This window comes from Vipera berus, assembly GCF_964194415.1.
Source record: "Vipera berus genome assembly, chromosome: 2".
Lineage (NCBI taxonomy): Eukaryota > Metazoa > Chordata > Lepidosauria > Squamata > Viperidae > Vipera > Vipera berus.
Window position 1 is genome coordinate 139,950,752 of NC_138203.1, and position 72,089 is coordinate 140,022,840.

The 72,089-nt window shown below is 41.5% G+C and overlaps 1 protein-coding gene across 2 annotated transcripts; it reads left to right on the forward strand.

Annotated features, from left to right (window-relative positions):
- The first annotated feature begins 4,845 nt into the window (after positions 1–4,845).
- Positions 4,846–27,058, forward strand: COPZ1 (COPI coat complex subunit zeta 1). 2 transcript variants are annotated; one of them, XM_081315797.1, is made up of 10 exons: positions 4,846–5,000; positions 18,251–18,319; positions 18,963–19,044; positions 20,814–20,905; positions 21,510–21,565; positions 22,121–22,198; positions 22,406–22,457; positions 22,821–22,859; positions 26,108–26,219; positions 26,906–27,058. In XM_081315797.1, exons 1-10 carry the CDS (start codon positions 4,869–4,871, stop codon positions 26,932–26,934), a joined length of 741 nt encoding a protein of 246 aa, XP_081171923.1. In that variant the 5' UTR covers positions 4,846–4,868; the 3' UTR covers positions 26,935–27,058. The 2 variants fall into 2 exon arrangements, with proteins under 2 accessions (XP_081171923.1, XP_081171924.1); XM_081315798.1 differs by lacking the exon at positions 26,108–26,219 and having other exon boundaries at positions 4,850–5,000.
- The last annotated feature ends 45,031 nt before the right edge of the window (positions 27,059–72,089 follow it).

Genomic DNA, 72,089 nt, shown 5'->3' on the forward strand with positions numbered 1-72,089 from the left:
GCGTCTAGTCATGCTGGCCACATGACCACGGAGACGTCCTCGGACAAGCGCTGGCTCTTCGGCTTTGAAACAGAGATGAGCACCGCCCCTTAGAGTCGGAAACGACTAGCACGCATGTGCGGGGGAACCTTTACCTTTACCTTTATTTTGTATAAATGAGTTGTATATTTCAATATACTTGGTCCACACAAAGTCTACATCTATAGGCAGTCTGCTCATGAGTCTTCAATCAGGTCTTCAATTTATTGTAAATGGGGTCATACATTTATCTTTACAATGCTGAAATATCAGTCTTTATAGTATATAAAGGATCTGGACAGACTCGAACACTGGGCACTATCTAACAAAATGAAATTCAATGATGAAAAAAGTAAGGTTCTGCATTTAGGCAGGAAAAATCAAATGCACAGGTATAGTATAGGTGGGACCTTGCTCGATAGTAGTAACTGTGAGAGGGATCTCGGAGTCCTAGTGGACAATCACTTAAATATGAGCCAGCAGTGTGCTGCAGCTGCCAAAAAAGCCAACACAGTGCTAGGCTGCATTAACAGAGGAATAGAATCAAGATCACGTGAAGTACTAATACCAATTTACAATGCCTTGGTAAGGCCACACCTGGAATCCTGCATCCAGTTTTGGTCACCACAATGTAAAAAAGATGTCGAGACTCTAGAAAGAGTACAGAGAAGAGCAACAAAGATGATTGGGGGACTGGAGGCTAAAACATATAGGGAACGGTTGCTGGAATTGGGTATGTGTAGTTTAATGAAGAGAAGAGTGAGGGGTGACATGATAGCAGTGTTCCAATATCTCAGGGGCTGCCACAAAGAAGAGGGAGCCAGGCTGTTCTCCAGAGCACCTGAGAGCAGGACAAGAAGCAATGGATGGAAACTAGTCAAGGAGAGAAGCAACCTAGAACTAAGGAGAAATTTCCTGACAGTTAGAACAATTAATCAGTGGAACAACCTGCCTCCAGAAGTGGTAAATGCTCCAACACTGGAGGTTTTTAAGAAGAGACTGGATAGCCATTTGTCTGAAATGGTATAGGGTTTCCTGCCTTAGCAGGGGGTTGGACTAGATGACCTACAAGGTCTCTTCCAACTACTTCTACTACTTCTTCTTCTTCTTCTTCTTCTTCTTCTTCTTATTATTATTATTATTATTATTATTATTATTATTATTATTATTATTATTATAATATACTGTATATACTATATTTTATATAGTGGTGGAGCAGTGGGCTAATGCCTCCTGAAGTAACACCAGCTGCCTGCAATTAGTGCAGGTTCGCATCCCACCAGGCTCAAGGTTGACTCAGCCTTCCATCCTTCCGAGGTAGGTAAAATGAGGACCCAGATTGTTGGGGGCAATAAGCTGACTTTGTAATAATGCCGCTTGGGGGTGTGTGAAAGCCCTAATAAGCAGGCATATACATAGAATGAAGGCTACTGCTAAGCTTGTAAGCCGCCCTGAGTCTTCGGAGAAGGGCGGGATATAAATGGAATTAAAAATAAAAATAAATAAATAAATATATATAGTATGTAATACACACACACACACACACACACACACACACACACACACACACAAATACATATACCAAGGGCAAGGAGAACCCCTTTAAGTTGTCAGGTTGTCAAATTCCATATGGTAGGTATACAATTCAAGAGATTATTAATACTTGCCCAAGGGGGCAAGGGTGGGGTATCATTTATTTCCTGTGCATAGATAAGTAGTGCTTAAATTATGACTTCCTGGTTTTAAAAAAAATTGATAAAAGCAAGAAAATTTGCAATTCCATGGTATCTTGAATGGAAAGGGAGTGGTAATAAATAACTTCCCAAGAACTAGGGAAGGAGAATACATGTTTTCCATTCCTTCTTGGAAAGTAGTTTGAAACAGTGCTCTGGAAGACTTATTCAACAGTATGACAATTTAAGTAAAGCATTCTTCAGGGTCTTGTTTTATCCCTCATGCTTTTTAATGTGCTGGAAACACTTGGTTTTTCCCTTCTGTAGAAAGCACGGGAAACACCGCCAGCCAACAAAATCATAGTTGTTTCAAGTAGGAGAAACAGTTTTTGAAAATATATTGTGCAATTCAATTCTCTGAACTTCTTGCGTTTTGCAATCTGGAGTATACAATACAATATAGTTGGTAAAAAACACTGCATTTGCCCACCCACTCACTCCTTTCTCTCAACATTCCTATTGAGTAAAAAAATGCCAATTCCTCAAAGTACGTCAAGCAATGAAATCCAAATTTAAGCTCATGTTATGCTATTGTCTATTAAGCGAACCACAATGGATCAGGGTTATATAGCAGGCTAAAATCATAATCCATGGTTGAATGTTCATACTACATTTCTACTACCATTGGACTGCAAGATGGCCACAAGGAGTTACTATTGTTTCCATCTCTTTGCTACTTTTGTGGGTCAACCCAATCTCATAGCTTTAATTCCATCACACTTTGTTTCCTCAACAGGCTTTGGGCATTCTTGTATCTTCTCAGTTTTAATGCTAATTGTAGCCATTTTGAATCCCCTAACAACTGTACCATAAAAAAGATGAGAATACAGTAGGTATCTTCAAAGGGTCTTGCTTTATTTCATCTGCAATTGCCTATTTATTGTATCTGTTCCTCTAGATAGCATTTAGAATGTGTCTAATTGTGTATTTAATTAAATGCAACCTCATTTCTCTCATGTTCTGTTATCAGCTCTTTTAGAAGAGTCTTCTGCTGTGCAGCTCTTGGAAGCAAAAAGCTTTAATTTTAAGAGAAGAAAAAAAATAAAAGTGACACCTTACTAACCTTGTCCTGGACCTGTGGCCGGATGGCAAAGTTTGACATTTTTAGCATATAGGTGAAACCTTGCTTGGTCTACTTTAGCAAAGATTGATACTGTTATTTCCTCCTTTTATCTCTATGGGAATTTTTTCAATGACAACCCCCTCACAGTAAAACAGATCAACTTTTGTTAATGTGTTCTGCTTTCTCATTCTCAGCATACGTAGCCAAGAAATGTAGAGAGAGAGAAAAGCAGAAATTTATCAGACGTAGCTGAGATAGAATTATTCCCTTCATACTAATTATAGCAATGATAAATAGGTAATTGTCTAACAGAAGACACGCTTCCGAGGGACTTTCCTCTGAAATTAAAATTGGCCCTGTGGTGGTGATTTCTACCATAGAGGTCTCACATAGCTCCTTGAAATCATCTGCCCAGCCATCTGCCAAAGCTTTGCTGTTATTGATAAGGCAAGAGAGCCACTGAAGCATAGAGGTTAAAATGTTGGACTAGAACTGCAAAGCTGCAGTTGCAATTACAACATCAGCCATGGAATATTACTGGGTGACTTTGGGCCAGTCATTTTCTCCTAATCCACTCAGGGAATTGAAACCCTCTGATCAGACAGGGTATAAATCTAACACAAATAAATCTGATTTGTTTCTCTCTTAGGATTTGAACCGAAAACATTACAAAAGTGTGAACATGAAAGACCAGGTGAAATATTTTGATTTCTCCAGGCATGATCTGAGAAATGCCTTCCAACCAAGCTTACCATTGAGGGCAGAGGTTAATTTCATTAGTGTCGTGACAAAAATCAGAAACATGGACATTTCCAGATAGGGAAAAAGCCAATACTACTACTTATATAATTCCGGATTTGAGAGAAATATAACATGAGCATCTTTTGACTTTGTAGTCTCCTCCTTAAAAGTATATTAAGTAATATCAAAGTATACACTGCTTTTTATACATTTCTTGAACTTTGGTAAACTTTCAATCAATAAAAAAGCCTTGGTGGAGCAGTGGGCTAATGCCTTCTTAAGTAACACCAGCTGCCTGCAATTAGTGCAGGTTCGCATCCCACCAGGCTCAAGGTTGACTCAGCCTTCCATCCTTCCGAGGTAGGTAAAATGAGGACCCAGATTGTTGGGGGCAATTAAGCTGACTTTGTAATAATGCCGCTTGGGGGTGTGTGTGAAAGCCCTAACAAGCAGGCATATACATAGAATGAAGGCTACTGCTAAGCTTGTAAGCCGCCCTGAGTCTTCAGAGAAGGGCGGGATATAAATGTAATAAATAAATAAAATAAAAATAGGATAATGTACACAAAAGAGAGGAAACAAGGACCGAAGGAATATCCTGAGGACACTTCGTGGATTTTAGGAAGCAAGCTTTAGCTGATGAGTGCTGATGTCACAACAAAAGCTTTCGCCTTTAAAATGCCACAAGTCTCTTCGCTGCTTTTGTTGCCGCCGACGAACACCACTCTCTCCAGCTCCACTTTGCACGCTCGTCCGTTAGACTTCTTCCAAAAAACTCGCAATACAGCTGAACTCCTCATAACGGGATCACACCAAAGGCTTCCGCTGAATTTCCGTACACAACTCCGCGTTAAAACATTAGCAATGGAATCCCCTCCTTGAAAACGAATCGAACTATGCTTCTCCCATTTGCAGGAAGAGTGTCTCTTCCTGGTCATGTGATCGCATCTGGCCAATAATTATCCAGCGCCGAAACGGCCTGACCGCTTTCTCAATTCACCATGGAAACGGTCACATTCTTCCGTTCCCCGTCCTCCTCCGCCCTAGACCAGGGCTAGGCAACCTCGGCTCTATGCTGGCTCAGGAATTCTGGGAGTTGAAGTCCACGAGTCATAAAAGAGCCGAGGTTGCCTACCCCTGGCCTAGACCCCCACGGCAAGTGAGCGGCAGCTTCATCTTCGAATCACAGCGGAAGGAGGGCCTTCAAGGTGCGTCACGCCTTACGCTAGAAATTCGCAAAAGGTAGCCCTGGCAGGAGGAGGAGGTAGGAAAACGGGATGCAAAGGTTAGACTAGGAAGAAGCGACTTAGCCAATGAGCGCTCGCTTAAGAAAGGTGGAGGCGTGGTCTAAGGAACCGATTGGCATGGAGCCAGCCAATGCTGTGCAGCCGCGGCTTGTGCTCCACGTCGGCACCGGGGCGACCAAGATGGAGGCGCTGATCCTGGTAGGAGCCCGAGGGGCAAGAGAGGGGAGAGGGAGAATTGCTGGGGTGCGCGCCTGTTACCATGGAGACGGGCAGTGGGCGGGGCGGAGCTAGTCGGTTGCTGCTGGGGTGCTTCTGGGCTTGGGCCTGAGCTCCTCTGGAGGGAGTCCGGGCCCAGCCACCTGAGGAGATGCAGGGAGGCTGGGCCAGTCCATATGGCGGAGAGGGGACAGCAGGCTGAGGGTGGAAGAAGCTCCAGGTGCTGCTTGACACATCAGGCAGAATGGTACAGAGCAGGGGTAGGCAACCTCGGCTCTTTTATGACTCGTGGACTTCAACTCCCAGAATTCCTGAGCCAGCATGGCTGGCTCAGGAATTCTGGGAGTTGAAGTCCACGAGTCATAAAAGAGCCGAGGTTGCCTACCCCTGGTACAGAGCAAAGGAAAGTTCCTGTCTAGTCTTAAAGAGGTTCTCTGCTCACAGCTGCAGAAATGTCAGGCAAGCTAGCTCTGTTCTTACAGAAAAAAGAAATCCTGTGGTTGCTGTTCCCTCTATGAATTTCATCGAGGAAAGGACAAAAAGCCGGGGAAAGTCTTTTGGTTCCCATTCCACAGATGAGTAAAGTAGGACTTCCTTTGAAGAAAAGCATTCTTGAACTTGGTAGTTCTTACTGCTTGCTGCTGACCTGGCTTCAGGAGCAGGAGATTTCCCCCCCCCCTCCCAGAAATATGTTTGATTACAGAACTTGCCTCTTAAACCAGGAGGTTGTGAAACAATATTTCAAGGACCTTGGAACTTCTTTGGGATGAGCAGTGGTGCAAAACAGCTTGGCTCTGAATATGACCTGCAGTGTGCATCAGAGGCGTTCACGTGAACAAAATTCAGATGCTTGGCGACTGATTCATACTTATGACCATTTGCTGTGTCCCAAGGTCATGTGCTCCCTTGTTGCAGCCGTCTGGCAAGCAAAGTCAATGGGGGAGGCCTGGATTTACTTAACAACCGTGTTATTAATTTACCGACTGCAGTGATTCATTTAATAACTGTAGCAAGAAAGGTCGTATCATGGGGCAAAATTCACTTAACAAATGTCTCAACAGAAATTTTGGGCTCAGTTTTGGTCGTAAGTCGAGGACTACCTGTATAAAGTACAAAGCATATTCACTGTATTTTATTCATCTGATTCTGTTTTCATTTTGGAACATGTGCCCCTTTTAAAAGCCAGTAAATCTTTGTGCCATGAAAGCTTGTGTCTGCCCCAAACTTTTGAGGACATCTGGAGATACAATACCTTGATATCATAGGAAGACAATTGAAGTCTCCATGTTAGAATAGTACAAATTCAAAGTAAAATATCCAATTCTCACTTCATAGAGGTCAGCTTCCTAACAGCCACAGGACAGATAAAATACAAATGAACAATGGGAAAAATGTCCTGCTTAATTTCTTTCAATAATACATCTACACTGGAGCGTATTAGAAAATGGTAATGCTGATCTAGCCTTTAACAGATAAGAAATAACAGTCTTGCTAAAAATCCAGTCCAGCATGTTATTATAATGGTCAACCATATTCCTCTGATACATCACAAATTTTATGAAGAGTTCCACCTCCTGTTGCCATCCATTGATAGTGATGAGAAACCTGACAACAATATATTTTCTGAAGTTGAGCAAATAATCCTAAATGCAGTTGTTGGGAGTATGTTTCATTTGAAATCAGTATCACTCTTATTCTTTTCATTAGAGTTCTAGTGAAAGTTGATTTTCCATGAATATCCAGCACATATTTTGTAAAACATAGAACATTAAATGTTCACTGACTGCTAGCTAAGTGTCTACAATTATACCACAACATGGGTTTTTATGAAATCACATTTGCATGTCGTATATTTCTATTTGACATTTTGGAATCCTGTTTAGCACAATCTTAAGGAAGTCTTGACAGCTTCTGGAAATATATCCTGCTGAGAGTAACTTTCAGTTGGAATCTCTGTGCTTTATAAATTGTTTTATAGACTTGGGTTGAAATCTTGGGGTACTCAATAAGGTCCCCAACCCTGTGGTGTTGGCCTTATTCCGAACAGTGGAGAACCAGTATGTATCCATCTCTTTGTCAGTCAGCCACATTTCAAATACATAACATGCCATTAATGCAAATACAAGATCAACAAGACACTCTAAGATATTTTGTAGGAGCTGGAATGTATTTTCATGTTTGAAGAGAAAAATATTATGGCATAAAATTGTAATAATAGATGGAATAATTTATAATTTGGAGCATTTGATAACATTTTGAATCTGCTTCTGGTATGACCAGCTACCTCATTAAATTTTATTTATGATTTTCAAATTTTGACTCTTCTGCATCCCACCCTCTTTTTCTTAATATTTACTACACTTGTAGTGAAATTAAAAATACCAGAATTTATCCCTGTGGTCTAATAACATTAATGCTGGGAAGGTCTGCTTTTTAGGGGGCAGCAGTTACGGTTTTCTAAAGCAGGCTTAGTAGGTGTCAGACATGTGAGATAATAGTGAAACCTAAGTATGTATCAGATAATGCCTCAAAATAATACAAAGGACATAGAATTAAAGGATGATAGGCCTAAGAATTTGTCTTGGAACTCTTGGTTGTCAAGTCTTGGCAGTATAATTTAAGTATAGGTAAAATGCCTTTGAGTCAAGCTTGATTTTATATATAACCATATAATATTCTTGGCAATGGGATGGAAGTAGTTTTCGAGGTGGAAGTAGACTTTTTTTTTAACTTCCTAATATAGCTTGCAATTTGTTCTAGTGGTCTCCCATCTAGGAACCTGCCATCCCTGATCCTCCTTAGCATCCAAAGTTGGTTGAACAGCAGAGAATCAGAAATTCTACTGCAGATCTCTTAGTAGAATTTGTAAAATAGTGGGTTGTCTTGCTGTAGCTTAGGGGAACAGTAATACACAATAATAACACTGACTATAACAATTCAAAAGTTGTTTTGCAAAAAAAAATCTAACCTGATAGTGGGAGTTCTTTTGGTTAATGATGATTTGATTTGTTTGAAGAACTAAGATGTTTTTAATGATCTCACATTCTTTTCCCCTTTATTATTGCCAAAGCATTTATCTTTGCACTTGGGTCCAATTGAAGTTTTTTATGAGAAGCAGATAGGATAAGATGCAGAAATTAGTGTTTCTTATGAATATGAGTACCAGACCATCTTATTTGTCTCTTGAGAAACCTATATGCGGATCAAGAAGCAACAGTGAGAACTGGACACGGAACCACTGATTGGTTCAAAATTGGGAAAGGAGTCTGGCAAGGCTGTATACTGTCGCCCTGCCTATTTAACTTATATGCAGAGCACATCATGAGAAAGGCAGGGCTAGATGAATCAAAAGTTGGAATTAAGATTGCCGGAAGAAATATCAACAACCTAAGATACGCAGATGATACCACTCTAATGGCAGAAAGTGAAGAAGAACTAAAGAGCCTCTTGTTGCGGGTGAAGAAGGAGAGTGCAAAACTTGGGTTGAAACTTAACATTAAGAAAACCAAGATCATGGCATCTGGCCCTCTCAATTCCTGGCAAATAGATGGGGAAGAAATGGAGGTAGTGACAGATTTTATTTTCCTGGGCTCCAAGATCACTGCAGATGGGGACTGTAGCCAAGAAATTAAAAGACGCTTGCTCCTGGGGAGGAAAGCCATGGCAAATCTAGACAGCACACTAAAAAGCAGAGACATCACCCTGTCAACAAAAGTGCGTATAGTCAAGGCTATGGTCTTCCCAGTTGCAATGTATGGCAGTGAAAGTTGGACCATAAGAAAGGCTGAGCGCCAAAGAATTGAGGCCTTTGAACTGTGGTGCTGGAGAAGACTCCTGCGAGTCCCTTGGACTGCAAGGCGATCAAACCGGTCAGTCCTAGAGGAGATCAACCCTGACTGCTCTTTAGAAGGCCAGATCCTGAAGCTAAAACTCAAGTACTTTGGCCACCTAATGAGAAGGAAGGACTCACTGGAGAAGAGCCTAATGCTGGGAAAGATCGAGGGCAATAGAAGAAGGGGACGACAGAGAATGAGGTGGCTGGATGGAGTCACTGAAGCAGTAGGCGTGAGCTTAAATGGACTCCAGAAGATGGTAGAGGACAGGAAGGCCTGGAGGAATATTGTCCATAGGGTCGCGATGGGTCGGACACGACTTCGCAGCTAACAACAACAACAATGAATACCTATTCTAGCTGGCAAACTATTGAAGCATTAGTGGAATGTTGTAACATAAAATTGAATGGGATAGCTAAAAATCACAGTTATTTGCCAGACATTGAAGATATTTGCAAAAATTTAAAATAATGTCACTCTTCTCGTTTTTATTTCTAAATAATATTTTATGGAGGATTTATGTTAGTAATCTGATGGATTTAATACTGTTATTTTTCTATGACCCAATAAATATTCTGTGAATGTATCATTTTATAAACAAAAGCTGTTGGGGGTCATCCATAATATGGGAAGGGGTCCTGAGAGTAAAAAGTTTAAGAAGTACTGCTCTGTAGCAGTGATTCTCAACATGGGCCCTATGGGCCCTTATGAAGTCATGCTGTATTGCTAGGCAGCCACAGTAAATTTCTGAGAGAACTATTCAAACTTACAGCAAGGCATTTGTCATAATTCTCACATTTCAGTATCTCTGCTAATTTCAGCAGCATAATCAATGAAAATTGCTACAGTTTATAGTACAGTATGTGATACAGATTAATAAACAGCACAGACAGTAAAACACTTTGCGCAGAGGGTAAATGAGACCAAGAAGGGCTCCATGAGCAAAAAAAAAATAAGTTGAGAACCCCTCACCTGGAAATAGAAATAATATTCAAAACAAATCATAACAGGTCAAAGAAATGGTGGAGCAGTGGGCTGATGCCTCCTTAAGTAACACCAGCTGCCTGCAATTAGTGCAGGTTCGCATCCCACCAGGCTCAAGGTTGACTCAGCCTTCCATCCTTCCGAGGTAGGTAAAATGAGGACCCAGATTGTTGGGGGCAATTAAGCTGACTTTGTAATAATGCCGCTTGGTGTGTGTGTGTGTGAAAGCCCTAATAAGCAGGCATATACATAGAATGAAGGCTACTGATAAGCTTGTAAGCCACCCTGAGTCTTCGGAGAAGGGCGGGATATAAATGGAATTTTAAAAAAAATGGGACTTAAAATAACAGTGCAATTTAAAAGAAGTGAGTGCATTTAATAGTTGGATGCTTTTAAAATAATTTGTCAACTACCAACTTAAAATGAGCCATCAGTGTGCTGTGCCTGCAAAGCAAGAAAATGCTTTTTTTTTTAGGCTCGGTGAACTGAAACCTGCTTTGCAAATCACAGAAGCAATTGTTCTGCTCTATTCTCCATTGGACCGACCACACCTCAGTTATTGTGCTTAATTCTAGGTACTATGCTTTAAAAAGGATCTAGGAAAAAAATTCAGCAGGATCAGAGAAAGGCATGATCAGGGGACGAAAAAGTATAGGCTATGGGAAAAGACTGAAGGAGTTGGGGATGTTAAAAAACAACAAGGAGGGACGTGACAGCATTCCTGAAATAGCTTAAAAGGTTGATTTATAGAAGCAGCATAATAACTCTTCTTTCTCATTCCACAGTACAGAAAGTGGAATAATGAATTTGAGATTAAAGCCAGATTCCACTTGAAAGATAGGAAAAACTTCTGAAGAATAAGAATAGTTGATATTGGTACCAGTTACACAGGAAACCGGTGGGCTCTCCTTATTGTGTTCATGCTGCAGGTCTGGGATGCTATAATTTAAATGCCTGCACCAAGCAGGAGATCCAACTTGATGGTCTAACGGCCCCCTTCCAGCTCTGATTCTCTTACTCTTCTGGGTTATCCAGAGATAATGGCAAAGAAGATTAGTATTTGAGATGGGAAAATGAGTTGAATGTTTTCAATTTTGCAGGTACCCAACAATGTTAGTTTTTCCTTTGGAAAAAAAAAGTGAGCTGATTTGATTCTAAACTTTACACAGCATTGTTTCCAGAACCTGCATTAAAAGGGTGCTTAAGGTCAGTCTCTTGTAAACAATAGCTTCATTTATTGATTTATAAAAGATATAAGCCATCTTGGTTTCATTACCTTCTGTATTCTTAAACTCTGGACTTGCTGGTGTTACAACTACTTCTTTAAAATTAGAGATGTACCGCCTGAGGCTCAGAGCTACTTGTGGCTGCAGAGACTTCCCAAACTTGCTATCAGATTATAACTTTTAATGTGGTAGGATAAGTGATTACAAGTATAACTAGAATCATGGTAAGTATAATTAATTTCAATTAAATATCAATGAAATGAAAGTTTTTGGTGTAGCCCCATCTATTCCTTTTTGTAATGTACCCAATAAAAAATTGGGCACCACTGCATATATGTTAATGTTGCATTAGTTCAGTGACTTCAAGACTTGGAAAGGCAATATGGGTCAACTACTAGACTTTCCTGCTTGTTTAGCTGAATAATATTCTGGATTTGTGCTCCTGAAAATACTTCAGTTTAGTTCTAAACAGTCCTGAACAGTTTGATTCAGTTTAATAGTAGAATAAATGGTATAATGCTTTTAGTTATATAGCTCACTAAATGACTCATTTTATTAAATGTATGTTCTTCTTTCCCCTTGGTAGGCTAAAAAAGGGTTAAAAAAAATCAAAATAGCATGAGGATTTTTATCTTTTTATTTGTTACTGATGTACATGATACCATATCAGGGATCTTAAGTCTTGTCATTTCAAGATAATCTGACCTCATGGAATGCCATGAGGTTAAAATAGGATTTTTTTAAAAAAATATATTGTCAGCAATGCTTTTTGTAGAAGAAAATGCTCTTAACTATGTACAGAGAAATTGAAATTGCCTGCAGGTAGTCCATTTTGAATTTGCCTTTTACTACTTGATTATGATGGTACCTGATATTCTTGTGAGCAATGTTTTTATGTATAGCCATTGCATGCTAAAAAACCTTGGCCCATTCAGTATTACAGTACATCTGCTAGGAGGTTGTTTGGTTATTCTCATTTTATATTTAATTGCCTATGGTTTAATATCATTTTACAAATTTACATGAATAATCCAGAATTGAGTTGATTTTGAACCAAAATTTTAAAGTTGTAAGCTGTCCAGAGTTGCCTTGTGGTGAGATGAACAACAAACAAACTTAATAAAATAAATAAAATATTCAGGTTCAAATACCATTTTATTTAGATTGTAGGAAGCAGATGATTCTTCTCCATTTTGGAACTGTGGGAAACTAGTATTCATACTGGAGTTTAAACTGAATGTTTCACTGAGGTATTATATGTCTCTATCTGGAGTGGGTATAATCTATTTGAGACTATGACAAAAAAGAAACTGCAGCTTTTTTTAAATCTTGAGATGCAGAGGCATAGCCTAGAAACTGATTGAACATCTTAATAAAAGGGGCACAGTATGGTCTCTTTAGAGATCTCTTAGGCTATTTTCAGACATCTTTGTGCCGTGTGCACAAAGATAAAATTGATAATGTACTTCAATTATATTCTTTCTGACTGAACTATTTTCTAGCATGTACTGAGTGGGACAGTTTTTGAGAATCACTGCATTAACCATGTTAGAACAACTATCTTGGGTAAAATAGTATTGCTTCCTGAAGGTACGGTTGGCAGTTTGCTGGTTAGACTTGGTTGTCACAATTAAAGATAATATATCACCTGCATCCATTTTTGCCAAGGTCCACGCCAGCAATATTGACACAAGTGTTTTGCATCCCTGTTGGGTAGCGCTTACATTTTCTACTTTGAATTGCTTAGAAAAAGTGATCGGAAACCTCAGGTGGTTTATAGTGCTGGCCTGTTGACCAAGGTGCTTTTAATAACCTCCCATCAACCATTGAGAGCACAGTTCAGTGTATTTCTAATAAACAACAAAACTCAGTATGCCTTGGAATCAGAGTATCTGGAAGATCGTCTTGCCTTTGAGAGGCTGCCTGGGTATTAACCTATTCAGAAGAGGTCCTTTTTTGCATTACACCATCATCTGAGGCACATTTATTAGGAATGTGAGAGGAAGCTTTCTGGGTGACAGATCTGAATCTCTTGGCCAAGAGAAGGCAGTTTAACTAAATCACTTGTCTCTATTTTGATAAGCAGATTTTTATTCAGTCATGCGGTGGGCTTTTAAGCTATTCACAGAGGGATTAATGGATGCGTGCTTCATTTTTTTTAAGAATATATGTGTCTGATTGATTTTTATGTGTTGCTCTTTATATTTTATCATCTATTTTAATATTGTTAGCTGCCTTGAGCAGCGCTGATAGTAGGAACATAGTCGAATATATTTTCATCAATCAAATAAAAACTGCCATTTCTCCCTACCCTCCATTCCTAATAGTGCAGATCAGAGCATATGGCAAGACAAAATATGAAGCACACAAAGTAACAATTTATACTACCAAAAGTTAATAAAGCTATAAACCTACATTCCGTGCATTTGAGATGGACCTCAGCACGAGTTATTTCAGAGTGTCAGTCACATGAGATTGGATTATAAAGCATATTGCATTAGTGTATAACCCCACCCACCCACCCCAAAAATCATTCACAGAGCTTATCAAAGTGAGTTGGTCTCATTCTCAAAAGTGGGAGGAATCATAAACCAACTTTCCCTAATCTGATGGATTCTGTAATGGCTCTGAGGTATGAATATCACAACAAGGTTAGACTTTCCCTGAATCTAACTAACTGCAGTTTGGCCAGATTTAACTCTTGAGTTTCTTAAGAACTGCACCACTGACAACTTTGGGGGGAAAAAATCACAGGTAGTTTATTTTGCTTTGGAGTGTGTGCCACTTTTTCCACACTGATTACCTAACTTGGAAATGGTATGAGTTGGGCCCATTAGATTCTAACAATATTTTTTCTCATCTTTTTATTACCTTGCATGTGGGCTATATTGGCTTTCTGTGAACTTCACTTTAAATGGCTCTGCCTCCTCCAGGCAGCTTTTCCAAATGTCTTCTGCAAATAAAACAAACACATATATAATTCTTCCCAACCTTCTCTCCCTTTCCAAACACACTTCTTCCTTGGGGATCCTGGCAGCTGTAAAATCTGTAAAATCTTTATGGCAGTACTACTGCTATCGTGCAGACCATCTGGGCCACTGCACACCTAGTTTAATTGACTGAACTTTAATTTATTGAAACTTCAGAATTAAATGATCAGAATAAACTGGGTAGTCACTCTTAACGTCTTGTTCAAATGGTTGATTGCTCAAAGCAGCCTTTGGCTTGAACTTTGGCTTCAGAGGGGGGAAAAATACGCCTCTTCTGGCCTAGTTAGTGCTCATTGTAGATTTAAACGTTGTTTAATCTCTCTCTCTCTCCAATATAAACTAGTCTCTCTGCTAAAGAGATGTATAAATTCTACTCTGATATGTATATGGTAAGCATCTCTTTTTCTCTTCCTGGAAATAAAACAAGTGCTAGTCATTTGTCCATATTTGTGTCAGCATTCAGTCTGGATTAGATCAGGTAACTGAATGCTTCTCTGATATATTTGTATTCGTCATTGGTTGCATAGCTTTAGATATTTGTACTGTTGTGCTTGCAATTTCCAAGAGCTTCAGTGCAGAATTCAGATTCCTTATCTTGCTGTAAAACCGATCTCTCACATTGAGATCCATGCATATAAGACTCATATGAAGTGAAATATTATAGAAAGGGAGGAAAATTCCTACCACACTTCTGCCTCCTATGTTTGTGAGATGAATTTGTGCGTGTGTAAATAGGAAAGAAGAGAGTTGGAAAAACATTTGAATTTTCTCTGTTCATATTCATTTCTCTCTGATAATGGATGAGAGAGCCACAGAGGAATACTGATTTTTTTTGTCTCCATCTTCCTATGGAAACTGGCAGTTTCTTCATGTTTCTCTCTTCATGTAGAAAACCCTTGCAATCCCAGTTCTAGCATCTCATTTTCTATAGCAAATTATTCTGACAAATCTTGTAATGAGAGAGCGTTCGATCGAAGAAGAAGTTAGCCTATCACGTTTGTTTGCATGACTTGAAAATATAGTTTGGAACAATATGACATACATGATAATAATACATGGCTGGCCTGATTTATTGGTCTTGTGATCTAAGAACCCTCAATAATTGCAGAAATCACAGAATTCCCTAGAAAATAAAAGCAGCTGCATTGAGAACTGTCGAGTATTCCCAGCTCCATATGCCTTGTAACATTTTCTAAGTTCTAGTCCTGTGGGTTGTCTCGTGACGAATCTGGGTCCTGTACAAGCAGAACTGCTGGACACTGTAGAACAGAGGTGTCAAACTGCCGGCCCATGGGCCGGTTGCATCATGCGGAGGCCATAACCACTACAGCTCCAGCAATGCGAAAAAAGTCACGATATGTCACGACACGTCACGTGACATGGCGAGTTTGACACCCGTGCTGTAGAACTAGGATAATATTCAGCTTCTTATGGAATTCCATGAAATACAGGTAGGTTGCTGTGCAAAAAGACTTTTATCATTTCAAGAAACCTGATTATCACTTGTTTTAAATTCTAGGTGCCAGACTTTGGTTTGGGATAGCTTCAGGCTTAATCGTACGAAGAATGATGTTGCCCACTTCCATAATTATCAGGAATTCTCGTTTCATAAAACTTAAGAGAAAGCATTCTCTCTGCTTGCTCTCTTGGCCTTTAACTGTATCAGTAGCACAGTGGCTCGGGATGAGTAAACAGGCTTAAATTCTGCGTCAAGGTTGACATATCTGCATGCAGGTCTGTTCCATAGATCTGTCTTCTGCTCCCAGAGAGGACCTGTTACAGCGCTTGAGGTGAAGTTCTGTTATACACTTTGACTGTGGCTACATGGAAGTCAGTGCATCACAGAACTTTGTCTCGAGAGCTTTTCAGCATCCATCAGGGAAAAATTGGCTCTCCTCTGGCCCTTTCTCTCTCCAGCTTCACCTCAAGAGACTGTTAGGAATTTGGGAAGCTGGTTTATGCCAAGTCCAACTGTTGATGTTTGATAGGTTTTTTTTAATTAAGCCTATCTTGAAGCTGACCAGGAATTTTGTCTTGAGTTCCTTCTTTAGGCAGAGGATGTGCTCTACCATGCAACTACTACAGTCCTGTTTGAATCCGATTAGAATATCTCATTGAGCTCTAAACGTGGCAAGAAAGTTGTCCATATTTCCATAACTGTATGTCGGGATTGGGCTGGAAAGTTTTATGTTGCGTATTTACCTACGATGGAAGCTATAACTGGTCGTAGGTCTGACAAGCTGATATTTGACGGAACCAGATTTAGTTCTGCTATTGAATTTAGAGCAGTACCTTCACTTTTTTTTTAGTTGAGGAGCAATCTGCAAAATTTACGGTCTTGTCTTGTTACTTCTCTCATAAAAAGGCTCAGGCTCCAAGAACCTAAAGGTGAAATTTTTACAGGTACAGTGGAAATCCTCTCTTCTTTGCAATAGAATAGGATAGGAATAAGAATAAGAATTAATAGAAATAGAGCTGAAAGGGACTTTGGAAGTCTTCTAGTCCATCCCCCTGCTCAAGCAGGAGACCCTATACCAGGGGTCAGCAACCTGAAACAGTGAAAGAGCCACTCGGAACCGGTTCCCTCACAAAGGGAAAAACTGGGAGCCGCAAAAATGTGTGCGCATGTGCGTACATGCGCCCATGTGCAGAACAGGGTTTGAAGAGTGGAGCCAAGGCAAGATATGCACCTACCCTGCATATTTGAATTGATTGGTTGAACTTTTTTAGTCCCACTTTTTTTTTTTGGACTGCACATGGCAGAGGACTGGGAGCCGCAGGAGACGGCTGAAAGAGCCGCATGCGGCTCCGGAGCCACAGGTTGCAGACCTGTGCCCTATACCATTTCAGACAAGTGACTGTCCAGTCTCTTCTTAAAAACTTCCAGTGATGGAGCACCCATGATTTCTGAAAACAAGCTATTCCACTGGTTAATTGTCCGCACTGTTAGGAAGTTTCTCCTTAATTCCAGGTTGAAACATTCCAGATCACATTATGGTTGGTCGCACAGTCAACCAGATGTTTAGCCTGGAGGACATTTTTACCCATCTACTGAATCTTTCCTGAGGACCTGTGATAGACAGATGTTATTGTTTGATATTGTGTAAAAGGTATCGTTGCAGGATGTAAGCTCTTCCAAGTATAGCTGCCCTTTGCAATTGGCTGACGATGAGTTTGTCAATGCCAAGAGTGTTCATGTGATGTTTCATATGTTTTCAGATTACACTCAAGACACCTATGACTATTGATTCTACGTTTACTTTCTTTTGCCCCAGTTGTTATATTTGCAGGTCTTCGTATTTTTCTCCAGTTCTTTTCTCTTCTGCTTTCTCCAGGTACTGCAGTATCCACTGTCCAGACATTTTTGTCTGTCTTAGCAACCATTGTTAAGGGTGCTGAATGGCAGGTGCTTGTCTGTCTGAATTCTAAAGCTCCAGAGCACTTTAGCTTCTTCATTTTCTACTATTTGTCTGTTTTATAGTCCCACTTACGTGTTGGCAAATGGTATTTCTTGTAGATATTTCAATGTACCATTATTGCTTCTTTGTTTTGCCTTTGTTTTTGTAATCAGACTGAGATCTCCTTGCAGCAGCTCAGTATTATTATTTTTAGTAGTAGTAGTAGTAGTAGTAGTAATAGTAGTAGCATTCAAATTTATACATGCCTAACTCCCAGCATCTCTTACTTACTTACCAAGTGACTGCATTAGACTGAATAGATTTGTAAGTTACGCAGACCTGGAATGATATATTGTGACAGATTTATTTCATCAGTAGAGCTATATGTGTTCTTCACATTTTAAAATGGTAGCAGACTAAAATGTCATTCGATCTCTGACAATTCATCCTCTTGAAAAAAAGAAATGAAGTTTCTAGTCCTTGTGAAGGGCTATGTGAAGCTTGAAAACATGTATGTAGAACTATAAACCTTGGAATCAGCCCCAGAGTTGGCAGTGTAGGAGTTTCAGGGTCCTTTTCTATGGTTTTAGTTTGTTTAACTCATTTCTGTCACAACAGCTGAATAAAATTTGGGACAGAATGTAGATTTTATTTCACCTCAACATCTACATACTGTAGTTTTGTTCAGTGTGATGATGATGAAGGTGATGCTGTACATCTCTACACGACATAAAAAAACAAGTGGCACTTGGTATTAATTGAATGGAACAGTGAATGTGTATCTTTTTCTTTTTTCCCCAGGAACCATCTCTCTACACAGTGAAAGCCATTCTGATTTTAGACAATGATGGAGACCGTCTGTTTGCTAAGGTAAATCGTGGGGACTGTAAAGAATGGAAAAGTGAAAAGTTTTAAGAAGAACTCAAACTGTAGCTCTAATTGCAAGGTTTGCCCGCAGTGCCTCCACATTCCCCAAATCTGTAACTATTGAAAAATTTCTGGTGTAGAATTGCTTCTTTTTTTTCTTTGTTAAATGAAGCTGTCACATCTTTTTCTGCTCTACTGTACTATGTTGAGCGGCCCAGGAAATGTGTTTCCCACTTTATAACCTACAGCTACATTTGATTTGGGTGGAGAATTTATGAGATCTTGGCTCAACTTCCTCTTACCCAAATTCAAATGCTTTATATCTGTCTCAGTTCCCCCTTTGTAGAAAACAGGGAGATGCCTGTCGGGGTTATTATGATGGAAAAGAAACTTAGAATACCCTTCCACACCTTATAGATGTGGCAGACATGAGGAGTCATTGGCCTTCTCAATATTCTTGAGTTCATAATTTACATTAACTCCCAACTGGCATGTTTCTTGGAAATGGTGGCCTGGCCCTATGTAACAGGATCCTCTGTTCCTGATTTTAATATATGAAGTTGCCTTTAGCATGTCTTATTTGAATCTGGCCACTTGTTTTCTTTCTTTGCCTCTCAGCTAATCAGCCTTTCTTTTCCCCTATTAGTATTATGATGACACCTATCCCACCGTCAAGGAGCAGAAGGCTTTTGAGAAGAATATTTTCAGTAAGACCCACCGGACAGATAGTAGGTTTTCCATGGACCATGATTTATTATTATTATTATTTATTATTTATTGCATTTATATACCGCCCTTTCCCTGAGGAATTATTTTCCAATATTTTTAATACATTCCAAAGGCCAGATCTATACCTGTGGGGGAAAAAACAGAATTAATGGGTACAAGAAAGTTTTAAGAACATTTTTAAGAAAGTTGTGGGGTTTTTTTTTAAAGAAAAACTCCTAGGTTATTTTTAACTTACATTTCATTTTCAGAGAAATTTGCTACATTAAGGGTGAGCAGTCCATGTAGCTCTCTTATGACAGTGATTGAGGAGACTGGGAATGTTTTGGCTGTGAAGAGCTAAGTATGAGGGAAAAAATGTTAGCGCTCTTTGAATTCTAGAAAGTGGATGACCCAGGAAAAAAATGAACATGCACTCTCCCTCGACCTAGAGCAGGGATAGGCAACCTCGGCTCTTTTATGACTCATGGACTTCAACTCCCAGAATTCCCGAGTCAGCATAGTATAACCTTAGCATAGCTGACAGCAAGTATAACCTTAGCCTAGCTGACTCAGGAATTCTGGGAGTTGAAGTCCATGAGTCATAAAAGAGCCGAGATTACCTACCCCTGCCCTAGAGGGCAAGAGACAGAGTAAAGAAAGTATTCTTGGGTTGAATGTCAGGAAAACGTCCCAATGGTAAAAAAAAAAAAAAGTTGCACAGTGGAACCAGCCTTTCCAAAGACGTGACGGATTCCTTTTCATTGGTTACATTCAATGGATGGCTACTAGTTTATGCATAGAGCAGGGGTGTCAAACTCAATTTCATTGAGGGCCGCATCAGCATTGTGGTTGCCCTCAGGGGGCCGGGTGGGTATGGCCAGGGTGGGTATGGCCAGGGTGGGCGTGGCTAGAGTGCGTATGGCCTACTGGGTGGGCATGGCCAGCTCTACATCGTTGGCATCAAGGGTGCCTATGGGGGCCTGGGCAGGAGTGGGACAGATCTGAGGGTCTCTGGCAGAAGGAGGGTCTCTGGGCCAGGGCCAAGGCAGTGGGGGCCGTTCCCTCACTGTTTCCAGGATGGCTTCGCGGGCCACATGAAACCACTTCACGGGCCGGATCCGGCCCCCAGGCCTTGTGTTTGACATGTCTGGCATAGAGCATTTAGGACTCAGGCTTAAATGATTCATTCAAATTCTATGAGTATAATTTGCTTAAGTAAAATTCTTTGAGAGAAGTGCGACCCACCAGCGTTGCCCAACCTACTCCCCTAAAGCCCCTCTGGATTTTGTTTTGAGCGAGCAACCAACACATTCAAGGTTCAGTTTTGAGGTAAATTTTCTTTTCGATGCATCCTCTCCCTACGTAAAATCAAAACCTCCTCCTATAAAAAAACCAAAAACGTTCCCTGACGGCAATAAGATACTCCTTTCAAATTTCTTGCTTCCTGAGAAGCACCCTAGAGCTTTGTGCAGGTGAACTATAACGCAGGAACCTGGATTCAGGCTGCACCCTGCAATGCTCTGCGTGACACTGATTTGCAAATTGATACGAACGTAAGTATTGATAGGTAATTACAGTCTAAACATTTTTTAAAAGTAAGAGGCAGTTGTTTCTACAGTAGTGTGGATCCTCTTTAAAAAAAACTGCATTAACTCTGGGGCAACGTTTTCTTGTTAAGGCAGCTTTTGAAAATGAAGGGTGGCTGTACTGTTATCAGAATATTATCATTACTCTGAACTGGAAATATAATTTAGTTGTATTTGTCTTCCTCCCTTCCCTCTTGTTCCAGGTGAGATTGCCCTCTTAGAAGGCCTGACTGTTGTTTACAAGAGCAGCATTGACCTGTATTTTTATGTTATCGGCAGCTCCTATGAAAATGAGGTATGTTATTCTAGGAACAGCAAAGCAGCTTTTTGCAGTAGCACTTTTAGTTTCAGTCTTGCTGACCTCTGTATGAAGAAAACATTGTTGCCAATCGTTGTTATATGATGGCAACCTTAGGTTGTGTGAAAACTGAATTGCAAACTGCAAAATACCGACGCTGTTGATTTTGGACAGGATGTTGTGGCAAGATTGAATCATTACCCTCTCTTATTCCATTTTAAACTGAGAACTCTCATGTATGCTTAAGAGGAAGGACTAATGGCGCATACATTGATGCATAATTAAGCTGACTTTGTAATAATGCCACTTGGTGTGTGTGTGAAAGCCCTAATAAGCAGGCATATACATAGAATGAAGGCTACTGCTAAGCTTGTAAGCCGCCCTGAGTCTTTGGAGAAGGGCGGGATATAAATGGAATTAAAATAAAAAATAAAATAAATAAATAATTCTGACGCACCATGCCTACTTTGGTCCCTAGTGACTTGTAGCAAAACACCAATCTTTTCTGGGAAAAACCTCCAAACATTCCGGAATGAATGTAGCCTTTGGGTCATTGTGTATGCATTTATGTTGATCATAGGGATGTGCTTTTTCTTTGCAGCTGATGCTAATGGCTGTGCTCAACTGCCTCTTTGACTCACTCAGTCAGATGTTGCGGTAAGAAGCTCATTGTTATATCCGAGGTGTATGGGAGCTGACGTGCAAGATGCCTAAAGGGAATTCATTAGAGAAGACTGATCTTCTTTCTCAGATTTTGATTAGGCTACCCTGTCAGGATGTGTTTTTTATTACTTGTATTACTAATTTGGAGTCCATCTGTGGATTTGCCTGTTTGAGAATTGGTAACAACCATACGGGGTTTTCAGGGACTGGGAAAGCAGGCATTTCAAGCTGCTGGTGGCTTCATCCAGTGATACTTAGTTCTCTTTGCTTCAGCACACTCAACTAACACTGGCTGCTCTGCCCTACTCAGCTTATCCTCTATCTTGTAAGCTTTTTTTCCATTTTGGGGCGGGAGGAGTCGCATTCCACCTAGATAGCTTGTTTGCTTCTAGTGGTACCATATCGTTGGTTGAGAAACACCATGCTAAAATAAAGGGTACGTGTGGGATTTCAGTTTTGAATCAGGTCCTGATCCTTACAAACTATAGAGGCTAAAGTGGCAGGCAATGCCCCAGTTCCACACTCAGTGGTGTTCGGTATCTCTTGCAGAAAGAATGTGGAGAAGCGAGCTCTCCTAGAGAACATGGAAGGCCTTTTCCTGGCAGTGGATGAAATTGTGGATGGGGGGTGAGTCCAGTGTCTTTAGAAAACGGTTCATGCTCAAATTTGGCTTTACTTGTATATGGATCTAGTGCATATCTCTGGACGAAATATGCATTCTCGATGGTAAGAAATTCCTCGGGCTGTTTGTTACTCTTGCTACCCCTCCCCTCCCAAGAGCCATCAAAGAATGTAGTTCAATTTAGTGAACAATTATTTCTTTCTCTCTTATAGGGTGATTTTGGAGAGTGATCCCCAGCAAGTGCTACATAGGGTAGCCGTACGTGTAAGTGACCTTTTCTTCCTTGGCGGCCTGTCCAATAGGCAGGAGCTTTCTGACACAATTGGCTGACAGGCAGAGGCAACAGTTACTTAGCTTGCATTTGCAGCAGATGAAAGGATGTCACAATTCCACATCTTTATCTGGGATTGTCTGCAAGTGGGCTGTAATGTTGTGGGGGCAGGAGAAGACAAAGGATGCGCTCTTGATAAGCAATTGGCCTAAGTGGCAAATTGTAGTCCCTGAATTGGGAACGGAAAGTCCCTGAATTGGGAACAGAAAAGTAGGAGTCCCATCAGATCTATTTTTCAGAAAGGTCAATGAGATATTCTTCATCCCACCAAACAGAGTTTGTTTTTCCTATTTTAGGGGGAGGATGTCCCTCTCACAGAACAGACAGTCTCACAGGTATGTCTTCTGGTCAGATTTTCTGCAGTGTTTTACATTTTGCGTGATGTCCTATTTCCTGTAGGTCTATCGGTTTAATTTTTAAAAATTGCAATCTTTAAAGATTAGTAAACACCATGTCTGGGTTCACATATTTAACATTAACTTCTTCCATATAAATATATTTAGTACTGCACAATCCAGTATTTTTTCCTTAATCTTCCTTTCTTCTCCATATTTCTTCCCTTTTCCCCTCATTAAGCAATTACAATTCTTAGTACTATTGATGTATACAAAATTAGGTACAGACGTCTTCATCATATTTTACTAATATTATAAAATAATAATATCAATTCATAAATCAGTATCCTGTTTTCATGCTCTTATTAAAGTTTGATTTCCCATCGATATTTAAAGTATCTTTGTCAGTTATGACAAATATTAATTACGTTAATTACATTTATTTAGCTAGCAAATTTTATTCGTACCAATCTTATTTTCAAATTTCCCATATCAAAAGGAAAAAAAATGCTATTTTAGTTCTAAATCAGGGCTTTTCAACCAGTGGCACAGGTACCACTTGTGGTACATTGGCACCTGGCAGGTGGTATGCGACCATCCTAGAAAAGGGATAGTGGGGGAGGGGAATGAGCTGAACCGGTGGCAGCATCGCACAAGCCTGAGCGAGAGACGGCTGGAGCTGCAGGGCTGTCAGGGCTCAGTGGAAGTGCCAGGATCAGCGCCAGGTTCTAGCTGGAGCTCAGCACTAATCCTGGCATTTCTGCTGAGCCCAGAAAAAGCAGCGATCAGCTGGAATGTTGCAGCATCTCCAGGGTCTTGTGATTTACATTCAGATGTTTGGCAACTGATTCATATTTATGATGGTCACAGTGTCCCAGGGTCATGTGAAGTGACCAAAACCTGCTGCAACCATCCAGCAGATGGGGGGAATAAAAACCTCGGACAGGAGGAAGAGCGCCACCGGGTGGGCAGGCAGGTGTCTTGCTTGGCTGTGGCTTGGGGGGCACTTTTTTCAGTGCCATTGTAACTTTGAACAGTCACTAAGCAAACTGTTGTAAGTCGAGGACTACCTGTACTTCATTACTTTTTTCCTTTTTTTTTTTTGGTCACCAAGTTTTTGACACCTTGCTAGGCGAGTGGTGGTACTCGGATGTTTCCATATCCTAAAAGTGGTACAATGAGTGAAAAGGTTGAAAAGCCCTGTTCTAAATCATATCTTTCATTATAAAAATCTAGTTACATCTAAGGGTCATCCGTTCTTTTAATCATGTTCAACCAAGTATATTAAAGAGATAGTGCTCCCTCTGATAGATCAAATCCTCTGTGTATTTAAGTCTGACTCTTGCTTGCTTTCTTTGCCAAGCAGCTTTCCAGGCCAGGGCAATTAAATCGCCCAAGAATTTTCTTTCTATTTTTGTGCAAGCTGCTGGGCATGAGAAAGACAATTTAGGTAGAGTATTTTTTGGGAGGAACTCCGCCCATCCACATTCCCTAGACCAGTGATGGTGAACCTTTTAGAGACCAAGTGCCCAAACTGCAACCCAAAACCCACATGTATCGTCAGGTGCCGGGTGGGCGTGGCCCATTGGGTGGGTGTGGCTGCGGTGGTAACGTCAGACTGGGTGGGACTAAAAAGTTCAATCAATCAATTCCAACTTTGCGAGATCTTTTTCCCCACAAGTTGAAATTGATTGATTGATTGAACCTTTTTTTTTGCACATAGCGGTGGAGGTCTACAGCGAAAAGGTTTTATAAAACCCAGCTGAAGGCCTAGGACTGGGGCGATGGCGTGCCCTAGACATTTCTCCTGCCCGCTCTATGTTCCATTTTCTAGAATCTTCTTCCTTGTCATCAGGTGCATTTTGGAGAAAGGAGTAGAGGGTCTTTTGTATTTTCATTGTTATAGGTTATAACAATGTTATAACTTTGTTATAACTTGGAGTATTTTATTTGTGTATAGCAGTCCATATTTCCCTTCTCTTATTTCCTCCATCTCTAGGTCTATTTCTTCTGCTTCACCCTCTGATTTCTGGTTTATTTGTTCATACTTTGTAGTCATTGTTTGGGAGCTTTCCAGTTGTAGCTTCAGTTTAGAGATTTTGTCCTTTATATCAGACATGTCAAACTCGCGACGTCATGCGACGTCGCGCAATGTATCGGAGCCTTTTCGCCATTGCCGGCAATGGGGTGGGCGCGGCTACCGGATGACACATCCGGCCCGCGGGCCAGCAGTTTGACACCCCTGCTTTATATCATCTAGATCAGGGGTGTCAAACTGCCGGCCCATGGGTCGGATGCATCATAGCAAAACCGCCCCCATTCCATTGCTGGGAATACCAAAAAAGTTGCGATACGTTACGACACGTCACGTGATGTTGCGAGTTTGACACCCCTGATCTAGGTTATTTGTAGTTTCATTATGGTTTCTTTTTATGTCCTCTTTGTGTGCAAGAATTGTTAGATGAATTTGCTGTAGCATAGAGAGTATGTCCTTCTGAAAGATATTTGTTTTTTCTTGAGGCATCATTGCTAGAAATCCTCTAGTATCACCAGTCTCAGTAAGAGTGGAACAAAATTTCCTCTAGTTTTCTGGTCTTTATATACAGCCTTTATAATCCAGTCCTAATTGCAATATTTTATAGTAATCCTTTGTTTCAAGTATCCTGGAAATTATCAGCCAGGCAAGGTTATAATCCACAATGTTCCATGTGTTCAAAATGTTCAACCTCCCAGCAGCCAGATGTATTCAAAAGTCAAATTTTTCTTTCTCTCCCACTATCTCTTGAGATTAAAAGTCCAAGCCCAGTAGGTATTTAGTCCAAGGAGGTCAGGATGATAAATATGCCAAAATATTTTCCGTCATTGCCAGCTGTTCTCCCTTGAGCAGAAATGCACCAAGCAGCCAAGGAGCTAGTTGTAGTGCTGTACTCAAATTCTCCACTCTTAAAACAAAGGGTTGGTTTCTTCTATTTCACCTCAATAAATTTTTTTTCAAAATCTTAACAATTTATCTCAGTTCTCAGATTTATCAAAAATGTAGCTTTATATTACGTTCACTTCAGCACTGTGTATTTCTGTCCCCTATTAAAAAATTTAAAACGCCGCTTCCGTTCACATCCGGAGGTTTTAAGCTTCTTGGAATCCTTTCCCAGGAAATTCAGTTGTAAACTAGTAAAGAAAGGATCAATATTCTCACCCAGTCCAAACATGCTGTTTACGGTGTGCTAATTAAAGCTTTTGTTCTTCAGTTGTCAGCAGCTAATGGCCAGCTGCAAAGGTGTGGCCAGTCTTTCCCTTGCCGGTTTAGAGGGCTTTCCTTGGATCGAACGGAGAGACCGCCATCTCTCCATGATCGACGAGGTACCCCTCCTTCTTCATCGCCTCTTCGGGGCGACTTTAGGCCCTTTATAGGGCCCCCAGCAGGGCAAAATCAGGTGCAGAAGGCGGAGCTCTGCCTTCCTGTGTCCCATCTCGCCACAATGCGAAACTGGAAGTCGATATCTTATTTCCACGTACCTTGCTGCCCTTGTCTTTTCCTTCCAGTGAACCTTTCTTGAATTTACACTTGAAGACATTGATAGAGGCAGGTGTGCCTCTAATACCCTAGGGACATGAGGACAGTTGCATCACACGAATGCAAGTTTTGAAGCATGACGCAGAATTGAATGCGCCACTAGTCTTAGCTTTCATTGCAGTGATCCAAACTTTGAATTTTTAGACTTGTTGAATAACCTTCCTCCGTCTGATGTTCTCCCACTCTGGGATGAGCAAAGTTGTTACAACTTGGAAATATGTTTACAGAATTTGAAATGCTACAAAGTATTTTCATTAGTCAGTTGTGGTTTTGAAAAAATGGACCCCCCCCTATTTTATTTAGGACCCAGGATTTGCGTTTGCAAACTAGTGCATGATACTAGTTTTGCCCTTCTCAGCTTTAATTTCTCTTATGTTACGAACTGCTCTTCTGAGATTTTTTTCTGTAAAAGAGTTATGTGGGTGGACAGAAATCCATGTCACCACCAATGTTTACCACCTTCTTTTTGCAGGTACTGCAATCAGCAAAGGAACAGATTAAGTGGTCCCTTCTACGATGAAGAACCATGTGGGATCTGCTCCATTGACCTGCTGTCTCCAGTTGAACCTCCTGTCTGTTTATCTTGCACTGACCAAATTATAACATGACCACCATTTTTGACAGATCTCTAGCTATTTGCAAGTTTCATTGCTCTCCCACTGATTATTAGTGCTGTTGTATGGGGAAGCACTAATCAGTGTTATTGTCACATACACATCATATTTCAAGGATAGGTCAATTCAGTTCATTTTAGATGTTAGTCTCCCACCAATCTCTTTTTCCTCTGTCATGCAGAAATACAGTTAATTATAATATATTTTGTCCAGTTTCTTTCCAGTATTACCATTAGTCTAGAAGAAAGGCATACCAACAAATGTTTTAAATTTATTAATCAAATTTATATAGCTGGCAGTCTTACCCAAAAGGACTCTGGGTAGAGCACAACATTAAATAAAACAGCCAAAACAGATAAAAATCCAAACGTCACAGTAATAAATAAACATAAAAACAAAACTACCTTGGATGAAAGAATAAAAATGGCCCTTTCAGCAATGGAGTAATCAGGACAGATCTTAGATTCTCTGGGAGTCCCATGCCTGGCAGCTTAAGTAGGGCACCCATCTGATTCCAGGCGGAAGGATATTCCATAAGGTGGGCACCACAGCAAAAAAAGGTAGATCTCCCGGAATCCACCAAACGTAAATCCCTAGCCAACAACAATCCCACCCCTTTGCATGCGTTCTATGCCAGATCTAACATGGCAAGCTGTTGTAATCAAGGAGAGATGGTTCCTCATATAGCCCAGTCCGATGCCAGGAAAGGCTTTAAAGCTTAAAAACAGCACACTGAATTGAAGCTGGAAGCAAACTGGCAACCAGTGCAGCTCTTAGGTGTAACATGGACTGCCTAGGAGCACACAGAACGGTCTGCACCGCCACATTTTGTACAAACTAAAAGTTTCTGGATACTGTTCAAGAGCAGCTACTGTATTGACCAGTACAGAATAAAGCCTATGACTTGGAAGCAATATTTTTACTACATATTATACATGCCCATCACACTATTTTATTTTTGGTTAAGCAGGGTTATACAAAGTATAAGGGAAAAAAAGGAGAGAAATAGTATGGAAAATAAAGGAGAACAAAAATTCAATCTAATTTAACTCAACACCATTGACTCTTCATGTTTTTGCCATCGTTGCTTCCACTACCATGTAGACATTATGGTATTCAACATCATCATGTGTATTAATGTGGCCTGCTGTCTTATTAACTGCAATAGAAGCAGGAAATTCCAGGCACCATTTTCTTAACTGATAAATATAACCCTAACTTTCCCCTCGTCACACCCTCACCCCATTTTTAATCCGATTACCTTTGACAACTGGAACATGCAAACTGTAGTGTTACAATTCTGTTAGGATAGAGAAGGATAGAGAAGCTTCCAAGCAGAGTTGTGTGTCCCACACAAACATGAAGAAAGCATGAGATGACATTAAGCATTCAAATTCCTAAGAAATATTGTAGGAAATATATTTGTTTCACTCAAATCAAGACACAGGTGGGATTCTGCTTCTTTTTAGTAGAACTCAAGTTTCATCTTCTAGGGCCAGCTCGCAGAATGATGGCCCAGAAGGCTAAAGAAGATTGCTGAACAGCAATATATGAGTTTCAAGGAAACTTAATGCACTGTGCGTGACTCATCACAGAGCATGAACCAATACTAAAATTAACCCAGTAGGGTTATCCTGTTTGTGCGTAAGATGAAGCCTGGTGTCTTTCCCCTATAAAGTTGGTGGAATGGCGGTTAATAAATTAATACAGAAAATCGTTGCCTGAAACTGCATGGAGTAGCCTGATTAGTAAAGTCATACTTGCCCAAGCTCCCCATCTGCAAAATGTGAAAAATATTTACCATAAATAGTTCTGTAAAAATGTGTACTCATTCCTCAATTTTCTTAATTTTTGTATATCTTTGCTAGCAAATGTTATCAGAGCTTCATGTGGGTTCTGTTGATATATAAAGATAACTTGAGTGAAAAAGTAATACCAAAGATTGCGGCTTATTTAATTTATTTCAGGTAAAAAAGCATGATTTATCAATGTGAATAAGCAATCACCCCTCTCCAAGTTCAGCAGGGCTAGTTATGTGAGAACTTAATTAAACAAGTTTATAAAGTCTATATAAATGTCACACAGATTCTGTCATCACAGTGAGATTCTCACCACATAAGACTATAGAGGCACAACATCTCACCCTCAAAATAAATATGAATAATATTTCTAAAGCTCTGGGCTTCCCTGGTAAAAGACATAGTCTTGAAAAAGATCTGGATCAATAATGAACCTTAACTAAAAGTGCCTGCCTTGACAAAATCACTCCATAAACAATCCCAGAATAGCATCCAGATTTGCAGATATGTCTTAACTTTAGTTAAAAGTCATCACTCATGACTTCACCATCCAAAAGAACCTGTAGAAAAATGGGATTCATGGAAAAGTAGTGACAACAGAAGTCATTGCCTAATAAGAAAAAAGATCGCTTATCTCAAATTTCTAGGCCACATCACTGCATTACAGTAGTTGGTGAAAACCAAAATCTGTCCTCCACAATAAGAACCTCAATCAAATTGATAAGATAGAAATATGTGGGTTAGACAGCATCATCACCAGATGGATTCGTAGCTGGCTGACTGGCCGTACTCAGCGTGTGGTCCTCAATGGAACTGCATCTACATGGAGGGAAATGTGTAGTGGGGTGCCCCAGGGCTCTGTTCTGGGCCCAGTGCTCTTCAACATCTTCATCAACGATTTGGATGACGGGATAGATAGGGAACTTATCAAATTTGCAGATGACACTAAGCTGGCAGGAATAGCCAACACTCCAGAAGATAGGTTTAAGATTCAGAAGGATCTTGACAGACTCGAACACTGGGCACTATCTAACAAAATGAAATTCAGTGGTAAACAAAGCAAGGTTCTACATTTAGGCAAGAAAAACCAAACGTACAGGTATAGTATAGGTGATACCTTGCTCAATAGTAGCAATTGTGAGAGGGATCTTGGGAGTCCTAGTGGACAATCACTTAAATATGAGCCAGCAATGTGCTGCAGCTGCCAAAAAAGCCAACACAGTGCTAGGCTGCATTAACAGAGGGGTAGAATCAAGATTATGTGAAGTGTTAATATCACTTAACAATGCCTTGGTAAGGCCACACTTGGAATACTGCATCCAGTTTTGGTCACCACGATGTAAAAAAGATGTTGAGACTAGAAAGAATACAGAGAAGAGCAACAAAGATGATTAGGGGACTGGAGGCTAAAACATAAGGAACGGTTGCTGGAATTGGGTATGTCTGGTCTAGTGAAGTGAAGTGCTTTGCTACTTCAGGAAGTGATGATTCTCCATCATTGAAGGAAGCATGAATTCCACTTTGCATCGGAATTCTGCAGAAGAACTGAAGCTGAAGTGAACCAGGTTGGGCAGCAAGTTCATGGTTCCTGCACGTTTACAAGAAAACTGAAGAAGAAACAATTTAATGTTTTGGAATGGCTAGAGCAGGGCTTTTCAACGAGTGGTACAGGTACCATCTGTGGTACATTGGCACCTGTCAGGTGGTACATGACCACCCTAAAAAAGTGGTAGTGGGGGAGGGGAATGAGCTGAACTGGTGGCAGCACCGCACAAGCCTGAGCGAAAAATGGATGGAGCTGCAGGGCTGTCAGGGCTCACCGGAAGCGCCAGGATCAGCGCTTCTTCGGGGCTGTCAGCTCAGTGGAAGTGCCAGGATCAGTGCCAGGCTCCAGCTGGAGCTCTGCACTGATCATGGCGCTTCTGAGCCCAGAAGAAGCGCCGATCAGCTGGAATGTTGCAGCATCTCCAGAGTCTTGTGCTTTACATTCACATGCTTGCCAACTGATTCATATTTATGATGGTCACAGTGTCCCAGGGTCATGTGAAGTGAACAAAACCTGCTGCAACCACCCAGCAGAGGGAGGGGGAAATAAATCCCCGCTGCCAATCCTCAACAGAAATGCTCACAACAATGAAAACCTCGGACAGGAGGAAGAGTGCTGCCGGGCAGGCAGGCATGTGTTTTGCTTAGCTGTGGCTTGGGGGGCACTTTTTTCAGTGCCATTGTAACTTAGAACTGTCACCAAGCGAACTGTTGTAAGTTGAGGACTACCTGTACTTCATCACTTTTTTCCTTTTTTTTTGGTCAAGTTTTTGACACCTTGCTAGGCGACTGGTGGTACTCGAATGTTGCCCTATCCTAAAAGTGGTACAATGGGTGAAAAAGTTGAAAAGCCCTGGGCTAGAGTTACCACATAGAAATGTGGCAGAACCTGAAATGCTACAACTGCCTCAAGTATAACTGAGTCAAGGAAATTTGCTGTAGAAGAATAGCCCAAAATTACTACATAATGATATGAGAGACTACTGTAATTTGCAATTGCAAGAAGCATTTTGGTAGCAATTATTACAGCAAAAGCGGGTGAAAGAATGGAGGTGTGTGTGTTTGTGTTTGTGATTATTTTTTCACAGAATATTTTGGATGATTTTTGTTTAGGAAATAAATAAGCACCAAATGTTGGTGTTATTTAGTCAACCCAGATTTCTTTTGTATATCAGAAGCCTTGATATGTTCAGCAGTAAAGATAAGCAAACGTTCAGAAAATCTGAAGAATAAAAAGCAGCATAGATGGGAAGTTTCAGATCTACCCAATCCCCAAACCTATTCTTTCAAGGCGCTTTATGCAGGAGTGAGGGGGAGCAAGTAGTTGAAATTTGCAGTTCACATTTGATAAATAATAAGTAGTGGTGTGCAATCGCATCCATGGGGAATGTATCTAAAAGTCAAGAATGACTGAACCCCTCCCCTCTATATGCACATATCACATTCATACAGGTACAAAAGAGACTGGCCTTCTATTGCATAACTCCATGTTGACTTTTGCCTGAAGAAGCTCCTGCCATACAAGATCAGGTGGAAACAATTCTGCCCTGCCTTCTGTGGGGAGATCCATTTTCTGTGCAAGAAAAAGCAGGGATCAATTGCCTTCTGCAAATAGATGAATCTGTTCTTCATAAAAAGGGAGAAAGATTGGAAGAGGGGAAGGAAGCGCTGTTCTTCAAAGCTCTGAGTCCTGAGAAGTGGAGCCATTCTTCATACATATAGGTTCTTACAGAGGTTATATGTAAACAAAGCATTTTTTTTATGTTCAGTTATGTCTGGTTCTCAGAGCTTGCCTGGACAAGTCTCTGCAGTTTTCTTGGTAAGGTTTTTCAGAAGTGGTTTGTCCTTGCCTCTTTCCTAGGGCTGAGAGAGAGTGACCGGCTCAAGGTCACCCTGCTGTCTTTGTGTCTAAGGCTGGACTAGAGCTCACAGTTTCAGGGTTTCTAGCCTACTACTTTAATCACCACACCAAACTGGCTCTAAACCAGAGGTCCCCAACCTTTTGGGCACCAGGGACCGGTTCCGTGGTGAAACGTTTTTCCGCGGACTGGAGAGTGTGTGGTTTTGTGTGCTTCCTGCATCCCATGGATGGGGCTTTGTTTGTGCGGCCCGGTTGCTGGCATGCCACGGACCGGTACTGGTCCACGGGGGTTGGGGACCCCTGCTCTAAACAAAGTATATGAAATACAAAGTCATCATTCTATAATGACTGAGGGAAAAAAACATTCAAGATCTTATGAGCACCTGTGCAGTGGAGTCTGCTTTCAGACGCCTATATAAGTCTAAAAATGAAGTTGCTGATTTAAGGAGCTTTTGTTTTGTTTCGGGTTTTGTTTTGTTTTGTTTTGTTATTTTGCTCTTCCTTGCTGATTCCCATGAAGTTTTGGAAGATCTGCTGAAATTTCTCCATTTCTCCATGTTTGGATTCATCTGAAGGAACATTTCACAAGACCGTGGGATCTGTCTCTGGCTCTTGTTTTGATGAGAGTTAATGGCTATGCTAGCCGGTGTCTATTGTAGATCTCTTCCTGCTGAATGAATAAAGTTCAACATAGCAATAGCATTTAGACTTATATACCGCTTCATAGTGCTTTACAACCCTCTCTCAGCGGTTTACAGAGTCAGCCTATTGCCCCCCCCACCCCCCACAATCTGCATCTTCATTTTACTGACCTCAAAAGGATGGAAGGCTGAGTCAACCTTGAGCCATTTGGAATCGTACTCCTGGAATGAACAGTGAGTTACCCTGTAGTACTGCATCCTAACCACTGTGCCACTTAGGCTCATGTCCCATGTGTGCTCTACTACCAGTATGTAGGGAGAGGGATCCCCTGTCCCAAATAATTAGCTGTCCAAGTTAGGTTTTCTGGAATTTATATTCTCAGATCAATTCCCTTTAGATAAAAAGTTTCCTTTGATGAATGTCCGCCATCTGATCTTTACTTCTAATTTATGTAGTGCTTGTTACATCTCACCCAATGTCACTCAAATGTCACTTGTCCCACCCATGCATTAAATGACATTGTAAATGTTGTGTGAAAGGACAATTGTCAGTCACTTTAATTCACAAGTGTAGTGTCATATTGTAATTGGCTGCAGATGTTTACAATAAAATCTCCAGGAAAAGAGTTCTCTACATCCCCATCCTTTTTGATGTGCCTGTAGATCTTGAAACATCTGTGACAAACATCTGATGAAATGCCTGCAAGCTCAGAGAGCACCAAGGATGCCATAGTTCAACTCTGAGCTACAAATATTCTCTTATATTGGATCCTAATATTGCATAGGAAATCATCATTGCCAGTGGGATGAAAAAAATATGTATCAGTTTCTATTTTTTTTCTTTTTAATCTGACTCAAGGGGAGGTAGGTTTGCCCTTGCTCTGTTTTTTTTTCTTGGGGAGGAAGATGTCTTTTAATGAAAACAAAACAGGTGTCTTAGCTACTGAACACTGCAGAAGCTGACCTATTATTTTAAAATAATAGAAAAGCAACTAGGATGATTAAAGACCTAGAGACTAAAACATATGAAGAACAGTTGTAGGAACCGGGTACGGTTAGCAGGGGGTTGGACTAGAAGATCTCCAAGGTCCCTTCCAGCTCTATTCTGATTGATTGATTGAAGTAAAATAACAAAAATCATACTTGCAAGCAGCAGAGAATGAAGCAGCTTAAAAATCTTACAGACACTGCTTACAAACGTATTTACTGTATACAAAAACTTTAAAGCTTTCTGCAGCAACGTGCAGACCTTGTTAAGGCAGCAAAACAAAACAGTTTATCTGCAGGCCACCATTTTGTGGGTGGGAGAAAATGGCAGCCACTTTGGGAATCGTGCCATGTGGCCGCACAAAAAAGGAAAGTCATTCTAGCACTCTGGAAGGTCTCGGAGTTCCTCAAAGTTTAACTTTGGAGGTAGGTGGAGGTAAGTGAGCAGAAGGGTGCTTGGCCTGGTGGGGTGGGAATCAGACCTAAGGCCTGGGAAGACTTGGTGGGAGTGAGAAAAGGCCTGTTGAAACCCAAGGGAAGTGGAGCACAGGTCGTCTCGGGGATGGGGTAGGTAGGCCTTGGGAGGGCCAGGACAGGTGGGCCTAGGCTTGTACTAGGCCTCCAAAGGCCTCCCCCATCCAGAATGCACTCCACACTTTGCTTAACAACCCACATGCTTGGATTTGAAGGTTTTGGAGATGACTGCTGAGATTTGGAGAAGTCAAAATCTATTTTCTCAAACAAACAAACAATCAAAAATCAGCTATGGAGGAGGGGTATCCGGGACAGAGGGTCTGATTTCTCAACTCTTTCTGTTGGGGCATCCTGATGGAAAAAAGTGGGAAAACTATATCACTTCAGAGACTTCTAAGTCAAATTGCCTATCAGCCCCAGGCAGCATGGGCAATGGTGGAAGATGATGGGGGATATAATTTAGCAGCCACAGGGCCCCCACCCCTTTGTTAAAAGGAATTCTGAGAGTTCAAGTCCACAAGTCATAAAAGGGCCAAGTTTCAAGACCCCTGACATAAGGGATCTCCTCTTGAAAGTGAAAAGTGAATCTGATGTTTACTATTTTAAAAAAAACCACAAACCTAAGCTTGTGTTAACTGCTTAGTGCCAATGAAGTGCAACCAGACAAAGAAGAGAAAGAGTAACAGATAGTATCTGATAGGTTCAAAAATCTATAAGAATGGTAAATGTGACCATAACATAAAGCAAGATCTGTTTCTTGGGGAAAAGACTATAATAAACAAGTATTGTATTGTATCTAAACAAAATAAGTGTCGAGGCATCCTATCGTCAAGGAAGGTTAAGTACATTATGACATGGCTGTGAAAACTGGACCATCAGAAAGGCTGAATGAAGAAAAAGCAACACCTATGAAAGATGATGCTCGAGAAAAGAATGAGGATCTATTCTACAGCAAGAATAAATCATTCAGTACTAGATGATCAAAATAAACAACTGACTGGAAACATTAAAAATGAAGATAAAGCAAAAATCCTTAGAGAAGACCCTGATACTTGGAAATAAAGCAACAGAAAAGAATAGTTAAATATTATTGTTGATGTCATCAACACACACTTGCAAGAGCTCAAAGAAGCAGTTATTGATGGACATTCCTAGTGAAGTACGATCTATTAAATCCAAAAGACTCAGAATAATTGAATGACAACAATAATATTTTCTAATGTTTAATGTTAAAGGCTAGGCATTAGATCTAAAGTATTTTTCTTAAGTTAGTAACTTCAGAACTCCAGACGAGGATATTCTTACATGTGGCAAAAGACAGAATATATCTTGCCCAGTTAAGGCCACCTGTTGAATTCTTGCTGGTTAGGAGAAATCCATCATAGCTGGAGGGTACTAAATCTGGATTTTGAACCAGATCAGTTTATGAATAATTCATTTCTTTAATAAGAGCAGTTCAAAATTAGTTTTTAATTTATTTTTACACCCACAACCAAATACTTCTACTGTCCTAATAGGGCTCTCTTCCCAATATATCATTTCCTGAAAGTCTATAGTCTTTTCCCTTATTTGCCAGATATTAACAATGCGATCTCAAGTGCCTTTGTCCCCTTTAGACATTGAGCAGTTCTCATGCCATGTCTGGTTGAAATCTGGATTGCAACATCTTCAGCATGTGAAATAAGTGCAATAATTTTGGCGGGGGGAGGGACTGAGCATTTTTTAGCACTGTCTTGATCTTTTCTCCATGGCTGCATTTTCTATATCTGCTCGTATTTTTATTTATCATTTAATTAATGTACACAGTCCCCTGACTCAGCATAAGACTCAGGGCACATACATCAAACATTTATAAATAGCAGGCTGCCGTAAACAGCATCAACTGGCAAGGATTTAAACAATTCTGCTGGTGTTTCATCAATTCCTGAAGGTTTGTGATTAGCGATGTTTTCTAGGACCCATTAAACTTCACTTTTTGAGAAGGCCTTGATGGTCTGCCTTTGTACAGGAGAATGATTTGTGGGCTTTCTGTACAAAGTTCTTCCCCGTATTCAGGCCATCTCTTTTTATATCTTCTTTTTCAGTAGAGCTTTGTCTTCTTTGACTGTTACTGTGCCCATCTTTGTACACAAGTTTCCATTTTTTTCTCTAATTTTCTTCAGTAAATGTCTTGTCCTTCACATTTGATTGTCTCTAAATAAGCAGGGCTAAGATGTGTCTCGATTTTGATCTGTACTGTATCTGGGCACGTTTTTATCTCCTATGGGTTACCCTTTGCTTTTCCCATTTCCTTAGCTACCTTCAATAGATCCGTAACTTTATCTTCTTTTGCGTTTCAGCATATAGAATATTTTTATTTTCCTCATTTGTAATTATATCATAAATTTAGGCTTCAGGGTTCTTCAGGAATACCACTCTATTAAATCAACCTGTTATTTATTTGTTCTGCCCTATGGAAAAGACCCAGTTTTGTGCACAGGCACAAAATTAATGACCGTAATGGGGACTAGCAACTTGGTTGTTAAGCAAAGCAGTGGCTAAATGAAACTACAATTGTCCTTAAAATCTTTTTTAAGCTTTCCTTTGCTTTACATAAAGTCATAAAGCTACTGTTTCATCACTATCATAATTGTAAATGGCCACAAAGCCATAGGAGTGTCTTTGATAACTACACTGCCATTTTTTGTTTTCTATCAACAAGGTGTTGCTAGCTGGGCTACAACTATTCAGTATTAGTTTCCTCTGCCTGTGTGGTTGGACTTGGCAGAGAGCTGGATCATTATATAGGTAGTCCTTGACTGATGGCCACTTGTTTAGCGACTGTTCAAAATTATGACTGCACTGACAAAAGTGAACTATGACAGTCCTTTCACTTATGACAATTGCAGTGTTCCCATGGTCACATGATCAGAATTGGGGTGCTTGGCAACCAGAATATATTTACGACTGTTGAAGCATCCCGGAGTCATGTGATTGTCATTTGTGACCTCCCACGTTAACTTCCAACAAACAAAGTCATGGGGGGGGGAAGCCGGGTTTGCTTAATGACTGTGTAATTCGCTTAACAACCATGGCAAAAATGAGTCATAAATATGGCACAGCTGAGTCAACGAACACCTCATTTAGTGAAATTCCAGTACCAATTATGGCAATGGGTCAAGGACTATCTGTATTACTGAAAGACTTCTTTAGATTCAAGTTGAAATCATCTTTTCAGAGTTGCAACTTCAGTGTTCTTAAGTAATTACGAGTATAGATAGTCCTTGACTTACAACAGTTTGCTTAGTGACCGTTTGAAGTTACAACAGCACTGAAAAAAGTGACTTCTGACCATTTTTCACACCCACGACCATTACAGCATCCCCATGGTCACGTGATCAAAATTCGGGCACTTTGCAACAGTCCCAGTGACCCGGGGTCATGTGATTACCGTCTGTGACCTTCTGACAAGCAGAGCCAAGGAGGAAGCCAGATTCATGTAACCGTGTTACTAATTTAACAATTGCAGTGATTCACTGAACAATTGTGGTGAGAAAGTTCATTAAATGGGGCAAAACTCACTTTCACTTAGCAAAAGAAATTTTGGGCTCAGTTGTGGTTGTAAGTCGAGGACTACGTGTAGGCCTATTTTTCCCCCTATAGCTGTGTTCTCCAAAGCTGATGATATGACATTCAATTTGGCTATTTAAAATAAATTAAAAAATATTTTAATTTCATTTTGTCCCTCCTTTTGCATCCTTTCTTTAATGATTCTGTTCCACCGTTTCTATATTAGTGTAACTCTTGTCCCTTTGCGAGTTGCTGTGGTGAGTTGGCTGTAGTGAGTTGACTGCAGCAAATTGTCATAGACACCAACGAATCTGGGACAGTTTTTCAAAATTCGGCTTTGATACCGTGTAACAATAAACAATAAGGGACGCGGTGGGTTAGGACGCTGAGCTTGTCGATCAGGTCGGCAGTTTGGCGGGTCAAATCCCGAGTGCTGTGTAACAAAGTGAGCGCCTGTTACTCGTCCCAGCTTCTGCCAACGTAGCAGTTCAAAAGCAAGTAAAAAGGCAAGTAGAAAAATAGGGACCACTACGGTGGGAAGGTAACAACGTTCCATGCGCCTTTGGCGTCTAGTCATGCCGGCCACATGACCACGGAGACGTCCTCGGACAAGCGCTGGCTCTTCGGCTTTGAAACAGAGATGAGAACCGGCCCCTAGAGTTGGAAATGACTAGCACACATGTGCGGGGGAACCTTAACCTTTACCTTTAACAATAAAGAAATATTCCCAGAATCCCTGCAGTATGTTTTTTGACGTAGCCTACTTTACATAGAACTCCATTATTGACTTCCTTCTCCTTTCATCTCCTTTCTGCTTATTATTGGTATTAGCTGTGGACTGCAGTTTTCTGGACAACCCCTAGATGACAACAAAAATGTATTTTTGGTATCTCTTTGCTGCCATCTACTGGTCACTATTTTTTTACTGCTGCTGTCCTTTTTTAATATGAATTTTATTAAAAATTTTAAGGAGAACATAATAGAAAATAAAGAGAACAAAGAGAAAGAAAGGAAGGAAGGAAGAAAGAAAAAACAAAAATGAAGAAAGGACAAAAGAAATACAAAGAAAAAGTTTCCAATTTCCTTTGCAGCAAATATAAAGTTATCCCTCACTCTGCATTACGGGAAAAAAGCTCACTTCTAAATTATCCACTTTGGTTTTTCACTGCTGCTGTCCAATACTAGGTAGCCATTAGAGTACCAGATATGGGCTGCCAAAATCCTAGGACTCGTGTCAGCCACGTTCCCTCCAAATGGGTTGGGTTGCAATTCCCACATTCCTCAGACAGTATGGGTTAAGGCTGCAATGGGGTGAAATTTAGGCAGAGATAGGCAGGGAAGATTAATACCTGCAGTTCATGCATAGAAAATAGGAAAGGGGATGTTCTCTGCCCAGCTGCTTAGCCATACAAGCTGAATTTAAGCATTCACTGGATGGTTCCACTTGCAGTCACGAAACGGCAAATACACAGCAATAAAATTAAGAATTCTGCATCCTTCTCTTCCCCGCTGGCTATTTCTAACCCCACGGGAGTTGGTGCCCGCATCGGTGGAGCAACAGTGCCACCTTGTGCTTACTATAATAATTGCATGCCGCAGGAAAGTCCAGATATATTTTTGAGGATTACCGTAAATGTATGTATAGAATATGCAGGCTTCCACCACTTCAGGAAGACAGATTGAAAATCTGGGTATTTTAACAGGTAAGAAATAGGCTGTATTTTGTTCTTTTAAACAGTAGTCCTCTGTGTGGGAGAAAAAATGACTTCCTGTTCTCTGAAATAATCAAGTGCTAATTCTTAGTTGGGAACTTGATTTCAACGTGTTTTTTTTTTACAACGGCTTTTTAAATGCATTAAATGCATAGCTACTATTTATTACTTTTGCTATGCAGGAGAAATGTTTCCCCCAGTAATAGCTTTCTGATAATTGCATATAAAAATGTACATATGTGTATGATTTATACCCTACTCTGCCTTCAGAAGCTGAAAGTAATTATTATTTTTAATCACCTGTGGCTGGGCCAAAGCCTCTTCTTATGAGCTTTCATAGCTGAAGGCAGAATTTGTGTCTCCTGGCTCCTAGTCTAGCATCTTAACTACTACAACCCATTAGCTAGGTAAAACAGGGTTCTCCAAAGTGGACAATATTGACTCCCAAGGGCTGAGGGGTCTTCTGTCTATCCAAGAGGTCAGTATTGTTATTCTGTAGTTCTACTGAAGTCACACTTTTTCAATTATTTTCATATAATAAATGTTTGTGGGGGTTGATGAACAATCTGAAAAAAAACCATGAAAAGGTCAATGAGCAGAAGAGTTTGGGGGACCCTGGTGTAAACTAACTAACCAGCTAGGTAAAGATATTGGGCATGGTTGGGGGGAAGTCTACTTCAGAGGTAAGGTAAAAGGTAAAGGTTCCCCCGCGCATGTGTGCTAGTCGTTTCCAACTCATCTCCGTTTCAAAGCCGAAGAGCCAGCGCTTGTCTGAGGACATCTCCGTGGTCATGTGGCTGGTATGACTAGATGCCAAAGGCGCACGGAACGCTGTTACCTTCCCACCATAGTGGTCCCTATTTTTCTACTTGCATTTTTATGTGCTTTCGAACTGTTAGGTTGGCAGAAGCTGGGACAAGTAACAGGCGCTCACTCTGCTACGCGGCACTCGGGATTCAACCCGCCAAACTGCTGATCTTCTGATCGACAAGCTCAGCGTCCTAACCCACTGAGCCACCCTGTCCCTCTTACTCCAGAGGAGCAGCATACAGTTTCCTTCCATCTATTTCTTACATTCAGAGAAGCTGTCAGTACCTTTGGTCAAAGGCTTACTAAAAGAGCAACCTGTTTTTAAGGAGAAAAAGGTTGAAGGGGAGGGGGATGAAGGCTGAGGGTCACCTGTAGGAGCAGAGCATCATGGAAAATGGCCAGGTTGGTTGGCTGAAACTGTGAAGAGAAGCTCTCTACCAAAGCTCTCTATCAGGCGAGGGCAAATGAGTAAAGAAATACTGTGTCATAGTGACACAAGCCCTGCCCCTTTGGAAACTGTACTTTTATTGTGTAGTGGGTTTTGAAGGCAATGACCAGACCAGCGTTAAATGAAAGTGTTTATTCAACCCAAACAGAACTGTCAAAAACTGGCAACAAGTCTGCTATTTATACATTCCGCCTCTAGGGCATTAACCAATCACAGCACTTGCTCGCTCCCGCCCAAACTTGAATTCATTTGAAGTTCCCTCCAAAACTGTTGGAGGTACCTTAGTTTGACAGCACCATAATATCAGTATTAATACATAACAACTTTGATGTTACGTGCACATGGAAAGGGGTACAGCTTGTGGCACGTTGGCCTTTTATCACTGGGGGAAATGCTTTGGGTGCTGCAAAATGCCTCTGTACTCTAGGCTGCAACCCTTTAGGTTGATTCTGCCCACGCCAAGCAGTGGGAAAAATGAGGCAGCTGTGTGGTCCTTGTGACAGTAAGGCGTGCCGATTTCTCCGTCTCAGCCCAGCGCCAGCTTACAGAAAAGGATCACAGCTTCGTGATACAATTTACGCATTATTTTTATTTTATTTTTTATTTTAATTTCATTTATATCCCGCCCTTCTCCAAAGACTCAGGGCGGCTTACAAGCTTAGCAGTAGCCTTCATTCTATGTATACGCCTGCTTATTAGGGCTTTCACACACCCCCAAGCGGCATTATTACAAAGTCAGCTTAATTGCCCCCAACAATCTGGGTCCTCATTTTACCTACCTCGGAAGGATGGAAGGCTGAGTCAACCTTGAGCCTGGTGGGATGCGAACCTGCACTAATTGCAGGCAGCTGGTGTTACTTAAGGAGGCATTAGCCCACTGCTCCACCAAGGCTCTTATATTATGTGTAGAACATCACAGGACCAGTCCCAGGGACACCCAAGCCGTCCCTTGCTTGAAACCTTGGAAAGCTGCTTGTGAATCAAAACTGATGTTAGTTCATTAGCTTCTATCCTGCTTTTCTCCTGGGAACTCAAGACAATGAAATGTAGAAGCAATTGTGAGAGGTAGGCTAAGCTGAGAGAGGGTGTCTGAACTAATTTTTCTTTGTCTGGACCAGAACTTGGCCTTCCTTGTCCAATACCTTCCCCATTAGGCCAGTAGCCCATCTTGGTCTAAATAAGCATCCAGCACATTTAACCCAGAGCACCAACCCCAGCTGTCCCAGATATTCAGGAATTTGGATGTAGGCCCTAAAAGAAAGGAATAATAATAAAAAACCCATAACATCTTTCACACAAACATGCTGCCTGTTTCTTGCAGCAATGTCCTGACATCTGCCCTTTCCCCCCCCCTCCTTTCAGAAACATTCTTTTCTTTCCTAGGAAGGAAAGGAGGAAGGAGGCAGGATGGAAAGAGGGGAGAGAGAGAGAGAGGGAAGAAAGAAAGGGAGGAAGCCATTAATACAACTTTTGTAGACAACTTTCATTCTGGATCACTCCTCCCCGCCAAACCTGCAATGCAAAAAATATCTTCTAAAACAGGGGTGTCAAACTGCTAGCCCGTGGGCCAGTTGCATCATGCGGATTGCCCCAGCTCTGGCAATGTGAAAAAAGTTGCGATACGTCACGACACGTCACGTGACGTGGCGAGTTTGACACCCGTGTTCTAAAGGAAGGACAACTTGTTTTTGAAGATATTTTGCTTCAGAAGCTCTTTGGCACCGAGAAGCATCTATGTGACCTTTTGAAAAATGTGGGTAAAGTCTCAGTTGAGTACTTAAAATGTTTTTTATTTGCTTACTATGAGATGCCCAGAGTCATTTGGAGTAGGATGGAGCCTAAATCAAATAAATCAGAGTCCGTACATACCTATATTTTTGATAACAGTTATGTCAAAACTGGCACCCTCCTGGGATAAGCATGGTCTTCAACTGTTGGACTGAGTGAGATACCCCTTCAGCCAATACAATTTAAAAGGAAAAGCAGAAGCCAAACCAGCCTTTATTATAATGAACTTCACAGGCCCCTAATCAAAATGGCTCCAGTCTCTCTTCTCTAAATAAAGACCAGACTGCCAGATACATTGACCCTATAACTCCTATAATTCCCAGTGGGCCCAAAATGCTGGAAATGTACTTCAAAGACATTTAGAGAACATCAGAGACGGTTCTTGTCCTCCTTTTAGAGATGGACTTGAGGACCCTATGCTATCAAACATCAGTTTCAGAATATCTGGGCAACAGCATTGGACAGAATATTGCCCATCCAAGAGGCCCTGCGAAAGTGAGACTTTATCAGGCTCGATTTTTCCATTTATTTATTTGTTTGTCAAACATAAATAGCCGCCCGTCTCACGAAACAAGCCATTTTTATCTTTCTCCTTTTATCCTTGCCCATTACCTCATTTCTGTGCCGTCTCCCCACCACTACCACTCTTTCACGTGGCAAACGAACCTCATTTCCATCTGTACCTAATTAGGGAACAAACAAACCTTGGCAACAGCCTCTTTCTGATGTGCTTCTGTCAGGTTGTCTACTTTTCGGCCCTAGGTTGTTCTTAATTGTAGGAGTGCTTTCCCTCTTGTTGCACCCATCACCCAAGAGCAGCCTCAAAGCGAGGAAATCTATTAGGCCTTGCCCCTGTTATCTGGAATGAAGGTCAGTGACTTATTAAGACAGGATATGGATCAGCCAAATGACATGTTTATGTGACATATTTCTCTGACTCAAGGCACTTCAAATCAAGAGTGGGAATAGCCCAGAGGTAATGTTGTTTTCTTTCCCCATTGCACTGAGCTCTAGTTTGCTCTTAGCTTAGCACAGTACTGGATTTATGAATCCAGCTATTGTGGCTTAGTCAAACTATGATTAAATATGCCAAGCACACCATATCCACTAAACCAGGGGTCTGCAACCTTGACCACTTTAAGACTCATGGACTTCAGCTCCCAACATAGCTGGCTGAGGAGTTCTGGGAGCTGAAGCCCACAAGTCTGAAAGTTATCAAGGTTGCAGACCCCTGCACTAAACTGCAGCTTATTTCTAGGGAGAAATTGGCTGCAGATTCCAGGACCATTTCTAATGAATCAGTGTGGTTTCTGGGTTTTTGTTTTTTTTTCAAGATTCTTGAATTTCCCCTACAATCTCAGCCTGGTCCCTAATTCCATCTACCTACAGTAAGCTTGAAGGGACGCGGTGGCTCAGTGGGTTAGGATGCTGAGCTTGTCGATCAGAAGGTCAGCAGTTTGGTGGGCCGAATCCCGAGTGCCGCGTAGCAGAGTGAGCGCCTGTTACTCGTCCCAGCTTCTGCCAACCTAGCAGTTCAAAAGCACGTAAAAATGCAAGTAGAAAAATAGGAACCACTACGGTGGGAAGGTAACAGCGTTCCGTGCCCCTTTGGCGTCTAGTCATGCCAGCCACATGACCACGGAGATGTCCTCGGACAAGCGCTGGCTCTTCGGCTTTAAAACGGAGATGAGCACCGGCCCCTAGAGTTGGAAACGACTAGCACGCATGTGCGGGGGAAACTTTACCTTTACCTTTTTAAATATGCCCCTATTTTTCTGATATTGTGAGGGTGCCATAACAAGCAGAAGGACCAGCTGGCAGGGAAGAAAGTAGCTAGAAGATCAGATGTGGAAGGAGCAAGTTGGGGCAGTTAGAAATTTGGGGATAAATCACCAGATCAGCTTTGTCCCTCTACTGAGTGGTACATTTAAGAGTAATGAGTAGAGTGCTTTGAATTGTAAGCAGATTATTCTGATCACAATCATGATCATTCTCTTCCATTCAAGCTCTGGAAAACACGTACGTGGAACACGTCCTTTTAAAATTTAAAATCCCTTTATACAGGCTTTTTCCAGGCAGTTTTGGTAATTAACATTTTAATTACAGGCTAACTAAAAAGGTGAGGAGAGCCAGTCTGATGCAGGTGGTTAAGGTATTAGCCTAGAGGCCAGGAAACTGTGAATCCCGGTATGAAACCTTGCGGTGAGATGGGCAGCAAATAAATTAAATTGATTGGTTAATTAATTAATTAAAAATGCTGCCTAGGAAACAATCAGGCAAGAGAGGCAGGAGCGCCCAGTGGTTTAATGGTCTGAGAAAGAAACTTGGGAAGAACCCTAACCCTAACGGATCAAGCCGTTCAAAATGGCGGCAGGAAGTTTATGCCTTCAGATTTTGCAAGATTCTGTTAATGTAGCCTTACAATAAAGTAGAATTATTTCATCCATTCCTATTTTCTGTCTGGTATGCCTAAGACAGCTCACAGATATGATCAATAGGCATACCAACACCTCCGCACAGAGTCATTACCAATGTCAATGTATCTCATAGAGGGTCATTACTATTGCCCAGAGGATTATTGGCTACCCTCTCCTCCCCCCCCTCCCCCGACGAACTGTACAGTTCCCACTGTCTTAGGAAAGCTCAAAATGTTCTTAAACACTCATCTCATCCCGGACATTCTTTTTTTTTTTGAACTATTACCATCTGGCAGATGGTACAGGATAATAAAAACAAAGACAAATAGGCTGAAAAATAGTTTTTATCCCAGAGCTGCAACCATATTAAATACCACTGTACAGTGCACCATTGAAGTGCAATATTAGGGGCAAGCGCAATGGTGAATAGAATGTGAAGGATGTGTGTATACAATGTATGTTCCTATTTGTAGTTTTTACTTGTGTGTAGTGTGCACTGGGGACAGCACTTAATTTCATTGTGAGTTAAGCAATGATAAAGATATTCTATTCTATTCTATTGACATTGATTGATTGATTGATTGACTGACTGATTATATTCACTCAAGTTGTTTTTGATTCCTAAGGTCCACATAGATCATTTTTCTCCATTGCACCTGTCCCTAATCTGGTCTTTTAAGTCTTCCAATGGTGCACTCATCACCACTGTAAATGAGTCCATCAACCTTGCTGCAGGTTGCGCTCCCCTCCTTTTTCCTTCCACCTTTCCTGAGATTATAGTATTTTCTAGAGAGCTGATGTGTCCAAAGTAAAATCATTTCAGCCTGATTATTTGTGCCTTACGTGAGAACTCTGGATCGATTCGTTTGATGATCCCTTGGTTTGTTGTTTTTTTTTCTTGCCTGTCTCAGGAGCCTTCTCCAGCACTAAAAGTCCACAAGCGTCAAACCTCTTCCTACCTAGCTTCCTTCTTTGAAGTCCATTTTTTTTGCTTTCGTGGAGTGTCACAGGAAATACCACACCGTTTTAAAAATAACTGCTGACAATTCCGTTTGGCCATTATCAGCCAATAAAGTGGCTCCAGAATCATACATTTGCTCTCATCACCAGGCAGCTGCATTTCTCCCAGCCGGGAATTAACAGGAGCTGTCGGTTTTTTGTTTTTTTTTTAAGATCCGAGAGATCAGAATTTTCCCCATCCCTGTTGTAAACCTTTCTCTCGCCCAGTCCCATCTTCCTTGGGCCTCCTTCCTGTCCTTTGATTATCAGCCAGACACACAAAAGTTAATCCAGAAAAGTGCTTGATTTTATTGTGCTTGATTTTTGGGTTAAAAGCCCAAAGGCAAGGGCTGGTTAAAAAACAAAGCACAAGTCGACAGTTAGATCTGAGATGTAATTGAGATTCCAACATTCAGCAGGCAAATGACTTTTCTTTTTTTTTGTGGGCCAAGAGAGTTACCTGCTCTCCCCAACTCACCCCATGACTTTTCTTTATAAGGCAGAGGAGCTGTGCAGTAGAAATTCCACAGGTATATCTTTCCTAGCCTCAAGAGTCTGCCACACAGCTGGTAAAATGGGATAGGTAAGCAGTATCTCTAGGTAATGTCAGCCATAAGCAGAGCGGTCAGCTGGAACATGCTATAGTCCAAAATGCCAGCTTTCTGCCTCAGCATACAATCTGGTTACATTTGCACAACCTTCCAGATCAAGCTAAAAGGGAGCTAGGTAGATGTGGTTCTACGTGCTGCGGCCTCTTTGAGCATAATAAGTGAGGTGAATAACCACTATTTTATTAAGCCTTGGCTTTGGGAATTAAACTAAATTCAGTCTCGTTCAAATATTTATGGAGCTGGCAAAAAGCATGATAAGGAGTTATGCTTCATTTCTATGATATACTTCTAACAGACAGGGAGGCTCCTCATTCCTATACTACTTTTTAAAATCTAAGTTCATGACTTTGTTGTGTCCTCTTCTCAAATAATGGATGTGTGTTCATTTATTTGATTTATATAAGCTACCCATCTCATTTTTATATGACTGTAGGTGGCTTACAATAAAATAAATACAATAATATAAAAATAATGAGTTCTAAACCAGGGGTCTTCAAACCTGGCCCTTTTATGACTTGTGGACTTCAATTCCCAGAATTCCTCAGCCAGCAGGCTGGCTGAGGAATTCTGGGAGTTGAAGGTCACAAGTCATAAAAGGGCCAAGTTTGAAGACTCCTGATCTAACCAATCATCCATACAGCCAGGAGATGGGCTCTTATCCCATGCCCCAGGCTCAGGCACAAAAACTTCCATTGCTTTGTAGTATCTGTGTGACAGGAAACATGTTGGGATGATGATGTAGACCATCTCTTCTGGGGAATTTTGGCTAAGTTGCATGCTGGTTCAAGGCAAAAGAGCTCTTTATGAAAGCCCAACTTGTATGCCTGCAAAATCAATTTTTCTATACGTGAAAGGCCACAAAAACCTAAGCAAGGGGACAGTTTGGTGTAATGGGAAAGGCATTGGCCTAGAAACCAGGAGATGTGAGTTCTAATCTGGCCTTAGGTATGAACGCTGGCTGGGTGACCTTGGACCGGTCAGTCTCTCTCAGCCCACCCACCTCACAGGGTTGTTGTTGTGGGGTGGAAATAGGAGGAGGAAGGAGTATTAGGTATGTTCGCTATCTTGAGTTATTCATACAGTAATAAAGGCAGGGTAAAAATCTAATAAATAAATAGTTTCACAGTCCATGACTTCTGCTGGGTAGCTCTTTCAAAAATGTATCTGAGTTAATTCATATTTTGGCCCAGGAGTCTACTCTGTATCTCCATAAAAGTTTATTTTATTATTTATTTATTACATTTGTTTGCCGCCCATCTTTCTGTGATATGTTTTTTGGCCTGTGACTTTTCTAAGAGAGAACCATTCTGCCAATTAAGGAATGACCTATATCAGATGTAGAGACGCAGCAGAAAGATTTGACTCCACATTGGAAGGAGACCTAGCCAGAACAATAAATCCCTCAGAGAGGCAGTAGTAGGCAGCCTCTTTTTGAGATGACTAGCTCAGGTCCACAGAAACATTTAAATATTTTGAGGCTAGAACATCCCGCTAAGGCAGAGGCCCCCAACCTTTTGGGCACCAGGGACCGGTTACGTGGAGAGAGGGTTTTCTGCAGACCAAAGGGAGCGTGGTTTTGGGTGCTGCCTGCATCCTGTAGATGGGGTTTTCCTTGTTTGTGCGGACCGGTTGCTGGCATGCCGTGGCCCGGTATTGGTCCACAGACCGGGGATTGGGGACCCCTGCACTAGAGAACCACAGGTGTTTTTTTTTTCATTTTAAACTTCTTTATTGGGATGAATATGTCAAAACATTGAAAGGAGGGTTCTAAGGTGCTTTGGGGCTAAATCTGGCCTTCCCACCAGATAAAAGAAAGTTATAGATTACTAGGAAATTAAAGCAAGTGATGCTTCAAATATCTTGGAGGAAAGTAGTACATTCGATAGCTACAGTCTTACTCATAAACACTTTGCAGGGTTCTTTATCTAGAAAGCATTTGTCTGAAGTGAGGGGTGCCCTTTCTGCATATTCAGAGGTTGTCCTCTTTGTTGTTACTAAGTATATCTCTGGGGACCCTGAAACTAAATTAAATTAAATTTGCAATTAAAAACCCTTGTGCTCTGTCTTAATAGTTGCCTGACATGTTTATAATTTCTGGGGAAACTTTCCTTCCAATCGAAGAGAAGAGAAAACTTCCCTTGTCAGCTTCTCTATTGTTTCACATAATCTGAACCATCTATTGAGCGGCCTTTAAGTCTAGCTTTCTATGTTTATGGCAGAATAAAAGCAGCTGAATTAAATGGGACTAATTATTAGGGACGCGGTGGCTCAGTGGGTTAAGACGCTGAGCTTGTCGATCAGAAGGTCGGCAGTTTGGCGGGTCGAATCCCAAGTGCCGCGTAACAGAGTGAGCGCCTGTTACTCATCCCAGCTTCTGCCAACCTAGCAGTTCGAAAGCATGTAAAAATGCAAGTAGAAAAATAGGGACCACTACGGTGGGAAGGTAACAGCGTTCCGTGAGCCTTTGGCATCTAGTCATGCCAGCCACATGACCACGGAGACATCCCCGGACAAGCGCTGGCTCTTCGGCTTTGAAATGGAGATGAGCACCGCCCCCTAGAGTCGGAAATGACTAGCACGCGTGTGCGGGGGAAACTTTACCTTTACCTAATTTCTAGTTAGGTTCACAACACTGATCATCTAGGCTTCAGTTCTGTACCCACTATTAAATGCTATTACAGATTTATTTCTGAGTAAAGTTTCATACTGTAGACATCTCTCCAAATTGAAATAAGAATCGCCTCTACTTTATGGCTACAGTAACTCTTACCAGAAGAGGGCGACCTCACCAGTCAAAGGTGGTAAGGATTGTCATCCCTTCGATTGAACAGGAAGAACTCTTTGTTTCTCACCTGCCTTCTCAGTTTTGGGCTTTGTGTTATAAATCTTGCACAGGACTCCCAAAATTACCAATTTGACTTTTCCATCCAAATCTTGTCCTTAGAGCATATCAACATTTAAGAGGTCTTGGGAATGTCATCCAAACTTAAGGTGCAGTACTGGTTTTCACCAGCAGAGGGCGGGAACCACCTTTTGCTCTTTGACTTGTTGCACTGGCAGGATAAGTAAAACAAGGTAAAAAGAAACTATGCGTTGTTGACCAAGATAATCATCAATATCGTACAATAGAGAAGAAGGGGGGAAAAACCCAGAAAATGCACATAAATTTGGTGCTGAATCAGAAAGAATGAAAGGTATGTTAACTTTTTTGCCTGTTTGTCTCTGTAATGGTTCCCGAGGTTTTTCTTGATAGGGGCTTTAAGTTAACATTTTTGAAATGTGGCAGTCAGGGACTGTCAGATCCCCCAGTGCAGGGCTGTTACATTTATCAGGAACATATTTCTGTTCACTGGATCAGCAATTATAATTATTGCACTACGGTGCATTATTTAGGTCATCTCAGATGTTACAAACTGGACTGTTCCAGGTTGACCCTTTTTAATAATAATAATAATAATAATAATAATAATAATAATAATAATAATAATAATAATAAAAACAGATTTTATATTTTCAAGAATGGGGACCAATCATTGTTATTCTTCAGTTGGCCCGCCTAAATGTAACCTGAAGCTGTTATGGCACTCATACAAAACCTACATTGGATTTTTATGCTGCCTCAACATGACATCCTTAGCCGAGTATGCAGGATCCACACCCTGGGCTAAGTCAAGCTGTAATAGCATGTGTGTTTGGAGCATAATATAGCTTAATATGTATACTCATTAGACACACATACACTATTACAGCTTGACTTAGCCCAGGGTGTGGATCCTGCATACTCGGCTAAGGATGTCATGTTAAGGTAGCATAGAAATGGGTTACAGTATGCTGCAGCTGTTAAAACAACCCATACAGCCCTGGGCTGCATCAACAGAGGGGTAATACCGTATCAAGGCCGTGTGAGCTGTTAGTATCACTTTATACTGCTTTGGTAAGTCCACACTTGGAATACTGGGTTTAGTTTTGGTCACTACGACACAAAAAAGATATTGAAACACTAGGAAGGGTGCAGAGAAAAGCAATAACGGTGATTAGGAGGCTGGAAACTAAAACATACAATGAATGGTATGGGTATGGGTAGGAACTGGGTATGTGAGAGACTAGGAGTGATATGATAGCAGTTCTCCAATATTTGAGGGATATGACAGAGACGTGGGGCTCATCCTATTCTCCAAAGCACCTGAACAAGAAGTAAGGAATGGAAGCTTATCAAGGAGACATCCAACCTAGAATTAAGGAGAAATTTCCTATCGGAGAGAACAGCTGATCTGTGGAATAACTTGTCTCCAGAAGTTGTGAGTGCTCCATCACTGGAGGTTTTAAAGAAGAGACTGGACGATCATTTGTCCAGAATCATATAGAGTCTCCTGCTTAAGCAGACTAGCAGACTTCCAAGGTCCCTTCCAATTGTGTTATGTATTCTGTTATTCTAATGGCCAGGTTATCTGAAGGACCGCCTCTTCCCAATAACATCTAGTCACCCCATCAGGTCTGCAGGGAGGGTATGTTGTAGGTCCCATCCACAAAGTAATGTCATCTAATAGGTCCCAGGAGAATAGCTGCTCTTTAGAATATCATCCTTCTTCTCTCCCGTGAGGCTAGCCCAGGGGTAGGCAACCTCGGCTCTTTTATGACTCATGGACTTCAACTCCCAGAATTCCTGGCTCAGGAATTCTGGGAGTTGAAGTCCATGAGTCATAAAAGAGCCGAGGTTGCCTACCCCTGGGCTAGCCCCATCCCGATCTCCTTTCTGGAAAGAGCTTAAAAAAATGGCTTTGCCATCTGGTCTGGGAAACTGTTAACAGGTGGCTATTTTGCTAAAGGAATTGAACACAGTCTCCCAGATTGTTTTTTTTAAATGATTTTTGCTGTTATTTTGTTGTATTATTTTTGGATTTTAATTTTGCACGTTGCTCAGAGTCACAGACAAGAAATGGGAGGCTATATAACTTTACCAAATAAATAAATAAATACATAGTTGATGCAACCAAACTTTGTTAATGAAAACATCACTTACAAGGTTGTGGGAACTGGCTCAGGCTATTTCCTCACTAGTGATTTGTATCATCCTCTAGTGCAGACATGTCAAACACAAGGCCCAGGGGCCGGATCCGGCCCGCGAAGTGGTTTCATGTGGCCCGCGAAGCCATCCTGGAAACAGTGAGGGAACGGCCCCCGCTGCCTTGGCCCTGGCCCAGAGACCCTCCTTCTGCCAGAGACCCTCAGATCTGTCCCACTCCTGCCCAGGTCCCCATAGGCACCCTTGATGCCAATGATGTAGAGCTGGCCACGCCCACCCAGTAGGACATACGCACTCTAGCCACGCCCACCCAGTAGGCTACGCCCACCCAGGCCATACCCACCCGGCCCCCTGAGGGCAACCGCAGTGCTGATGTGGCCCTCGATGGAATTGAGTTTGACACCCCTGCTCTAGTGCCACTCAACTGCTTTTGTGCCAGTTTCACAGTAATGAACACAGGCATCGTATTGCCGGAAGGGTGATTGGATCATGCTCTACATCACCATTCAGGAAACTTGATTTATTTTACATATGATTCAGGAGTGTGATTTACATATCATGCCAAGCCACCATTATGCCCTGAATGTTGTATAAACTCAGTCCATTCTGGCTTGTTTAAATAAAATCCAATTAAGCAAACCCTGCTTTGACCAAGTCCCATCAACTTTGGCTACTTTTCTATCACTATTATTTTATTTATAACTTTGTTTCCACCACCACCTGTTTAAACATACCTGCTGAAGTATTCTGCAAAACCTGCCAGTTTATACCTTCTTTTTGACCTTTGATTTGGCCTGTAAAAGTGTTATTCTGTTGGGATTCTGATAACATATTTTCTTCATTATGTTGTATCCCTGTGCTGGGGTGGTGGTGAAAAATCCCTTTGCTGGAGAATATATGATCTTGTCTAGTAAATAAAACGAAGCATTTATTTGGCAGTGCATATTAGCTCCTCTGCCAGACGTTTGAATGACTTGAGAAAAGGGAGTAGACGCTTCTTAGATGGTTGGGAACAGAGAGAGGTTCGCTGCATTCCTGCTCTTTTCCAGACTATCTGAAGGCAGCAAGATGGATCCGACGTGGCACTTCTTTGTTCTGCCGCGCCAGACGTCTTTCCTCCCTGATGCAGATCTGCCCCACTTCATCGGAGAAGAGATGCCAGTGGCATATGCAATCAATCACGCTTGCAGCTGCATCTCACCTGTGGGGTTGGCAAGTGCCTGGTGGGTTCCTGGCAGTACGTTTTGAGCTAGTCTGCAACCACACGAAGTCATAAGATGCCAAAGCTTGGGAAGATGCCAGTACCTGGTTGGAGGATTATCTGGCCTCATTATATACCAGCTGCCTTGCCAGGAGAACGATGTATTGGGCCTATCATTTGACTGCGGGAACCATGGAAAACAGGCGAGAAACGCACGGCCCGTTGCCAGTCTCTCATTTTTCATATTCATACCAGCAAACAATTCAAGCCAGCCTGAAAGTACACGAAGATCCAATCCAGACCAGACTAAGAAGCTCCAGATTCAGCCTGGTCCAGTATTTGAGCATGAGAAGGTCCAGTTCAGTCTTGTGATGAATTTTTCCAGCTTAACTGGAAGTGCTGGGGAACGAGCCTGGAACATCTGGGTGGAAAGCAGAGGCTCTGTCATTGCTCTTAGGGTCCCTTTTGCCCTCTAGTCTGGAGGTCTTCCCTCCATCTTTCTATTAAAATTCGTGGCTGGGCTCATTCTGTCAAGAAGAAGGCTTTTCCCACTGGCACTGAGGTGGCACTCACTACCTTTGCGATAGTGTCCTTATTCAGAATGGGAATTAATCTTTAGTTCTCATTTCTAAACTGTGAAACAATTGCCTAATTTATGATTTATTTATGCTCAGTTCTTAGTATCGGCAAATCAGTTGTTAGGGCTTTAGATTTGCTTGCACTGGATGTATCAGAAATAGTCAGTGGCTGCTGCTGTCTTCCAGATGTGGGTTTTTTTTTTACTACTGAAGCTTCCATTTCCTTGTCATTCACTGGGGCTGATGAGAATTGCAGTCCAAAAATACCCAGGAACTCTCGTCTCTCGGCACTAAGATAGCTGATAATCAGTTCACTCACTCCTTCATTCACTCATCCAATTTGGTCTCAATTGAATTGAATGAGAGGAAACTGAGCAAGTGGCTGGAAGAACTTTGTCCCAAAGGCTGCTAGGTTCTATCACTTCTGCTCCAATGACTATCACTGTTACAGTTTTGCTAAATACTGTAGGTATTTAGCATGAATTTTATGCCAGATGAACCTTGCTATGTATGAGATGACTAGAAACAATATGGCAAAGACTGGAACGATATGTAAAAAAATGCTTAGGACTTCTCAATCACTCTGCCTTCATTTGTAAATCTTATTTTACTTATGTGGTTTATTAAATGCTAGACTTGATTATATAAAGCCGCTACATAAACTCCACACAGCCAATTCTGTATTAAAGCACCAGCTGCAGAATAAAAGGAAGAGATTCCCAGGGATTATGTGACCCCACCTTTTCTAAGTGGGAAACAAATTCATCTTCGGGTGTGAGAACTGTTGCGTAGTGGGTTCTGGAGAGCAAGAAGGACGCCGAGACGATGAGTACAGCATAGCAGATCTTTATTAGGTGAAGGAACTGTACTGGGGAAATAGGGGTTACCTGCGCCCTTTATATACCTGGCCAGGTACACATCCAACCAATCAAGGTGAACCTCAGTTTCCCGCCGAAAACTGATCCCGGCCTCAACAGTTTCGGTTCAGCGCCACCTGGTGGTATCGGTTATGCCAGCGCTCACGGTGTTCCCTTAAGCCCAATACATAACAAGAACCGTTCACTTAACTCTAATTGCCTTAGACTAGGAGTAGCAATTATCCTAGCTGGGATCTGCAGTTTAAAAGAGGTTGTTGGAATGCAGGATAACACGGACAGGTCTGAACTGAACAAGCTATTGGCAGAGTCTCTTGAGTTAGGAACCCTTAGCAGTACTTGTCCACCAGTGCTCAGACCACCCACCAGGCCTGATGTGCTGTGTTGCCAAGGTGATTAAAAGTTGCTGGAAAGGCTACATGTTTTCAAGGAATTGGTTGGCTGCTTTTTTTTTTAGTTTGGAGTGTGTTATTCACCAATAGTATCAACTCTATCATCATGGTATGCGTAGCTTTATACAGATCAAGAAAACAGATCTTTGCCTTGAGAAGTTTCTAATCTGACATCCATCCCCACATCAGCACAGCTAGGATAATTTTCTATAGAGTTCCAAACTGACAGTCGAGCAGGAATCCCCATTCCCAACCCAAATCTTCCCAGGCATGTTTCTTGGCCAGTGGCACCTATAGACAAAGTGATACATATGGAGACAAAAGATCTACAGTGAAGAAATAGATTTCAGCCCAAGAACAGAGGTTTCAGGCCGACGTGCTTACAGACTGCTTATGGCAAGGACCAGGGGTAATTTTCAGGAGCTTCCTCTTAACGGGCTGCAATGGGAAACATAAAATGGCAGTCATGGTGAGCCTATATAACATGCTTATTTTCCATAAGATGACTGAGCATCTCAGGATGTCCTTGACCACGCCAGTGAGTACAGGTAATCCTTGACTTATGACTGTTCTCTTAATGATCGTTCTGACCTACTTGAAAAAAGGGGACTTATTATGACTTGGATCCAAAGTTCAGATGGTCACACCCCGTGGTCACACAACCACATTTTGGGCGCTTGGCGAAGCAGTCACATTTATGGTTGTTTGCAGCATCCCACTGTCACGTGGCTGTCTTTTCCTTACTTCCAGTTTATCACAAAACTGCACCATGGTGAACAGTGGGTTCATTTAGCAACCGCAGAATTCACACTTAACAACCTCTGTGTTCACTTAATGACAGTAGCTCCGATACCATAACTCACGGACTATCTGTAATACCTTGGTATAAATTCTAAATAAATACGAAGTTAAGAGATCAGTGCTTTTTCCTCTTTGAAATTATATGAAGCATTACAGGAGCCCGGGGACTCCAGAAGGGGAACTTTCTAGATGGCCTGTTACTGCTGGGGGCCACAATATTGTCTATTCCTGCAGCTTTGAATAGGGACCAGGAGGCTGCATGTCAGAGATTTCCCAACAAAGAAAGTTTTAAACAGGATGGAGAAGGAAGGGTTTCAAGCATATAGATTAGCAAGGGAGAAAGAGGAGTCTTTCGATGAGCAGGAAATATCTAAGGCTGAAGCCAATAATTGTTTCTAACCAAAGTGGATAGAAAGTAGACATTTCAAAGAGGCCTCAGATCACAAAAGCAATAGATATACACAAGTTACTTACAGGGTGCTATTCATGCAAAAAGCCTAACAAATTTATTTGAGTTGTTAGAGCATTTCCATGCACAGCTCCTCATAGGCCTGCCTCTGAAAGATCCCATATTTAAATAAAAAAAGTCTTTTTCTTGTTGTAATCCTCTGTGATTGGTACTCCGGTCACAGGAGCATTTTGAGGAGAGGGACAATGAACCTATCCAGGATTTAGGAACAGAAAGCTAATACAGAGTTTTAAGGGAAGGCTGTGAGTGATTTGGGGGGCACAGTGAGATGATTGTGTTAAGTGGTGGCCTCCAGTTCTTCAGCTGGCAGAAAAATTACTAGCATAAATTAGGCTAGGTCAACTGCTAAACCATGTTCTGTTTTGGGAATGAAACACAGTAAAGCTGTTCTTACTTTTATTATAAAAGTTTAAGGTAAATTGTTGTTGATTTCCTCTGACATCACCCCCCCTTTTACTTCTCAACAGGAAAAGGAAGTGACAGAAGTTGCAGGTGTTTAGGAAGGAGAAAATACCCCTTTTCAAGTTGCCTGAGTGACAGATTTCAGTCACAAAAGCCTTTTGCATTGGCAATATGTCTTCTGGCCTCCTTCTGCATGTGGGTTTAGTGTTCTTCTAAGAAAGTGCTAGACGCTTGTTGAGAAATAACCCAACTAACAGGTCACAGGTGCAGGGCACTTGTGAGAAGCATTTTGGAAACTGGTTCACCCTGCACCTTTCTTGTACTCTGTCAAATGGATTAACAGGCACAGGATGAAATAGGAGGAAAAGATTTTACGAGCAAGCTGCATCCTTGACTAGCATTACAAAGGAAGGCGATCCTGCGTTTTAAACACACACCGAGTGTTCTTTCAAAAGAACATTTAATCCATGTTTAAAGAACAGGACAAAGTGTTAAACTTATAATGTATATGAAGATCCTGCATAAGAGGTGCCAGTGTTAAAATGGTTAATTGGGCCTGTTTTGTGCCTTTGTTACAGAGATACAATAATGAGCACTTGCTTTTTTTTTTAGCTCTGACTTGGATAAAAAAAAGTGTGGGACATGGGAATACCTAATTAAAACAGCCTTCTCCAACCAATGCCTTCCAGATGTGTGGAGGAAGGCTTAATGAGCTCCTGAATTAAAGGTGGGATATAAATCTAATAAATAAAACTGTCCTAGCTAATGGCTGGTGATGGATCTATCTTCCATAATAAAATCCATGCGTTTGTCATTGGTTTGATTAGTACCTGTAGTACCAGTGTTTACCAGCAGAGGGTGGGTTCACGAAGATTTGTGATTGAATATTTCTTTACTTGTCCATTTTCTGCACTGTTCCTTCATCCCTGGCCCAGGTATGTCTTTAGTTGGAATTGCAAATAATTGCAATAAATAAAACCCAGATGCCTGCTTCAGATGCTGCCTTATATGTTAGCAATAAAAAGAGGCATAGGCATTTTGTAAAGTCAGTTCATTTCAGTATAAAATCTCAGTGCATAGTTAAAAAGATCTCTTACAATTTCAGTAGCTGCTTCAGAAATGCACACAGTTGATAGGAAAAACCTCTAGTTTATGAGCTGTGGTTTGCCCACCCTGTTGAAATTTATGGAGTTCTTTATTTACAACACAGCTGATGCAATTAGTATGCTCAGCCTAACTCATGGGTTTGTTTTGGGGACAAAATGGGAAAGTGTGGAAAAACAATGCACACCAAATTCTTTGAAGGAAGGGTATAATAAAAACAAGAGAAGAAATTAACTCCAAGTCTTGCAAAATATCTTTCAGGCCTCCAGAGACGAGATCTTGAAAAACAAAGAAATTACTTCATGTGTCAGTAATTCTCACTGAAAGAGAGAAGCTATCTTAAATCATGAATCAGACTAAAGTTTAAATTATGAAAACTACTCTCTCTCTCTCTCTTTTTTAGAGCCTGATACAAAACAGAGGCTTCCTCAGGCAATGGAAAACTATGGAACTAGCATTTCCAGAGCACAGGCTGAATGCAGAAATTACTCGGCATGTCAGATCTGAAGTTGGACACAAATCCTTTTTGCGCTCAACCCTTCCCCTGTTCTCCTCCGAGCTTTCTTCATAATTTCAATCAATTTCTGGATGAGAACAGATCTTCTGTTATTGTGATTGCTGAACTATATTGGAACTTAGAACTCTAGCCAGGGCCTTGGAAATCACCCAAGGAACTAACCAAGTCATCATGATTTATCTCCTGCTGATTTGGTCTTTGTGGTAGCAAAATTCTTTTTTTATGGGCCAGTGACTGAATAGCAAAACCTGACGCCAGCCAGCCAGCCAAGCTATAACCTCCATAGAAAGCTGAAAGGAATCCCTCTCTATTTCTACATTAAAAGGTCATATAATAAATGATTGGTTATTGTGAATGATTATGAATATAATGTAAAAATATAAAGATAATAATTTGTAATGAAAATTATAAGTACTCTAAAATCTAAACTCAAAATCCTGTTCATTTAATGAACATGCTGTAGGATAGCAATAGCAATAGCATTTACTTATATACTGCCCCTTTGTGCTTTGCTATACTCTGGGGTGATTTACAATGTAGAAGCATTATTTGTGTATTGACCCCAACAATTGGGGTCCTCATTTTACTGACCTCGGAAGTATAGAAGGTTGAGTCAACCTTGAGGCCCATCAGGATCAAACTCCAGGCTGTGGGCAGAATTCGCCTGCAATACTGCACTTTAACTACTGCACCACCAGGGTTTCAGGATGCTTCAGGATGCTCCTATTTCTAACATCTGTTTTTATTTTCCATGCTCTGGTTCTGCATTTAGATTATTCTTGTGCACATGGGGATGTTGGCCAGTGTGCAGGAATGAATATAGCAGCAGCAGCAACAGCAGCAGCAGCAGCAGTAGTAGTAGTAGTAGTAGTAGTAGTAGTAGTAGTAGTTCAGGTGCTGGCCTAGAAATCAGGAGATGGTGAGTTCTAGTCCTGCCTTAATCATGAAAGTCACCTGTGTGACTTTGGGCCAATCACACTGTCTCAGTCAACTCATCCTACAAAGTTGTAGGAAATAAGTTGGGAAATAAGAGGCAGCAAAATTAAGTCAGCTTGTTACCTTGATTTACATATAAACAGGGTAGGATAAACGACTGTGACAAAAGGAGACAAAGATAGTACTGACAATAATGAGCACCTTTGTGAAATCCCAAAACATCTGGAGCACCACTTGAACACCAAGGGCATTGACAACATCATCAGTCAATTGCAAAAGGCAGCTTTACTTGGAAGCACATCCTACAATACCTTTGCCACCATCAAACATCTGCCTATCTCAGGTCCATGAGAAGGACTCGATAGGTGGACGTAAATGCCAAATCCAGTCTGAACATCTGGCTGACAGTGTGATCAACGATGATGATGATGATACAATTCTCCCCTATGGGAATCCCTTTGCATTTTCAAACATCAAGCAGCAGGGGGCAGCGTGCTGCTGGATAAACAGGGGTCACTCTTGGAGCTGGGCCTGAGAAGGAAACTCTGCTTCAAACAACCACTGTTTTCACGCAGCCCCAAAGTCCCAGAAACAGGTTTGCGCTGCACTTTGAATAGCGTCATCCTGACAATGCTGAGTGCTCCTCCTCATGAGGCAGCAGATGCTTTTGCAGCTGACCTGCAGGGGGGCACAAAGCCCAGCAACTCTCTCTAGTGCCTTGTCCTCGGCCTCACTTGGTGATGCTTATTTTTGTGATAAGTTGCAAAAGAATCCAGTCACACTGTGGACTTGCTGGGAGGAGAGCTTAAGGATTGCATTTTGAGGGCTTCCCAGGGACAGAGAGGTGCAGAGAGGCAGGAATTTCCTCCACAGGAAGCTCAGTGCCCAAACCCAGAAATTCCGCCACTGAAAGTGGGAGAAGGTAACATTTGTGCTGTCCACAGGCAGACAACAAGCATCAAACAGAAATATCGCCACCTGGTTAGCCTTCAAGGTAAGCCAGACTAAGGAACCCAAGTTAGACATGCCAATGCAGGTAGTCCTCACTTAACAACTGCTTGCTTAGTAACCATTCAAAGTTATGACAGACCTCCCCCAAAGGCACTTCTAACCCATTTTGAAGTGACAATGGTTGCACATCCTACTCCTGTAGTCACATGACCACATTTACGGGCCATTTGCAGCATCTTTTGGACACCTGATCATAGTTTTCAGAATTTTTGGGGGGCAGTTTCTAATGTGTACTTCCAGTTTCCGAGGGGAAAAAAAATTGGGAAAACACTCACAGTGTTTGCTTAATGTCCACTGCAAAAGGTCATAAAATCAGTCACAGTCACATTGTGACTCATTTAATGGCCACCATGATTTACCACCATAATTCAGGGCTCAATTATAGTTGTCAGTCAAGGACTACCAATGCTACTTTTATTATAGCATTACACTAATGGAATCTGTTAAGTCAAAGTGCCTCTCTGTTCACTACCTTTAACTACACAAGAACTGGGCAGGGTCTGTCTGAGATGCCTACTCAGATTACACTTCTGGCCCGGGGCTCAGATTACTTTTATTTGACCGATCTCTTGATTGTGGTTCTTCCTCATATCCCTCCAGGTTAGTCCTTTTTCCCATTATACCACTCTTGACATCCTTAAGCACGCAGAGCTGCTTTCTCAACTCAGATGACTCACGTGAGTGAGTCAAGCTGGGTACTAAGGAAGATCTCAGATTTTTCACAGGGGATTGCTGAGCTGGCCCCCAGTACAGTTTTGGACAGGTTGTCGAATATATTTATGGACTAGTCCAAAAAAATGTAATGACTAGAGACCATTTAGTTAGCTTTAATTTCCCATAATGCCCTTGATTACCAAAGTACTCTGGGACATTGTGGGAAATTTAAATGAAGGAGGCTCAAAGATAGCATCCTGCACCATAGACCAAAAACAAACACCAGTATCAGGCCTAGTTCAAGCACATTCTTTTGGATTTTTCTTTTTTTTAATTATGTTTATAGTATAAAAAGGGACGCGGTGGCTCAGTGGGTTAGGACGCTGAGCTTGTCGATCAGAAGGTCGGCAGTTTGGCGGGTCGAATCCCGAGTGCCGCGTAACAGAGTGAGCGCCTGTTACTCGTCCCAGCTTCTGCCAACCTAGCAGTTCGAAAACACGTAAAAAATGCAAGTAGAAAAATAGGGACCACTCCGGTGGGAAGGTAACAGCGTTCCGTGCACCTTTGGCGTCTAGTCATGCCGGCCACATGACCACGGAGATGTCCTCGGACAAGCGCTGGCTCTTCGGCTTTGAAACGGAGATGAGCACCGGCCCCTAGAGTCGGAAACGACTAGCACGCATGTGCGGGGGAACCTTTACCTTATAGTTATAAAAAACAAAAATACGAAAACAAATAATAGGAAAAATAGGGGAAGGAAGGGAAGAGTGTAGAAAAGAAGGGAAAAAAGAACATGGCTCAAGCACATTCAATAGCTTATTTATGAATTTATGGCAGGGGAAAGGAAGGAAGTGGAACCTGTGTCCCCTTTCCCCGTTCATGGTGTATGACTAGAGGAGCTTTCTCCAACTTGGTAGCCTTGGAAAATTGGGAGTAACATCTGGAGGGTTCCAGGCTGGGAAACTGCTGATGCGAAAAGAACATGCATCGTACAATGGCTATTTCTAATCGCGGGCGGAACCTGAGGATGCTACCCCTATCAAAAAATACCCCCCCCGGCTATTTTTTTCAAAACTTTTTAGATTATTTCGTCTCCACTTACATTAGCATTCCAAACCCCTGCATCCTATTCCTTTTGTACAGTTGTCAGCTTTTCCACCCGGTTGTTGGATAAACGCATTTGCATTGGCTAATTGCTGCAGATCAGACCAATGATAAAGTTTATCTCCTGGCTATTAAAAACTTCGCCCGTTAATTCCTGCCTATGAAGCTGACAGGCTGAAAAATAGCCAGTTCTGCTCCTGCTTTGGAGAAGAAAATTAGTAAATTTAAACACAACAAGGGGGCGAGCCAGGGCTCGGTAAGGCCACCTCCCTGCCCCGTGTCTTTATGAACTGGGACAGCGCCTTATTGTAACGGGAAAAGAGTGGCTGAAAAATCTCGCAGAGAAATAAATGCCACTGCAGTTTGCTTTGATGGATTTATTATTTATTGAAGATTTTATGCTGTCCTTTTAGAAGCCCACTTAGGGCGTTTTTACAAATTAAAAGAGTGCAATAAAACTATCGTAAAAATCCCTGCAGCACAAATCACAAAGGAGAACATGTAAAAAAAAGGAATCTGATTGTGCAAAAAAACCCAAACCCACCCACCGCCGTTTGCTAGCAAATAACCTGGCAACCCACCAACCTCACCTGTGACCTTTCCTAGCTAAGCCAATCCCTGACTGCAGCACCGCAGCTGCTGACAGTTATTGACAGAGGTTCACCAGATAAAGTATTTTTCCCCCCCTAAGCTGAGATGAACAGAGGTTGTCCTTGACTTACGACCATTCACTTAGCAACCATTCAAAGTTACAGCAGCATGAAGAAAGTGACTTCTGACCACTCCTTGCACGTACGACTGTGGCAGCATCCCCATATAGTCACACAATCAAAAAATCAGGTGTTTCGCAACCGACATTGATTTATGACTGCTGCAGCCTGTGTGTGTGTGTGTGTGTGTGTGTGTGTGTGTGAAGCGATCTCTTTTTTGCAACCTTCCCAGCCAGCCTCCAAAAAGCAAAATCAATGGCGGGGGGGGGGGGGAAATCGGATTTGCTTAACAAGCACATGATTTGCTTAACAGTTGCAATGATTCGCTTAACATCCACTGCAAGTGGTGCAACTCACTTAACAACCGCTTTGCTTAGCGATGGAAATTCCTGTTCCAGTTCTGGAACTAGCCATAAAGCTTCCCAGCTGGTGGTCCACCTACCACTGAGCAGTTTCTCCAAAGGCAAAGAAGAGGAAAGTTTGGTTTGAACCTTGCTCACTATGCAGGTCCTCGGGTTACGGCCACAACTGAGCCCAAAATCTATGACGCTGAGTGAAACGTTTGTTAAGTGAGTTTTGCCCCATTTGACGACTATTCTTGCCACAGCTCTTAAGTGAATCATTGCACTTGTTAAGCTAGTGACATACAGTGGTGGGTGGGTTTTTGGTTTTTGGGGTGGTTTTTTTTTTTTGCTCAGTCAGATTCCTTTTTACATGCGCTCCTTTGTGATTTGCATTGCAGAGATCTTTATGGTAAGTTTTATTGCACTCTTTTAAATGAATCTGGCTTCCCCATTGACCTTGCTTGTCAGAAGGTCTCAAAAGCAGATCACATGACCCCGTGGCACTGCAACGGTCATAAATACGAACCCGTTGCTAAGCGTCTGAATTTTGATCACTTGATCATGGAGGATCCTGTAATGATCATAAGTGCGAAAAACAGTTGTAAGTCACTTTTTTCAAGGCTGTTGTAACTTTGAACAGTCACTAAATGAACTGTTGTAAGTCGTATATCCTCTCACTTACCATGATGGCTTCCAGCTGCTACTACTACTACCGGTATTATAATTGCTGCTAACGCCTCTCCTCTTCCTTCTTCTTTATTTTTTAGTAATTAAACAACAGAATTGGTGGAGATAAGGGAAAAGGAAAGGAAAAAAGGGGAAAAATTGCTTAGAAGGAGCATTTTGTGGGCACTAAATGTCATCTTCACCCTTTTTTTGTGTGTGGTGACCTCCAGAAAGCTTGCTAAGTTTGGACTGCAAATTACTGGGAAGTGGAGTCTTGTTTCCATTTTCAATGGAAAAGGGTCATTAAAAAGCTGCCGAGCTTTCTTTCTGGTTTAATACATTTAAAAAAAAAACCTTCTCTTCCCCCTGAGTCTAAACATACAATAAATAATCCGCCACTGTCCCAAGAGTGCAGTGTTTCTCAACCGTGGCAATTTATCAGAGGGCTGGCAGGAGGATTCTGGGAGTTGAAGTCCACATATCTGATAGTTGCCAAGGTATAGAAGCACCGCGCCGGCATGTATGTTATTGATCATTTTTCTGCCTGCTTGACCAGCATCCCTCCAAATGCCCTTTCGGGTCACCAAAGTTTGCCCACCCTGGTCTCTGGTGTTCCGGTGCAACTGAGGGGAAAAAAAAGTCATTAACTCAGGTCAGAACAAAGTTTGTGAGAGGGATCCATTGAATGAGTTGACTGGAGATGTACCCCAGCATATGGAAAGGATCCACATTGAGATAAGCTGTGTTAGGGGCATCCCCATCCATTCTAGCTAATAAGGGGAACTGTAATCCAGCTGCAGGAAGGTGCAGATTCTTCATCTTGCTTTTAGAATGGACAAGAATGGATCCACTGACCTGACCCTAACTTCTGACAACAAAAGGGCAGACCAGAGCAGTAACTCATGCAGAGATGTGACAGGTGACCTTAGAGGTAGGTGCGAGTAAGGAAGACAGAAAGCTGCCTTACAAAGAACCAGAACAATAGTTCGTCTAGTTTCAAGATGCTAACAGCAGAATTAGAAACCCATGGTTCACCAAAGGTTGGCTTGTGAGCCAATTGTTTCTCAATCTATTTGAGGCTGGCAATTTACTCAGAGGTGCTTTGTGGACTTCTGTCCCAGGTTAACGCTGTTTGCTTATGGCTCCTAGGGTTTCAGGCAGGATTGTTTGACTAATCCTGTCTGTAAGGAGAGAATTTGGGACTTTCTGAAAGCAAACTGGTCCCACTGAATTATAGATCTTCCCTTGTGAGTCTTCTCTGTCACGAAATGCAACAAAGCACCCCATGGCATCTGAAAGACAAATGCATTTTTGGCAGCATAAGCTCCTGAGGTAACTCTCTGCTTCATCAGATTCTGTGCATTGGAAGAAGTGGACTGGGATCCATTGAAGCACAGGCAATGCTGGTTTTAAAACGGCACAGAACTCTTAGTACTGTTTACTATAAAACTCAAACACAGCTTACCAGTGCCTCTGGTTTCAACGCCACTACAGGCAATCCTCACCTTACCGCCATAACTGAGCCAAAAGTTCTGTTGCTGTGTGAGACAGTTGTTGGTTTTGCCCCGCTTCACACTCTTTCTTGCCACAGTTATTAAATAAATCACTGCAGTTAAATTGGTAACACATGAGGGTGAAGTGAATCTGGCCTCCCCATTGTCTTTGCTTGTCAGAAGGTTACAAAAGGTGAACACATGACCCCTGGGGACGCTGCGACTGCCATAAATATGAAGCAGTTGCCAAGCGTCCGAATTTTGATCACATGACCGTGGGGATGCTGCAATGGTCGCAAGGGTGAAAAATGATCGTGTCACTTTTTTCCTGCTGATGTTGCAACTTCGAACGGTCACTAAATGAATGGTTGTAAAGTTAAGGATTACCCGTAGTGTTCCAATGTACCAACTTCAGAGATGCACAGAGTATTCAGCAGAAAGAGACTCCATGTGAGGGCATCCATAGTCAACTAAAGTAACTTTTCTAGGAGCCTGGCAATTGAGGGTCGATTTTTTGGGGGGGATCACACCCTGAAGACACCTCTTGTCTTCATATCCGTAGCTGCAAACTGTAGAATGTTCACAGAAATAAATCACAGCTGCCCAACAGGGTCAGTGCGTGGGATCAGGTGGGCATGAAGCCAATAGGACAAATGCCACGTAGGGGAATGCCTACAGGATTGAGAAGGCTCAAAAAACACTCACTCTGCGTTCTCCTCCTCCTGGAAACCAGTTCTGTGGCTAAGTAAGCCGTAGTAGTCAATAGTATATAGAGCTTCGAGAAGAATTTGGATTCTTTCTGCGGATTCTATGGAACAATTTTCCACACAATATGCCAGGGTGGCTTTAAAATCCCAGTCTATCATGCCCTAAGGCTGGTGGTAAACTCGGAATTTCCCTGTAAGTTAATTACACCCCTCCCCTCCCTCCATTTTGATGTAGAAATCAAGCCGGGAAAAATGGATGGATGAAACCCTCCAGCGTGATTAAACTGGGAGGGACCAGTTTTTGAAGCTATTGCATTACGGAGAGTAGAAAATGTTTGGATATAGACCAATGGCTTCTTATGGCAAGCATGTTCCTCCTCTTCCACACACAGGTTTTTTGCATTGCTTGAAAAAAACTGCTCTGGGTTAAAAAAAATGTTCTGGGTTAAAGACAATAGCACATCCGAGATGAGATGAGATGGATGGATGGATGGATGGATGATGGACGGACGGACAGACATGGATAATGCTGCCTCTCTGAAAACATTTTCAGACAGACAGATAGCCCTTTCATGCTATTCCTTGATTGGAGTAAATCCACTTATAAGTACAGGTAGTCCTCAACTTACAACAGTTCATTTAAAGTTGCAACATCACTGAAAACATCATTTTTCACACTTACAACTGTTGCGGCATCCTCATGATCAAAATTCAGACGCTTGGCTACTGACTTATATTTATGACGGTTGCAGTGTCCCGGGTGTGTGTGTGTCACCTGATCCCCTTTTGGGACCTTCTGACAAGCAAAGTCAATGGGGGAAGCCAAATTCACCTAACATCCGTGTCACTAATTTAACAATTGCAAGGATTTGCTTACAATTGTGGCGGGAAAGATCGCAAAATGGAGCAAACTTCACTTAGCAAATGTTTTGCTTAGCCACAAAAATTTCGGGCTCAATTGTGATCGTAAGTCGAGGGCTACCTGTAGTACACAAACTGGAATAAGACGTTGTAAGCCAAAGAAACTTCAGGCTAGAGGGGAAAAAATTGCTTCCTTCTACTCTAAGGTTTCACAGCTCTTTTTTTATTATTATTCCTGCAACAAATTAACACTGCTACTTAATATGTCCAAGAGGGGAAGACTCCAATTGTGTGAAGAGTTGAAAGGGGGAGGGGCCTTACTCTTGACACACTCTCAGGTCTCTTACAGTGACAGGAAGCCATTTTGCTCCTACCCATAATACTCATAGAGATGACGTCAGAAGGATAGCACCGCAATCCTCTCTAGCTGTTCCCCCAGTATTTTATTTTCATCTGACCACTCTCCCATTTATCAAGTCAGTCAAGACGGATTCAAAGGCACACACACGCAACCTATACAACGGATGTGGCACTTGACAATCTGTAACCTCTTAGGTTTGATGTTAGCTATTTCAATGTAGCCAAACCAAACCTGGATCTGATCAGGACCTGTGTGTGGTGGGCCTATGAAAGAATGAAAATCAGATGAACACAGCATTTGCTCACACGTTGAGGAGAATCTTACCGCTCCCCTGCTTTCTGATAAAAGTACAGATGTCCTCCACAATATGTGCCCAGCTTCCCTTTGCAAACATCTGCTTCAAAGAATAGATTCAAATCAGGAAAGAGTGTTCTGCATTTCTGTCTTTTGGGGATTTAGAGAGCACGGACAGAACTGTTTTGTGTCCACTATGGTCTTACGAAATAGCTTCTCTTGCAATCTAAGATTAAGATGGCTGCATCTCTGTCTTTGGGAAGAAAAAGCTACATTTTTACATCGTATTTTGGGAATTCCTGTAGTTTTTGCTGCTGTTTCTTGTTTTTAATTAAATATAGTACTTTTAATTGTCATTTTTAAAATGCGTAGCTATGTTAGATTTTTGTAACCTACCTAGTGCTGGGGTTGGGCTGGGGGAGCAGTGGATTGAGTTGGCCATTCCTGAGGCTGAGTTTTCTGCTTGTAGCTATTCATCTGGATTTATCCTTAAATATCAAAGCTACAAGGATTTGCGGTTGCATTTAAAATTATTGATCTGAGAATCACTTGAAGTTATAATAGGCTAGCCCAGGGGTAGGCAACCTCGGCTCTTTTATGACTCATGGACTTCAACTCCCAGAATTCCTGAGTCAGCATAGCTGACTCAGGAATTCTGGGAGTTGAAGTCCATGAGTCATAAAAGAGCCGAGGTTGCCTACCCCTGGGCTAGCCTTTCCTTATTTCACAGCAAATCTAAATAAAACCAATAATCCCATGGAAATGTAAAAAGTTAAGTGAATAGCCTACCGGTGATCCTCTAGTAAGTTTTTGAAGGATCTGGTATAGCTTGCAGGTTGATAGGACTCTTATTTTGTCTGGATGAATTCTGGACTAAACCAGTTTATACTGTTTCTATGTGAAGTATGAATTTGATGCTTTGCACAACTGTAGTAAATTCTAATGAGCTCAATATGATTTTAGGAATAGAAATTATAATCTACACCTTCCTTCCTTCCTTCCTTCCTTCCTTCCTTCCTTCCTTCCTTCCTTCCTTCCTTCCTTCCTTCTTTCCTGCATAAGAAGGCTTAAGCAGGGATCTTTTCTTTTCTCATTTTATCCCTACTATACTGAGAGAGACAGAGAACTGGTCCTTAGCTAAGTGCATTTAAAGTTGGGTCTGCCACTTTAACCATTACACCATGTTTCTCATTCTCAGCAACTTTAAAAGTCTGTGGGATTCTGGGAGTTGTAGTCCACACACCTTAAAAAATTGGTGAGGATGAAAAACACTGCATTGGATCATATTCTCTTTACAGTGGCTGGGTCATGGAAAATTTAGTGAAATATTTTAAAAAATCTTGTGGGATCCATGTTAAATCCACCCTTACTTTTGAAAACAGGGGCTCCTTCTTCAAGGCCTGCAAACTATAATGTGTGTCAACAGTGTGACACTTCCTCAGAGGAAATCCTTTACTTTATCTTCAAGAAGTGTTTGTGTGTGTTACTGAACAGAAGACACTGTCTCTGTTACAATACACTAAACTCTAGATCCAGAACGAAATACTCAGTGATGACACTGAACTTGCTAGCGTGTTCTTTAGCGCCTTCAAAACTCCCTGCTCTACACAATTTAATTTGTAAATGCTTCTTTAGTTAGAAAAATGAAGGGGAAACTACCTTACTATCATAGAAAGCACTGGCATTAAGCAAAACCTGAATTCATGGTTAAGGTCTCTTGTCAGACACAGATGCCAGAAACATTCTGAGAAAATTACCGGTAAATGGTGAGTGGCTGTATTTCAATGCAGCATGTATCTTCTGGTACATGCAGGACTATCATATACCAGAATTGCCTTATCAGGAAGATGGATGGCATATAAATGTAATAAATAATAACATCTGGACTGAAAAAATCCAGACAAATACTAGGCGGCCTCTAAGTTTCTTTGCCATACATTAGTATAGGCATGTCCAACCTTTTGGCTTGCCTGGGTCACATTGAGTGAAGAGGAATTAGCCTGCATATAAAATATATAATTAATATATATAGATAAGAAACTTTTAAAAATGTATTTATTATCTTGTGGGGCTATTCAGGGCCACATGCGAGCCGATGAGCTGGACGTTGGACATACCAGCTCTATTGATTGTCCAGCCCAAATATGGCATACCTAAGAATGTAGGCATTTTTTCATTTGACATATCTGCCATGGCAATTATTTTGGAGGAAGGTTGACAACCTACTTTTGCATAATCATACTCAACCAGCAGCAAATAAACCTTGTTATAGTGGATTGCAATATGAGAAGCCACCTATATTAGTGTTGATTAGTGTCTGAGAAACATTTAGATATCAACAAATATGCTCTTTAAGTTGCAGACCTGTAGCTACTTATCTCTCTGTACATGTCACTGAAGTTAATAATTGCAAAGTTTGAATTAGATCTACATTTATTAATCTGTAGTAGTAATTAATCTCAAATGTGAAGGAACTAATTTTTCAGAAGTTTAGGGGAAAACAGCTTGCATGTGCTTAGGGGCATTCTCTCTATTTTGTGACATATCCCAAGGACAAATGTCCAGGCAAATGTATCTTGGCATATATTAGTAAAGAAGCATTGAAGTGGGGAAAATTAGTTAAAGAAGGAGAGAGATGCTAAGTATTGTCACAGGAATATTTTTGAATTACACCAATTCTAAAGATATTTTTATTTTCATTGATAATCACTAGTGGCTTATGTGGTATTTTCAATGCCTGGTAATTATAGTTACAAGATACAGAATTGCTAGTTTTTCTGAAAAGGTATAAGGTTATATGAAAAATTTTGAAAATAAAAACAGCGAGCAAAAATGACAAACGCTACAAATTTAAAGGTGACAAGTTGCTCCAAGTTCTGCATGGTTTTTCATGCAGTTCTTGTTTGTAGCCTTGTCTGTTCCACCAAATTCATTTATAAAGGAATAGATGTCACCGATAGGCCAAACAAGACCAACAGGAATTTTTGTGGGGAAAAAAAAAAGAGCCAGCATTGGAAAATCATGATCCCCTCCATCCTCAGTGCAGGAGGCTATAAACATTATGCGTAACATGAAAGGCTGGAAAGTGGGAGAGGAGAACTTAAATTTAAGGGAAAGTTTAGACTTTGTTTTATATATATGGCTGGATTTGCTAGAAAAGGAAGGCAACCCACGGGAAATACTTGTTGCTGGGCTGTGAAAGATAAATGGCTAGATTTTTTTTTAATCCCATTTATATCCCCCCCCCTTCTCCGAAGACTCAGGGCGGCTTACAATTTAAAGCACAAATCAATGTGCTTAGCAATAGCCTTCATTCTATGTATATGCCTGCTTATTAGGGCATATTTATAAGATTTATAAATATTTATAATTTTTAAATATTTACAGATATTTACAGATTTATAAGCCTACCATGCCCAGCTGTAAGACAGAAGGTAGTTCACTTCAGCAGATCTAGAAAAGTTAAGGAGCACTGCACTGGGTTATTATTTGGGTGGGACACCACAAGGAAATCCCCAAGCTGTAAACTAGATGGAGTTGGGGGAAAAAAAAACTTCCCAAAGAAAGCCATGGGAAATCTCTTTCATATGATAGGTTTTTTTAAAAAAGAAAATGTTTTTAATATTTTATCACTGGGGCTTGTTAGTTGAATCTTTTTTTAACATTTGTATTATTGTGTGTTATTGTTGTTCGCCGCCCTGAGTCCTTCGGGAGATAGGGCGGCATATAAGTCCCAATAATAAATAATAATGATGCCATCCCCACCCTCAATCAATTACGTAGAAAGATGAAGCTGGAGGGAATGTGCCCTTAAATTTCCCTAAAACAGGAATGAAACAACTCCAAAAGATACCAGAGACGCCTAGGTTCTGGACTAAAAGCCACGACAGATGAAAAAAATCCGGACGACCATCCATGAAAACGGTAGTGCACTCGCAGCCCGGATCTGTAGCCCAATGGATGCGGTCTGTGTCAGTCCACCCACTCGCTCAGTGCCTGGCACCCGTTTTCCCTTATTTTTCCTTCAAACGAGTTTCTGCCTCGCGTGTGGGCGGGGCGCGCTCCTTCCACCCCCCCCCCCGCCACCTTCTCCGTTCCCCGACGTCTCTGCACGTATCGATTTTAACACCCCTCCTTTTCCCCCTTCTTTTTAGCAGATTTACGACTCGCCTTTGCCGATTGGCTGACTAGGCTGACAGCTTTGATTTAGGGGAGCTCCGGATTGGCTGGCTTTTGACAGCATTATGGATGGGTGCTGCGCGATTGGCCGGTCTGGAAGTTTTGCGGAAAGGAGGGGAAAATAATTTACGACCCCGGGCTTGGCCGAAGGTGGCGTTTGGGCTGCAGCTGCAAGTGTGGAATGTCTCCCTGAGGGCTGAGGCGCCTGGATGCCTTCTTTCGTTTCTCGTGGCGACGACGGTCGTCCTTCAGTTTCTGGAACTCCAGATTTGGGGGAAAGTGAAGCGGATACGGTTCGGGCTGAGACTTCAAAACCCCCACATATCGGCGGTGCTTCATTTCGCCACCGATACGTGCGCACAGATCAGATACAAAGCTCCTTTTTGCACAGAGTGGCTAGGAGGTTTCCTTTTTCTGCAAACCCCGCAAGATTCTTGTTCTCCTCTGACGTGGATTGGATAATCCAATTCAAGTGGCGTAAAAATGCACCTTGTGAAGGGATTAAAGACAGCTTTCCTTTCCAATCGATGTGGTTCAACCCATGGGAAAGGCTGAAAGCTTCACCTGCAATTAATTACAAGACAGTCTGTGCAGGGCACTTGCTACAGCTGGAGATGTACTGCCCTGAAAAAAAGTTACAGTAAAAAAAAGTAAATAAAAAATAAATCTGAATTGAGACTGAATTCATGCTTGTCAAATTATAAAAAATGTCAGATCTG

Bases quoted from the DNA above. Each gene is read 5' to 3' on its own strand.
- COPZ1 (XM_081315797.1), top strand. From the start codon at position 4,869: ATGAGCGCTCGCTTAAGAAAGGTGGAGGCGTGGTCTAAGGAACCGATT. The intron at 20,906-21,509 runs GTATGTTATTCT...TTTTCTTTGCAG, and splicing joins GCAGCTCCTATGAAAATGAG to CTGATGCTAATGGCTGTGCT. The intron at 22,458-22,820 runs GTAAGTGACCTT...TTCCTATTTTAG, and splicing joins TACATAGGGTAGCCGTACGT to GGGGAGGATGTCCCTCTCAC.